The sequence below is a fragment of the Lolium rigidum genome, chromosome 7 (genome assembly GCF_022539505.1).
Source record: "Lolium rigidum isolate FL_2022 chromosome 7, APGP_CSIRO_Lrig_0.1, whole genome shotgun sequence".
Lineage (NCBI taxonomy): Eukaryota > Viridiplantae > Streptophyta > Magnoliopsida > Poales > Poaceae > Lolium > Lolium rigidum.
This window is the reverse complement of record NC_061514.1, coordinates 159862718-159934806: the sequence shown is the minus strand read 5'-3', so window position 1 is coordinate 159934806 and position 72089 is coordinate 159862718. Positions and strand designations below refer to the sequence as shown.

The window sequence follows — 72089 nt, the reverse complement described above, 5'->3', positions numbered from 1 at the left end:
TGTAGTAGATCTCAAGATATTCAAATTTGAAGTTGGCATCTGTATTGAATTCGAACTAAATAGATTAAATCCTATTTGAATTTTTGGGCCACGCGGGAAAACCTAATGGGCCGAAACGGTTTAAACCATCACTGCGCGGCCCAACACGCATCTGGTGCGAGTGGGCTGCCTGACGAGCGGGGGCCACCCATCAGCGGCTCTTAATACGCGAAACGGTATGATCAATTTAGGCCGTAGGATCTGAGAAGCGATCAACAGCGTGTGAGCGTCGTCGTCCCCGGCGGGATTCCGGCGAGCTCACGGTGTCAGTAGGGGGTCAGAGAGCCTACCAGGGTTCCCGCGGTGTTCTACTGGTGGCGAGGCGACGTTGTCGAGGATGCTGAGGCAGCTGGTAGCAGTGGCGAAGCTCGGGGTGGCGCCTATCGTCGACGGTGAGCTGCGTTCCCCGGCGGCTCCGATCTTGAAATTGAGTCGCCTCCGGCAGTAATTGAACTAGCTACGGTGGTGAGGATGATCAGTGGTGAGAGGGGAGTCGAGTGGTGTGAAGAGAGCGTGCTGGGAGTGGCTCTATTTATAGCGTCGAGGTATGCCGCGAGGTGCTGCAAGGGAACGGCCATGGCGCGGCTCTTCTGGCGATCGAAAGGGCAAGCGAAGGACGGCAGCGTGTAGGCGTCGCCCTGGAGATGCTCTAGGTGTAGCGGGCGCAGCGATAGGGCTACGGAATCGCTCGAGCTCTTGCGGTGATCATTACAGTACCCGCGGTACTTCGCCGGCGAGAACGACGGTGACAAGGCTTCTGCGCGTGCTTGAGCATGTCTAGCGGCTAGAGGACGCAGAGGTGGTGCTCGACTCAGCGGTAGGCTTTGCAGGGGAGGCGTAGGTTGCTCGAGTGCGTGGCGTCCTGGCGCGCCCAGGGCGTGATCACCACGCCGGCTGGCACGCTCTGGCACGGTTTTGGGCACGCGCGTTCCGGCCAATGCCGTGCGTTAGCGAGCGAGCAAGCGGTACTGGCGTGATCCTTGTGCTCCAGAGATGCTCGAAGACAAGAAGAAAAGTGAAGAGAGAGGCCAGAGAGAGGGATGCCCAAAGGTGGCCGGCATGGCCACGGCATGCATAGTTTAGGGTTTCTTTTCATCCTCCTCTCACTTTAATCGACCAAGGCAGGTACTGGGATCATGCAGGGGCTGTAGAAGTGTGTAATGATCACAGGTTTAAAGGGGTTTAGTGAAGAACCCAGAGGATAATAGTGTGTAACACAATTTGGAAATGATGCCTGCCACCTGTTCGACACAATGGCCGCAAGAGAATTTTATTTGAATTTTGAAATTCTTTTTGGTGAATCTCTATTATATAATTAAAGTGAAGTATTGGTGGTGGTGGCACTCAATTTGGAATTGATTTGCAAAATATCAAAAGTGACATGATCTTCACTTTATTTCAGCATCCCTACTTGTCACTTTTATTCTGGTCAACCTAGTCAACTCTAGCCATGGTGGTCAACATCAAAGTTACTCACCTTGACATGGTCTTGGATGACATGGCTTTGGTTGACCAAGTTTAGTTCAAGAAATGAGAAAACCAGAGGGGTAAAGTAGTGAAGAAAATATTTTTATGACAAGTGACCATTATCATATGTATGTGAGAATTTTGAATTTCTTGTGCTTGATTCTTGATCCAATGATGCAATTGTGTTAGTTTATCATATTGAAGCATTTTAGAAGCAAGGGAGCAAGCAATTATGGCCTTGGTTGAGGATTTGCAATTTTGCATATTGTGTATGTAAGTGAAGAATGGGTTTTTTCCATTTTCTCCATTTCCTCTCAATTTAGGTTTTGGTGATCTTGGTTAGGGTTCACATAGCAATAGTTAAACCTGCTAACACTCATCATGGCAATAGCACATAGATAACACACTCAAATGCACAAAACTATATGTGGCACTATATGCTTGTAAAAAGTTTTTGTTTGTTGCAATTTTTGAATAATTGAAACTCTCTCTTAATTTTATTATTGTTGAAACTTGGGATGTTACAATAGACCATATTATCTATAGTGGAATCAGTAGTAACAAAATGATGACTCTTCATAGCAGCAATATCTAGTCTCCTAGGGGTTAATGGCACATCATTAGAATCAAGAGGAAGTCTTAAATGTGTTAAAATGCGCAGTGCAATAGTTCCTCCAAAAATAGGCCCCCTGCTAGACAGGCGGCGAGCAATAAGAGAACCAAGATGATAAGGTGTCTGTCCAGTAAGTGCAGCATTCAAGAAAGCAAGATGATAGCTAGAGATATTACTAGTATTTTCCCTACCAAAAATACTAGTAGCAATGTAATATGCAAAATTAAGGCATATTGCAAAACAAAAAGGTGCTACAGCAAGTAAAACAAATGGAGGGAGAAAGAAAGAAAGAAATGTTGTTTAGCTCTCTTATGCATTAAAATATACTTGTTAACAAGGTTGATCAAGTCTTGCTACCAAATAAATTTTATATGACATAAGAAGAAGTAAACCTCAAATCAATCATGTTACCTTATATTGAATTGATATGGATCCAATCACAAGAGTTTGATATTCTTCTTTAGGCTCATATATAGGACAATCAATGGTTCCCACTTTGATAGTTTTCACATTAGAAATTGTATTAACTCCACATACTTTATCAATCCTCTTGGGAAAATAGACAGTATGTTCCTTATCATCAATATTGAAAGTAACCATGCCTTTATTGCAATCAATAACAGCCCCTGCAGTATTAAGAAAGGGTCTTCCAAGAATAATTGACATATTATCATCTTCAGGCATTTCCAACACAACAAAATCAGTTAATATCAAGCAATGCTGAGTAACTTGCACGAGAACATTTTCACATACACCAACAGGAATAGCGAGTAGATTTATCGGCCATTTGCAAAGATATATCAGTTGGTATTAACTTATCTAAATCAAGTCTCTTATAAAGAGAAAAAGGCATTACACTAACACCTGCTCCCAAATCACATAGAGCAGTTCTAACATAATTATTCTTAATAGAACAAAGAATAGTAGGTATACCTGGGTCGCCCAACTTCTTTGGAACTTTGCCATTGAAAGAGTAATTAGCAAGCATAGTGGAAATTTCCTCATTGGGAATTTTCCTTTTGTTAGAGACAATATCTTTCATATACTTTGAATAAGGAGGCAATTTAATAGCATCAGTCAAAGGGATTTGCAAAAATAAAAGTTTCATCCAATCACAAAATTTATTATAATGTTCCTCCTCCTTTGATTTTAGTTTCTTAGCAGGAAAAGGCATTTGCTTTTGAACCCAAGGTTCTCTTTCATTACCATGTTTCTCAGCAATAAAATCTTCTTTAGTGTACTTTTTATTTTTAGCATGCTTTTCAGGTTCTTTTTCAACCTCTTCTTTATCAGGAGTATCATCCTTATCATTATCTTTATCATGTTCATTACCACTTTCAGTTTCAGCATCAGAAATAGAAATACTATTAGGATCATTAACGAGGTTCGAGAGGATTCTATAACATTCTTATGTTTCTTTTTCTTTTTCTTAGATGGAGCACTAGTTTTAGTTAGTTGAGAATCTTGTTCAACTCTTTTGGGATGCCCTTCGGGATATAGAGGATCCTGGGTAGAAACACCACCTCTAGTTGTTACTTCATAAGCATGTTTTTCTTTAGAATTATTTCCCAACAAGTCATTTTGCACTTTAGTAAGTTGATCAATTTGAGTTTGAACCATTTGAAAATGTTTAACAAGTATCTTAACATCATTGGAGGTTCTCTCCACAATATCATGCAATTCACTAATAGCTCGAGAATTTTCCATTAAATGACTCTCTACTCTCATATTAAAGTTTTCTTGCTTAACAATATAATTATCAAACTCATATAAGCATTGAGCAGGAGGTTTTGAATACGGAATATCTTCCCTAGTAAAGCGTTGAAGAGAGTGTACCTCAATCATGGATGAAGGGGGGTTATCTCACATAAATCTTCTATAGGAGGTAAATTCTTCACATCTTCAGCTTTAATACCCTTCTCTTTAAGAGACTTCTTGGCTTCCCTCATATCTTCATCATTTAATTTAATCATACCCTCTTCTTCAATATCGGTGTCGGGGTTGGTTCGGTGTAGACCAATCATCATGATTCCGGCCTATTTTAGCCAATAATTCTTCAGCGTCGTCCGGAGTTCTTTTCCTGAAAACACAACCAGCACAACTATCCAGGTATGCCCTAGACTCAATGGTTAGTCCACTATAAAATATATCAAGTAAATCATGCTTTTCCAAATCATGGTCAGGCTGAGCTCTAATAAGAGAGCAAAATCTCGCCCAAGCCTCTCAGGCAATTTCTCTCCATCTTCCTGGTCAAAATTATAAATTCTCTGCAAAGCAGCATGTTGAGCACTAGCAGGAAAGTATTTCCGGAAGAAAACATCAAGCAATTCTTTTGGACTTTTAATAGAACCGGGAGGCAAATTATTATACCAAGTTTTAGCATCATCCTTTAATGAGAAAGGAAAAATTTTAGCGACAAAATAAGTACGCATCTTAATATCATCAGAAAACAAGCCACTAAGAGTAGATAACTCAGTCATGTGTTCAACAACACTTTCTTTTTCAGTACCACAAAAGGGTGTTTTCTCAACAATAGCTATATGAGATAGATCAAGAGAAAAATCATAATCTTTATCCTTAATGTTTATAGGAGATGTGGCAAATTTAGGATCAGGAGACAGTTTATATCTAACAACATGTTCTGCAAGCAACTTTTTAATTTTTCTTGCATCGGTAGTAGCATTGCATTTTTCAATAAAATCATCATCAAGCTCTACATAATCTTCATCAAGATCATCACTAGAATATTCAACAGACTCAGGTGAATTAACAGGTGTAGCAGCATTTTCATTAGGAGTTTCAGTATTTTCAATTTGTCTAGACTTAGCAATTGTAGCATCTATAAAAGATCCTAACGAACCATCTGAAAGTGCATGGAACCCCCATGTGTGGTTTTGGTAATTAATGACAATCCCTATGGACTAATGTTTGCATTGAGTTATATTTGTAGGAGTTGTCCATAGGCAATGCTTGAACCATATGTTGGCTTCAAGGTTGCAATAAGAAGAAATTGATGAAGGATATCAAGTGTCAAGTATGTCTTGAAGATGAAGATGAAGTGAGCCCTCAAGTTATCTCAAGACATCAACATGATGAAGAATGAAGAAATGAAGTGCAAGTTCAAGATGAGCCATCTCTAAGAGATCATTTGCTTGAAGCTTGCCATCCATATGGTGTTCATGGATTTGTGAAGATGTGCCGAAGAAGAAGCTCTCCCATGGTGGATTATGGGGGAGCAATCCACAAGACTTCATCAAGCAAGCACAATCAAGAAAGGCGTTTCATCTTGTTGTGATCAAGATCGTCTTCATCGAGCTCAAGAGGAACGCGCAAGGTTAAGGTTTGCTCTTGATAGGGTGTCTTTCTCACCGGTCTCATAGTGTAGTTGGAGACCGGTTTATAGTTTAGTTGCCGTACTATCAAGAGGGCTCTCGAGTGAGTAACTCGATCGTATCGTTCGGAGAGAGCTCAAACCTTTGAATCCTTGCATCATCTTTCTTGGTTGTTATTTGGATCTTATCCATGTGATGTTTTGGAGCTTGTGCTTATTCTCATGACAAGCTCTAGTTCATCGAAAACGGATGTTGCATAGATCACTTGTTGCGTTTTCAAGTTTGGTGATTTTCTCGGTTTCTCATGTTGAGGTGTTGCACCTCTAAAAATTATAGAAAATCATCCCCCACTAGTTTCCATATTTTCACTTTTTGTGGGTGTAGCTCTTGTCGTCCTCTTTCCAACGAAATTGGTTTCGTTGCATTTGGTTTTTCCTAGCTCTAGTTATTGCGTTTTAAAGTTGCCTCGTTTTTGTCTAAAAAGAAACGAAAAGAGAGAGAAAGAAATGGAGAGATGGGGCTGGAGCCTCCAGGCGAGGTACCACTCTGCCCAGGCTGGAGCCTCCGGGCAAGGTACCGCTCGCGGTACCGCTAAAACGCCAAAGCTCACAGTAAGTTTCCAGGGTATTGGGGCATGCGGCCGGTACCGCGACCGGTACCGCGGCCGGTGGTACCGCCCCGGCCCGGCCGGAGGTACCGCTCAGCCACGACCAGAGGTACCGCTCCCTCCCTTCCGCGCGCGCTGCACACCACACCTCCGCCGCCTCCTGCCAACACTGGCCGGTAGTACCGGCCCAACCTGGCCGGTACTACCGGTCCCTCCTTCCTCGCACGCTGCAGCCTCCAACGGGCAGAAAATTTGGGCCTCCTTTTTAAGCCCCCTCTCTCTCACCTTTTGCATTGCTTCTTCCTCCTCTCTCTCAAGCCTCTCTCTTCCATTGTTGTTGACATTTTGAAGCTTGAGATCTCTCTCCCCTTCCCATGATTTTTGCATCTATTTGAGAGAAAGATTGAGGGGATCTAGATCCACACTTTGACCAAACCAAATCATCTCTTTGTGAGTGAATCTTTGGGATCTAGATCTTGGAGAATTTTGTGTTCTCCTCTTTGTTCTTCCTCTCTTATTCCCCCAATAGCTTTTGTAGCTTTGTTGGAATTTGAGAGAGAAGGACTTGAGCATCTTTGTGGTATTCTTGCCATTGCATTTGGTGCATCGGTTTGAGTTCTCCACGGTGATTCGTGGTGGTGAAAACAAGAAGGTTGTTACTCTTGGGTTCTTGGAACCCTAGACGGATTCTTGGCCTTTGTGGAGGTTTGTTGGGAGCCTCCAATTAAGTTGTGGATGTGTGCCCCAATCTTTGTGTAAGGCCTGGTTTCCGCCTCGAAGGAAATCCCTTAGTGGAACCGTGACCTAGGCCTTTGTGGCGAGGGTCACCGGAGATTTAGGTGAGGCGCCTTCGTGGCGTTCGGTGTGTGGTGTGAGTACCGCATCTTGGGGTGAGGCCTTTGTGGCGTTGGTGTGCATCGAGCAACCACACCTCAAGGTGAGCCTCTTGTGGCGTTCGGGAGCACTAAGCCACCGCACCTCTCCACCGGAGATTAGCACTCGCAAGAGTGTGAACTCCGGGATAAATCATCGTCTCCCGCGTGCCTCGGTTATCTCTATACCCGAGCTCTTTACTTATGCACTTTACCTTGTGATAGCCATCGTGCTTGAAGTTATATATATCTTGCTATCACATACTTGCTTGTATTGCTTAGCATAAGTTGTTGGTGCACATAGGTGAACCATTGCTTAGAATAAGTTGTTGGTGCACATAGGTGAACCATAGTATATAGGCTTTGGGCTTGACAAAGTAAACGCTAGTTTAATTCCGCATTTGTTAAGCCCATCTCGTAAAAGTTTTAAATCGCCTATTCACCCCCCCCTCTAGGCGACATCTGTGTCCTTTCACCATCATTATCAAGCACAGCAGAAGCATCATCACAATTATAAGAGGAATTTTCAGATTCAGCAGAAGTACCAGCATTTGAAGCTTGTGGTGGTGAAACAAGTTTACTTATCACAGATGGTGAATCAAGAGCAGCAGAGGTACTAAGAGTTGTACCTGTTCTTGTAGTGGATGGTAATATGGCGATCTTAGTATCGCGAGGTTTACCCATAATGGAGACTTTGCGGCGAACAATATCAATCCAAGTGAACTTCCAAATAAAGCTATGCTCCCCGACAACGGCGCCGGAAAATAGTCTTGATGGCCCACAAGTATAGGGGATCGCAATGAGTCTTCGAGGGAAGTATTACCCAATTTATTGATTCGACACAAGGGGAGACAAAAAATACTTGTAAGCCTTAACAGCGGAGTTGTCAATTCAGCTGCACCTGGAAACAGACTTGCTTGCAAGAGTTTATCAGTAGCAATAGTTTTATAGCAGTAGGAATAGTGAAATAACAGCAGCGGTGAAATAAACACAGCAGTAGCGATTATAGTAAACAGCAGGATTAAAATACTGTAGGCACAGGGACGGATTGTCAACACCCGGGTTTTTAAGTCCGGATGCCCTATTATATCATACATCGCAATCCCAGGAAGATTGTTTTTGCGAGACATAATAGTAAGTCGTTCAGAGTCATCATTTATTACAACACATAAGGTCTTACAACAAGGGATCACATGATCCAATATTACACAAATAGATTGTTCAACATCACACATAAGTAGCGGAAGCGTAGTAGTAGTGGACTCTATATTCCACAGGCAACGCTTGACGTTAGAAGACGATCCTAGTTATCGTAGACGTCCTGCTGTCCGTCATCCTGATACTGTTGCTCCTCTTCATAGTCTGGCATTTGAATAGCCAGGGCAAAGCCATGAGTACTTTTAAAGTACTCGCAAACTAATACTATGGTAAAGCATATTAAGTATAGTAAAGGGGTACTAAGCTCTAGGTTTATTTGCATAAAGCCAAGTTTTCTTTTGATAAATCATTAATAAAATCCTCATTATTTAATAGACTAACTCAAGTGGGAACATTAGTGTCATTCCCACAATTCATTTGGGACCCAATTCAATTCCCAATCACCATCATTATTTCAACATAAAATTCTGATAAAGGAAGTAGTATGGCCTTTCCAACCGTCCGTAACCGCGGACACGGCTATTCGAATAGGTTTAACACTCTGCAGAGGTTGTACTCTTGTGCCACAACTATTGATTTCATCCGTCGAGGATAACCCCGAATCATCGTAACTCAGTACGCGGATCATCAATCATAACCTTTCACTTATATGTCCTAGTATAGGCACCTCTCCCCATGAGCTTGGCCTCCCGGTGAGAACCAACTGTTAACCCGGGAACTGCACAGGGCTTGGGTCGTACATTCACCTCATATTCACATCATTTCTCACATACGGAGGCAGCCTCAGCGTAACCCCTATGATGCTTGTTTAGAGGGAACCCATACTAAAATACACAAGTTTCTAGTTAAGCCCTACCCATAATCAGGTATTGTGGGGGTACTTGTATAATTGGAAAGGTATCGCATTCAAAACCATATCAGGTTTATATCAAAAATCACTATCTTCTCTTGGTCATATTCACCTTCAAAGTTATTCCATGGAATGAACCATCATTCCAAGGTTTCAAAATTCATATCAAATTCACTTGTTCCCATCTAGAGTAGTCAATTTTAAATTGATTAGCAATAGCAACTATATGAGGGGTGCTATCTAGCTTTGAGTGGTGTTCATCTAATCCAAGTATTGTTCTATTCTAGACAAAGTGAATCATAAATCAAAACGTACTTTGAAATAAATAAGCCCAAGTAAAATGAAGTAAAAACATGGGATAGGTAATACATAAAAGTAAAGTGGGATGATGCCTTTGCTCTTGTAGAGCTAAGCATTTGTATTTAGCAAGGGTTAGCTTGCCTTGAGCTGAGTAGTGATCAAAGTTCTCTTCCTCTTCTTGGGAGTAGGCCTCCTCCTCTTGATAATCCTCGTTACTAGCGTCTATATACGAATACGAGGTATAAATACTAAACCAAACTCACTTGCTAAACTATAAACACTCAAAAAGTTCACACTCTAGTCCTATTATCAATCAAACATGGCATGGTGATTTATTTGAGGAATTCTTATTTAGGAGAAAATAATTTCCTCTCATTATTTCTATTTCTTAAGTTTTGATATGTAGATCCTTAGAGACAATTCATTTCTTCTCTTTACTTCATATAAGATTTAATCTCTTCATATAATAATCAGGTATGAAATATAGGTTGACCTAAGTCAACATTTCATATCTATTATATGTGAGTATAATTTAATTAAGGTGCTACACTACACATATTATCATACTATTATTTTAAATGCATTAAAATCTCTAAGTAATAATTATCAGGGGTTCATTAGCCTAGGTCATTCCCCCTGGTTATATTACTTAGGATCAAAATTTAAATGAGAGAGTAGCTCCCATGCTATTTATTAAATTTGAATTCCAAGTGGACTTGTTCTAGAATTGACTACATAGCTTATCTTATTTGATCTAGTCCATGATCATACAAATAACATGGCTATATTACTGCATAATCAATTAGAGGACATCATTTGTGATTTATTAGAATTGGAATCAACTTAAAATCATTTATAGATTATTCTTAATAATTATTTAAAGTTAGAAAAGGCCCTGCCTTGTTATTTTTGTCATTTAAAATTTAATACGAATTTGGACATGAGGCCAGTGGCATTAGTTAGATAATTTCATGGGCTTTCCAATGATATAAAGTTTGCTAGATTTGGTTTGGCAGATTTCAAACTATTCAAATTTTACTAAACCATCTGCAGCACAAATCAAATTAAGTTTAAACATTTGTTTGAATCTTGGGCTTGGGCGGGAAACGCTACTGGGCCGAAACTAAAATTCCAAACACTGCGCAGCCCAGCAAGCCGCGGGTGCGAGTGGGCTGCCTGACGAGGTGGGGTCCACCTGTCGGCTGCTCTTAACGCGCGAAGCGGTACGAGCGAGGAGGAGCGTCAGATCAGATCAGCGATCAACGGCTCACGACGCTCGTCGTCTCCGGCGAGATTCCGACGAGGCCGCGGCGTCAGTAGGGGGTCGGAGCGCTTACCGGAGTTCCCGCGGGGTTCTACTGGTGACGAGGCGACGTTGTCGAGGGTGCTGAGCCGCCTGGTAGCAGTGGCGTCGCTCGGGGTGGCGCCAATCATCGACGGTGAGCTGAGTTCCCCGGCGGCTCCGATCTTGAAATTGCGGCGTCTCCGGCAGCAATCGAACGAACTATGGTGGTGAGGATGATCAGTGGTGAGAGGGGAGTCGAGTGGTGTGAAGATAGCGTCCGGGGAGGGCCTCTATTTATAGCGTCGAGGGGTGCCGCGGGGTGCTGCAGGGGCACGGCCATGGCGCGGCGCTTCTGGCGCTCCAAGGGGCAAGTGAAGGACGGCTAGGGCTAGGCGGTGTCCTGGCGATGCTCAACTTGCATTGGCGCAGAGAAAAGGGCGAGAGGATGGCTCGGGCGCGTGTGATGAGTGCCGCAAGTACCCGCGGTACTTCACCGGCGAGGACGACGGTGACAAGGCCCTGGGCGGTGCTTGAGCATGTCTAGTGCGTAGGGTGCTTGGAGTGGATGCTCGACGCCAGGGTAGGGATGCAGGGCGAGGACGATCACGCTCGAGTGCATGGCGTCCTGGCGCGCTCCAGAGCGCGCTCACCGCGGCATGGGCGCGTACTGGCATCGTTTTGGACACGGCCGTTCTGGGCAATGCCGTGCACGAGCAATTGAGTGGGCGGTACAGGGTGAGTCCTTGTGCTGTGTAGATGCTAGAGGACATGGAGATTCGACAGGGGAGTGGCCAGGAAGGGTTTTGGCCAAAGGTGGCCGGCATGGCCACGGCATGCTCTAGTTTAGGATTTTCTTCTCCCTCTCTCTCACTTTAATCGATCAAGGAGGTACTGGGAGGTTGCAGGGGTCCTAGAACTAGCAAATGATCACCAAAATAAAGTGGTTTAGTGAAGAAACCAGTGGACACTTGTGTGTATCAAAATTTGGAAACTATGCCTGCCAAGTGTTTGTTGAAATGGCCGCAAGAGAAAAATATTTAAATTTCGAAATTCTTTTTGGTGAATCTCAAAGATATAATTAATGTGAGGTATTGGTGGTGGTGGCACTCAATTTGGAAAAGATTTGCAACTTTTCAAATTTGGGATGATCTTGTTTTTATTCTCAGATCCCATTTTGGCCATTTAATTCTGGTCAACCTAGTCAACTCTGGCCATGGTGGTCAACATGAAAAGTACTCACCTTGACATGGTCTTGGATGACATGGCTTTGGTTGACAAAGTTTAGTTTAGGTTTTAAGAAATACAGGGGTGCAAAGTGGTGAAGAAAATATTTTTAGTCCAAGTGACCATTATCACATGTATGAAGAATTCTTGATTTCTCTTGATTTGATTCATGATCCAATGATGCAATTGTGTTAGTTTATCATATTAAAGCATTTTAGAAGCAAGGGAGCAAGCAATTATGGCCTTGGTGAAGGATTTGCATTTTGGCATATGGTGTATGTGAGTGAATAGGGGTTTTTTCCCATTTTCTTTATTTCTCCTTATTTTAGGGTTTTGTGATCTTGATTAGGGTTCATATAGTAATTGATTAACATGCTAACACTCATCATGGCAATTACACAAAAGAAATATTACTTAATGCATGAATCTATATGTGGCACTATATGCATAGAAAAGTTTTTTGTTTGTTGTGAATTTTGAGTAATTGAAACTCTCACTTGCTTTATTATTGTTGAAAACTTGGGATGTTACAAACCCTTCCCCCTTACAAAAGATCTCGTCCCGAGATCTGGAAGAAAACTAGGTACTAAAGAGATTGGGGTATTCCGTCTTCATAAAGTCTTCTCTTTCCCAAGTGGCCTCTTCTTCGGTGTGGTTACTCCATTGGATCTTCAGAAACTTGATACTCCTGGTACGAGTGGTTCTGAATGCTTCCTCCAGAATGCGAATAGGTACTTCGCGGTAGGTTAGATCTGAGTTGATATCCACAGTACGATGGTCGATGTTCTTGAACACCTCAGTCTTCTCAGGTACCTCTAAGCACTTCCGGAGTAACGAGATATGAAACACATTGTGCACCGTTGACATTTCTTCTGGTAACTCCAGCTGATAGGACACTTCCCCTCGGCGACTTAGGACTTTGAAAGGTCCGACATAACGGGGTGCAAGCTTTCCTTTAAGCTGGAATCTCTGCATTCCTTTAAGGGGGACACTTTGAGATATACGAAATCTCCGATCTCGAAGGTCATCTCTCGGCGTCTCTTGTCGGCGTAGCTCTTCTGTCTTGATTGAGCGGTCTTGAGGTACTCACGGATCTTGTGAACCTTCTCTTCAGCTTCTCGGAGAATATCTGGTCCAAATACTTGACTCTCTCCAACTTCCGACCAATTCAGAGGGGTACGGCACTTCCTTCCGTACAGAGCTTCAAAGGGGGCCATTTGTAAACTGGCTTGATAGCTGTTGTTGTACGAGAATTCTGCGTACGGCAAGCAGTCTTCCCACTTGGATCCATATTCTAACACACATGCTCTCAGCATATCTTCCGGTATCTGGTTGACTCGTTCGATCCGTCCATCCGTCTGAGGGTGATAGGCTGTGCTGAAGTTCAGCCTAGTTCCGAGTCCTTCATGTACCTTCTGCCAAAATCTGGAGGTGAATTGAGATCCTCTATCGGATACTATTGACTTTGGGGTTCCGTGTAGGCTGACTATCCGTGAGATATACAATTCTGCAAGTCTCGGTCCTTGGTAGGTGGTCTTGACGGGGATGAAATGGGCGACTTTGGTCAATCTGTCGACCACTACCCAGATAGAATCATTTCCTTTACTTGATTTGGGCAATCCGGTGATGAAGTCCATTCCTACCGAATCCCACTTCCATTCGGGAATCTGCAGGGGCCGTAGCAGCTCCGCGGGTCGTTGATGTTCCGCCTTGACTCTCTCGACAGATGTCACATTTGGCGATGTAACTCCCGATTTCTCGCTTCATCCCATGCCACCAGAACTCGTTCCTTTAAGTCCTGGTACATCTTAGTACCTCCGGGGTGAATAGAGTACAAAGTGTCATGGGCCTCCTTTAGAATCACTTGTTTTAACTCTGAGTCTGACGGCACGCACAAGCGTCCGTTGTACCATAGCACTCCTTCTTCATCAACAGTGAATCCCGGTGCCTTTCCTGCTGCTAGCTGGCTCTTAATCCCGTCAATGCTTGCATTGCTCTTCTGGGCTTCCTTGATTTGACTAATCAGGGTGGGTTGAAGTTCAATGTTGGCGAGAAATCCTTCACTTACTAGCTCCATTCTAAACTGTTCAAACTCTTGGTGAAGGCTAGGTTGTTCTTCGGCAATCATGGAGTTCAACTGACACGGCAGTCTACTCAAAGCATCAGCTACTACATTGGCCTTGCCTGGGTGATAGTGGATATCCATATCATAATCTTTGATTAACTCTAACCATCTCCTTTGTCTCATGTTCAGTTCCTTCTGGGTGAAGATATACTTCAAACTCTTGTGATCCGAATAGATCTCGCATCGATTACCCATGAGGTAATGACGCCAAACTTTCAAGGCTAACACTACGGCTGCTAGCTCTAAGTCATGGGTCGGATAGTTCTGTTCATGCTGCTTCAGCTGCCTTGACAGGTATGAGATCACCTTGCCTTCTTGCATCAACACACATCCAAGACCAATCTTGGAGGCATCACAATACACATCAAATGGTTTGGTGATGTCCGGCATGATCAGTATTGGGGCTGAAATCAGTCTGCTCTTGAGCTGTTGGAAGCTCTCTTCACACTTGTTCGTCCATTCGAACTTCTTGTCCTTTTTCAACAATTGGGTCATTGGTCTGGCTATGCTTGAGAATCCTTCAACGAATCGGCGGTAATATCCCGCCAATCCGAGAAATGCACGGACCTCAGTCTGGGTGGTTGGGGCTTTCCATTCTCGCCACGGTCTTTATCTTTGAGGGGTCAACGGAAATTCCTCCTGCGGACAAGATGTGTCCCAGGAATCCTACTTCTTTCAACCAGAACTCACACTTGCTGAACTTGGCATACAGCTGGTGTTCCCGAAGAGTATCTAAGACCATTTCCAAATGCTGCTCATGTTCTTCTTCGGTTTTGGAGTAGATAAGGATGTCGTCGATGAAGACAACGACGAACTTATCCAGGAAGTTCATGAAGATCTTATTCATGAGATTCATGAAGTAAGCGGGGGCGTTGGTCAATCCAAATGACATGACATTGTACTCATACAATCCATATCTGGTGGTGAAGGCAGTTTTGGGGATGTCCGATGCACGGATCTTCAGCTGATGGTACCCCGTCCTAAGATCAATCTTAGAGAACACGGTGGCACCGGTCAACTGGTCAAACAGGTCTTCTATTTTGGGCAGAGGATACTTGTTCTTGATGGTGACATCATTGAGCTTGCGGTAATCCGTACATAAACGAATCGTACCATCCTTTTTGTCCACAAACAAAACTGGTGATCTCCAGGGTGATGCACTTGGTCTAATCAAACCTTTGGCTAACATATCATCCAGTTGTTTCTTTAGTTCCACTAATTCTGCCGGGTTCATGCTGTAAGCTCTCTGGGCTATGGGTCCTGTTCCGGGGATTAACTCGATGATAAACTCGATATCCCGATCCGGGGGCATACCGGGTAGGTCATCCGGGAACACATCAGAGTATCTACAGACGACTCTGATTTGATCCAGGGTGGGTTTGGTTAAACTCTGGTTGCAGGTAAATTTTCTGGGCAGCTTTTCTGAGATGTGCTCAACTAACACTCCGGTGCTACTAGTCATGGTGATGGCCTTCTTGGCACAATCAATCAATCCATGATGTTTGGACATCCAGTCCATACCCAGTACTACCTCCAAACCTTTTGTTCCCAGAACAATCGATTGGCATAAAAGTCTATTTCATGAATTCCGATAGGAACATCTTTGCAAATTTTTCTAGCTTTAGTGGTTGATCCAGGTATTTGCACTACCATGACATGCTTCAAACTGATGGGTTGAATCTTACTAGTGCATGCAAATTCTTCCGTAACAAATGAATGAGATGCTCCAGAATCAAACAACACTCTTGCAGGTATTGAGTTAACAGAGAACATACCCAACACGACATCTGGGGCTTCCTGAGCTTCTTCCGCACTCATGTGAAAGAGGCGGCCGCTGCGGTTGTTCGGGTTGTTGGGGGCGAACTTCTTGTTGTTGGCGACACGGCGTTGCTGCTGAGCAGGGCCAGTGGTGTTGGCGGCCATCTTGGCGAGTCTCCGGGGACACTCTTTGGAGTAGTGCCCCACCACACCGCACTCATAGCAGCTTGATGGTGGACTTGTCCTTGGGGGCGACAGGGATAGCGTTGCTCCCAGTCCTTGGAGCAGTGTTGGTGTTGGGGTTGGCAGGGGCTCTTGTCGGGGCGCGGTTGAAGTTGTTGTTGTGGTGGACGAAGTTATTGTTGTTGGGGTGGTGTCCTCCCGTCCTGGGGTTTCCTCCGCTCCGGTGCCGATAACCGGGCGCGACATCCGTGCCGGTGGCCTCGTTGTTCCCGGGGGTGAATCCTCCGCTTGAGCCAGGGCGAAACTTGGAGGTGTTGCTGGGCCCACTTTGGTGCATCATGCGGCGCTTGCGGTTTTCATTGGCTTGGTTCAACTTGCCCTCCATCTGGATGGCAGAGTCAACAAGGGCTTCAAGGTCAGCAAAAGGGATGTTGACCAACACGGTCCGCATCTCATCGTGCGATCCGTTCGAGAACCTCTCCTTCCTCTTCTCGGTGGTGTCGGCCTCATCCGGGCGTACCTTGACAGGGTGAGGAACCTGTCGCGGTATTCTACCACGGTCAGACGGCCTTGCTTTAACTCGCGGAACTCATCCCGCATCTTCTTAATGAGACCCGGTGGCACATGGTACTTGCTAAACTTGAGCTTGAAATCTGCCCAAGTCATCAGTCGCCCCGCATTCAATGCGCGAGCACTCGTCCACCAGGCACGTGCAGGTCCTGCCAGATAGTGGGTGGCAAACAGCACCTTGTCATCATCTTCCACTCCGGCAACCTCAAGATTGTTCTCCATTGTTTGGAGCCAATCATCAGCATCAAGGGGTTCCTCCGTCTTGCTAAACACCGGTGGATTGGTGTTCTGAAAGTTCTTCAACTTAGAGCCCGGGTGATCATGGTTCCCGTGGCCTTGGTTGTTCTGTGCTAACTGTTGAAGTACAGCTAGGTTAGCTTGCCTTTCAGTTCTATCAACTTCTCGATCAGCCAACATCTGTTGCAGTATCTGCGTCAGCGCATCCGGGTTGGCGTTGCGATTGGGAGGTGCCATCTGAATAGAGATATGGATCATAAGATGAGAGGGACAATTTCTATGGCTTAATTTTGGGGAGTAAACTCACATTTATTTAAAACTTGGTTCATAATATAAAAATATTACACACACGAACATAGTCATTAAGGTAGCACTTATTACAAGCTAGCAATCCGGAGGGTTTGAAGAACCCTTTCAACAATCTACGATACAAGGGGCGGATACAAAGGACCGATACATCTCAGACTACGCGGTGCTCAAGGAGGGATGGAAGCTATCCATCGATGCGGAGCGGGAAGGTGGTGTCCATCCCGGCGAGCGTGCGCCGGTGGAAGTCCTGGTCTTCCTCTTCCTCCGGCTCGTAGTCGTTGTCGTTGCCGACGTAGGAGTAGCCATCCCCTTGGATGTCCTCCCCCTCGCCTTCTCCTTCCGGGATCCGGAGCTGCTCCACCCGTGTGGAGATGGTCTCCTTCGAGACGGCGATCTTGGTCTTGAGGCGGTGGATGGTGGCGTCCCTCTTCGCGACCAGCCGGCGCAGAGTCCTCGCGCTCCTTCGCGATGACCTTGATGGTATCCGCGTACCGGTCCAGCCTGCCGCCGAGTGTGGTTGGCGGCGGAGCGGGAGTTACTCGGCGCGGACCGAGTCTCGTACAGCATGTAGTCGAGGTGGTCCACATGGTGCCTCAGCACGGGGTGGTATGGCGGGCCGAGGGGCAGACCAACGGAGGAGTGCCTTGCGAGGTGCGCAAAGCGTTCCCCTTCGATGGCCGGCGAGTTCTGCCCGCACGGACGAGCAAGAGACTCCCGCGAGCATGGGCGAGTCCATCCACCCAGGTGTTTTCGCGGAGCGAGAACTGGATCTGGCGGAACATGGGTGACTCCGGTTTCCCTGGAAGGTTAGCCATGATGAGCCACCGGAGCTGGCCGTTGGCTGAGATCTGACCTCCGTAGAACACGGGAGGGGAGCGTCCGAGGAACTCGGTGAGAGCAAACAGATCCCTTTCAAAGATCAGATCCCCACCGTTCGCCAAGTCGTACACTTGGGTCTGGATGAAGGGCTCCGTCGGGATGATAGGCTCCATCTGTAGAGGGAGTGACAAATAAGTTAATAATTGTAAGTGTTCAAAATTTTAAATAATAATCATAAAAGGGGTTGTTTTGAAAAAGATTTCCAAGGTAAGGGTATGAGTGTATTTTTATAACTATTTTATTTTAACTAAGTTTGTTTGACGTCCATTCTAACTAGGGTCTCCTAAGGTCAAACAATGGCTCTGATACCAACTTGTCAACACCCGGGTTTTTAAGTCCGGATGCCCTATTATATCATACATCGCAATCCCAGGAAGATTGTTTTTGCGAGACATAATAGTAAGTCGTTCAGAGTCATCATTTATTACAACACATAAGGTCTTACAACAAGGGATCACATGATCCAATATTACACAAATAGATTGTTCAACATCACACATAAGTAGCGGAAGCGTAGTAGTAGTGGACTCTATATTCCACAGGCAACGCTTGACGTTAGAAGACGATCCTAGTTATCGTAGACGTCCTGCTGTCCGTCATCCTGATACTCGTTGCTCCTCTTCATAGTCTGGCATTTGAATAGCCAGGGCAAAGCCATGAGTACTTTTAAAGTACTCGCAAACTAATACTATGGTAAAGCATATTAAGTGTAGTAAAGGGGTACTAAGCTCTAGGTTTCTTTGCATAAAGCCCAGTTTTCTTTTGATAATCCTTTACTAAAATCCTCAATATTTAATAGACTAACTCAAGTGGGAACATTAGTGTCATTCCCACAATTCATTTGGGATCCAAATCAATTCCCAATCACCATCATTATTTCAACATAAATTCTGATAAAGGAAGTAGTATGGCCTTTCCAACCGTCCGTAACCGCGGACACGGCTATTCGAATAGGTTTAACACTCTCAGAGGTTGTACTCTTGTGCCACAACTATTGATTTCATCCGTCGAGGATAACCCCGAATCATCGTAACTCAAGTACGCGGATCATCAATCATAACCTTTCACTTATATGTCCTAGTATAGGCACCTCTCCCCATGAGCTTGGCCTCCCGGTGAGAACCAACTCGTTAACCCGGGAACTGCACAGGGCTTGGGTCGTACATTCACCTCATATTCACATCATTTCTCACATACGGAGGCAGCCTCGGCGTAACCCCTATGATGCTTGTTTAGAGGGAACCCATACTAAAATACACAAGTTTCTAGTTAAGCCCTACCCATAATCGGGTATTGTGGGGGTACTTGTATAATTGGAAAGGTATCGCATTCAAAACCATATCAGGTTTATATCAAAAATCACTATCTTCTCTTGGTCATATTCACCTTCAAAGTTATTCCATGGAATGAACCATCATTCCAAGGTTTCAAAATTCATATCAAATTCACTTGTTCCCATCTAGAGTAGTCAATTTTAAATTGATTAGCAATAGCAACTATATGAGGGGTGCTATCTAGCTTTGAGTGGTGTTCATCTAATCCAAGTATTGTTCTATTCTAGACAAAGTGAATCATAAATCAAAAAGTACTTTGAAATAAATAAGCCAAAGTAAAATTAAGTAAAAACATGGGATAGGTAATACATAAAAGTAAAGTGTGATGATGCCTTTGCTCTTGTAGAGCTAAGCATTTGTATTTAGCAAGGGTTAGCTTGCCTTGAGCTGAGTAGTGATCAAAGTTCTCTTCCTCTTCTTGGGAGTAGGCCTCCTCCTCTTGATACTCCTCGTTACTAGCGTCTATATACGAATACGAGGTATAAATACTAAACCAACTCACATGCTACACTAAGAACACTCAAAGAGTTCACACTCTAATCCTATTATCAATCAAACATGGCATGGTGATTTATTTGAGGAATTCTTATTTAGGAGAAAATAATTTCCTCTCATTATTTCTATTTCTTAAGTTTTGATATGTAGATCCTTAGAGACAATTCATTTCTTCTCTTTACTTCATATAAGATTTAATCTCTTCATATAATAATCAGGTATGAAATATAGGTTGACCTAAGTCAACATTTCATATCTATTATATGTGAGTATAATTTAATTAAGGTGCTACACTACACATATTATCATACTATTATTTTAAATGCATTAAAATCTCTAAGTAATAATTATCAGGGGTTCATTAGCCTAGGTCATTCCCCCTGGTTATATTACTTAGGATCAAAATTTAAATGAGAGAGTAGCTCCCATACTATTTATTAAATTTGAATTCCAAGTGGACTTGTTCTAGAATTGACTACATAGCTATCTTATTTGATCTAGTCCATGATCATACAAATAACATGGCTATATTACTGCATAATCAATTAGAGGACATCATTTGTGATTTATTAGAATTGGAATCAACTTAAAATCATTTATAGATTATTCTTAATAATTATTTAAAGTTAGAAAAGGCCCTGCCTTGTTATTTTTGTCATTTAAAATTTAATACGAATTTGGACATGAGGCCAGTGGCATTAGTTAGATAATTTCATGGGCTTTCCAATGATATAAAGTTTGCTAGATTTGGTTTGGCAGATTTCAAACTATTCAAATTTTACTAAACCATCTCGCAGCACAAATCAAATTAAGTTTAAACATTTGTTTGAATCTTGGGCTTGGGCGGGAAACGCTCATCGGGCCGAAACTAAAATTCCAAACACCGCGCAGCCCGGCAAGCCGCGGGTGCGAGTGGGCTGCCCGACGAGGTGGGGTCCACTGTCGGCTGCTCTTAACGCGCGAAGCGGTACGAGCGAGGAGGAGCGTCGGATCGGATCAGCGATCAACGGCTCACGACGCTCGTCGTCTCCGGCGAGATTCCGACGAGGCCGCGGCGTCGCAGGGGGTCGGAGCGCTACCGGAGTTCCCGCGGGGTTCTCATCGGTGACGAGGCGACGTTGTCGAGGGTGCTGAGCCGCCTGGTAGCAGTGGCGTCGCTCGGGGTGGCGCCAATCGTCGACGGTGAGCTGAGTTCCCCGGCGGCTCCGATCTTGAAATTGCGGCGTCTCCGGCAGCAATCGAACGAACTATGGTGGTGAGGATGATCAGTGGTGAGAGGGGAGTCGAGTGGTGTGAAGATAGCGTCCGGGGAGGGCCTCTATTTATAGCGTCGAGGGGTGCCGCGGGGTGCTGCAGGGGCACGGCCATGGCGCGGCGCTTCTGGCGCTCCAAGGGGCAAGTGAAGGACGGCTAGGGCTAGGCGGTGTCCTGGCGATGCTCAACTTGCATTGGCGCAGAGAAAAGGGCGAGAGGATGGCTCGGGCGCGTGTGATGAGTGCCGCAGTACCCGCGGTACTTCACCGGCGAGGACGACGGTGACAAGGCCCTGGGCGGTGCTTGAGCATGTCTAGTGCGTAGGGTGCTTGGAGTGGATGCTCGACGCCAGGGTAGGGATGCAGGGCGAGGACGATCACGCTCGAGTGCATGGCGTCCTGGCGCGCTCCAGAGCGCGCTCACCGCGGCATGGGCGCGTACTGGCATCGTTTTGGACACGGCCGTTCTGGGCAATGCCGTGCACGAGCAATTGAGTGGGCGGTACAGGGTGAGTCCTTGTGCTGTGTAGATGCTAGAGGACATGGAGATTCGACAGGGGAGTGGCCAAGAAGGGTTTTGGCCAAAGGTGGCCGGCATGGCCACGGCATGCTCTAGTTTAGGATTTTCTTCTCCCTCTCTCTCACTTTAATCGATCAAGGAGGTACCGGGAGGTTGCAGGGGTCCTAGAACTAGCAAATGATCACCAAAATAAAGTGGTTTAGTGAAGAAACCAAGTGGACACTTGTGTGTATCAAAATTTGGAAACTATGCCTCGCCAAGTGTTTGTTGAAATGGCCGCAAGAGAAAAATATTTAAATTTCGAAATTCTTTTTGGTGAATCTCAAAGATATAATTAATGTGAGGTATTGGTGGTGGTGGCACTCAATTTGGAAAAGATTTGCAACTTTTCAAATTTGGGATGATCTTGTTTTTATTCTCAGATCCCATTTTGGCCATTTAATTCTGGTCAACCTAGTCAACTCGGCCATGGTGGTCAACATGAAAAGTACTCACCTTGACATGGTCTTGGATGACATGGCTTTGGTTGACAAAGTTTAGTTTAGGTTTTAAGAAATACAGGGGTGCAAAGTGGTGAAGAAAATATTTTTAGTCCAAGTGACCATTATCACATGTATGAAGAATTCTTGATTTCTCTTGATTTGATTCATGATCCAATGATGCAATTGTGTTAGTTTATCATATTAAAGCATTTTAGAAGCAAGGGAGCAAGCAATTATGGCCTTGGTGAAGGATTTGCATTTTGGCATATGGTGTATGTGAGTGAATAGGGGTTTTTTCCCATTTTCTTTATTTCTCCTTATTTTAGGGTTTTGTGATCTTGATTAGGGTTCATATAGTAATTGATTAACATGCTAACACTCATCATGGCAATTACACAAAAGAAATATTACTTAATGCATGAATCTATATGTGGCACTATATGCATAGAAAAGTTTTTTGTTTGTTGTGAATTTTGAGTAATTGAAACTCTCACTTGCTTTATTATTGTTGAGAACTTGGGATGTTACACGGATTAACGGGCGTTGCATGGATGAGAGAAACTCATATAACAATCAAAGCAGGGGCATTTGCAGATAATAATAAAACGGTATCCAAGTACTAATCAATCAATAGGCATGTGTTCCATATATAGTCGTACGTGCTCGCAATGAGAAACTTGCACAACATCTTTTGTCCTACCAGCCGGTGGCAGCCGGGCCTCTAGGGAAACTACTGGAAATTAAGGTACTCCTTTTAATAGAGCACCGGAGCAAAGCATTAACACTCCGTGAACACATGTGATCCTCACATCACTACCATCCCCTCCGGTTGTCCCGATTTCTGTCACTTCGGGGCCATTGGTTCCGGATAGCGACATGTGTATACAACTTGCGAGTAAGATCATAAACAACGAATATCTTCATGAATCAATAACATGTTCAGATCTGAGATCATGGCACTCGGGCCCTAGTGACAAGCATTAAGCATAACAAGTTGCAACAATATCATAAAAGTGACATCTACGGATACTAGGCACTATGCCCTAACAATCTTATGACTATTACATGACCAATCTCATCCAATCCCTACCATCCCCTTCAGCCTACAGCGGGGGAATTACTCACACATGGATGGGGGAAACATGGCTGGTCGATGGAGAGGCGTTGGCGGTGATGGCGGTGTAGATCTCATCCAATTCCCCGTCCCGGCGGAGTGCCAGAACGGAGATTTCTGGCTCCCGAGACGGAGTTTCGCGATGTGGCGGCTCTCTGGAGGGTTTCTGACGACTTCGACTTCTCCCCGTGCGTTTTTAGGTCGAGGCCGATAAGTAGTCCGAAGGAGGGCGTCGGAGGCCGACCGAGGGGGCCACACCATAGGGCCGCGCGGGCCCCCCTAGGCCGCGCCGCCTTATGGTGTGGGGCCCTCGGGCCTCCACCTTACTTGTCCTTCTGGCTCCGTCAGTATTCTGGGAAAATAGGGCCTTCTGCATAAATTCCGAGGATTTTCCCGAAAGTTGGATTTCTGCACAAAAACGAGACACCAGAGCAATTCTGCTGAAAACAGCGTTAGTCTGTGTTAGTTGTATCCAAAATACACAAATTAGAGGCAAAACAATAGCAAAAGTGTTTGGGAAAGTAGATACGTTTTGGACGTATCATCCACCACCCCCCCCCCGCCAGACCACCTTCAGCGGCTAGGCCCGCCGCCGCGGCGAGGGCCGGCGGCAGTGGCGGGGGAGAGCTTTCATGGTGGCTCGGTGTCGACCTAAGGTGCAACACGCGAGGGGGGTATCTCGTCAAAAATACATGTTTGTACTTTGTACTTACCCATTTGCATTGTATTACACGAGATGTGAATTTCTTTTGCATCGGTGACCAAAGCTAGGATATTTGCTACTTGCTTTTCAATTAATGAAAGACGTGTGATGCAGAGGTTGGGGCGATGCTGCCATTTCGAAAAAAAATCAATGACCAAAGATAGCCACAACTTTCAGGCATAGACCTCCCCATCAACTATGCATACAGAACCTCACAGCCGCTGAGCGGCCACTGAATCGGTGATGAATTAGTCACCGGTGCATGTGTCCGTTCCTTTTCATTGTCTCGATCCCTTGGCGCGTCTCACTATCATGCCCGCCACGATTTACATGTTCATCTTGCTCAAAAGTATAAAACAGAGTTTGACAGAAAAGGTAACATGTTGTACATTATGGTACAAATTACAGCGGCTCAAATTGCCCGTGTATTCAACATAATGGTGGGCAAGAAAGGTGTAGAACTTCAGGGGTTGGGTTGCTTCTCCAGCGGTTCTACCTATGTCTTCAATTGACCGGTAGATGTGGATACTCGTTGCCGGTGCATCTTGATTGAGATGGAGAGCGAGGCTCTCGTCACAGTACTTGCAGCCTTGCGTGTATAAACTGTTACTAAATACAAGACGATTTATCAGTTTGAATTGAACTGCTAGGGCATCTTATATTTAGAGAGAGAGAGGGAGAGTATCTTTGGCTGATGTTTGGATAGTAGCGGGTCAATTCGCTTGACTTATATTACGGATCAACATCTTTCTCTCATTGTGAAATTTCATAGCATGAGTTATCCATGATACAGAGAAGTGGTCTACTGCATTGCCTTATATTACGAGTTCTTGGGATTCATGTCATGTATTTTGTTCGGCACTCCTGATGTTTCAAAAGCAAGGAAACTATAAGTACAATATCAAGTGGGAAAATGTCATGTCCTGGTCAAAAACTACGGAGTGACACTTGCTACCCTAGTTAACATGCCTATCAAGAAGGTTCAATGGGGAAGTAAAGCCTTTCACCAGCCAATCACAACAAGGTGGATGTGTATACTAAAGAGTGGGCCACTAAACAACATCGTAATGTTTGCTATTGTAGCCTGCCACCCACCCGGGGTTTGATCGACATGGACACATGGTGTGGCTGGCTACTCATCGGGAGTAGACAAGTTCAGCTATAAAGGTTGTGCACTCACCGGGTGGGTCTTGGAGCAACATTGGAATTTCTTGTGTCAAGTGCGTGCATGTGTATTGTGTGACAAGAACACTGTGTAGCTACATAGGCTTGTGTGATGGACGAAATATCATCCGACCAAGAGAATGTATGATAGAGAAGGTGCTAACCAAATTTAAAAAATGGGAGGCATCTGAGAAGAAATGGTTAGCATTTGGCCGAATTAACGCACACACGGTGCCGCAAAATTACGGGATGTGTATGCTCCTTGTCGAGGGCGGCGTCTGCATCGATGAGCAGCACGAAGAGCCGTTCCAAGCAGAAACAATATCCGTGAGATAGATGCGTGGGGAATCAGTATGACAATGTGCAGAGGAAGGGGCGGAGGGAGGATGGTGCAGCACTGGGACGCAATGACCCACCTCCCCGAGTTGTGCCACTTGGAGCAGCCATGCGCCAGGCCACCGATTGAGTCTGCCGCCACCTGGAGCACCGCCTCCTGCCACGACTACCTGCACAGCAGCCCACGTGTTGGGGAGAGGAAATCTCACCGCCAACACCAAAGGGGCTTTGCTAGACGGCGGGGAGGGAGAGGGATCGACGAGGGGTGGCTACTAGGGTTTGCGCATTGGTCACCCGCGCGGGAGGAGGTGAGGGAAGGCGTGTGGGGGTTTTCTGGCTTAATCCTTTTTTGCGAAAATTTAATCAATCTATTAATAATCATTAATAGAAGTAAAAAAATCAAAAAGTATTACAAGTAGATCTTTGGACCACCTAGTGACGACTACAGTTGACCGAGCCGAAGGCGCGCTGCCGTCCTTGCTCCTCCATCAGCGGAGTCACGCAAAGCTTATCGTAGTAGAGTTTATTGTAGTAGAAAAAGGGAAGTCGTCGTGCTAAGACCCCAAAACCAATGCCAACCGTACATCGAAAGAGACTAACCTGAAACCACATGAAAAGCGATAGGATCCTAGGAGACCGCTCGGCACACGACTCCATGCACTCTTCGTCGATGCAAGACGCACCACCAAAGCGATGATACGGCATGAAAAACCTTATTCTGATTTCAGGATGTAGCCGTCGCTTCATCATCCCAAAGAAGAGACTGAAAACAACCTAACAAAGATCGAAAACTCTCCCGCTGGCGAGAGACCGTGGTCCGTCACACCTCTAAGACCCCAACACCACCGGAGATGAAGCGGACCGACGGTGTTGCTGGGAAGAGGATGGAACCCTCATGACTCTCGTATGTACCAGTTGGGAACATACCACTTGTGCCTTAATCCTTTCTCCTACCGTGCATATGTGCATATTCTATTTGCAAATATATATATGGAAGCCTGAAAAACATGAGTTTTTGGTATAATGTTAAAATGGAGTACTTATTTCTCCAAGCTGATTATGTTTTTCTTAGATGAAGCAGATAGGTTTAATCAACCTATAGGGCTTGTTTGGTACTAGAGTTTTAGTGGGAATTAGTGGGGATAATCCGCTCCAAACTTCAAATCCCCACTTATCCCCAATACATGTTTGGTGGTAGAGTATGAGCGAGTTTAATTTCCACTTATCCCCACTTTTTCTCAAATTTTTGTGTAATTTTTTAAATCCTCAATACTCTACCCTACCTAGTGGATTGGGGATGGGTTTTTATGGGAATTGGGTGACAGCAGAGATTCATCCAATACTCTAGAGTATTATCCCCACTAAAACACTAGTACCAAACAAGGCCGTAGAGTGGAAGCTGAGGAGAGTGCTACGTAGCATAAAAATTGTTTGACAAGCCAGGACGAGGGGTGACCTCGGCAATGTCCATGGTTATGAATTTAGGGTTTCGGGGAAAGGTGGTGCGTTGGTGGTTTCGTCGATTGGTTAGACAAACAAGGCTATCCGACAGATTGATTATGAGGCTAAAACATCATAAATTAGAATATGCGAGGGTTTACATCAATGATGTGATCCCTCTCCCGCTAGCTCCTCCTAGCCTTCATATAAGGGGCTAGGTCTCATAGTCCAATCTAGGCCAATTTACATATGTTTTCTGCCTAACTAGAGGTATGTTCCCTCCTTTAGTGGGTCTTTTCTTATTCGACTTTCATTATTATGGGCTTCTCCAAAATACGAACCATATGGTGACACAAGCCGTAGGATCAATTAGGCATACCCATGTCACGCCACGAGAAGAATTATCCAAAAAAAAAAGTTTGGTGGATAAAAATTCCCTTTAAATTCGGATGCGAAGAAATGATTGGTGATCGATTTTCTGTCGACACAAACAACTAAACGAGCTAACCATGTTGACCTATCATTCCCATAGAGCGTGTCGTCGAACACAAAGTCCAAGCAAGCAAAACAAAGATCCGGATGTCAAGTGCAGCATCAGCAACACTGAATGGAAGAAATCAGAGGGGAATAAGATATATTAACAGAATGCAAATAGTTGCATTCTGCTGTTTTGCCGCAGTGGTGTAAAATATGTACACAGCGAAATACTTTTCTATTTGTGCGCCCCAGTAAAAAAGAACAATCTCACTCTATATTAAGCCGTATGCAACAGACGGCTTGAAGTACATGCACATCGGTGGGTCGATCCTCATGATGGACAGTATCGCAGAAGGGACACTCCAGATCCCGTCACCACAGATCAAACCAGAAGCAACCGCGCCTGCAAAGTCCTCAGACTCCTTGCGATTCACCTTCTCCCAGACAAACAAGATGACCGTTCCGACGAACATGTCGATCGCAAAATATGCTCCGATGTAGAAGGGAATAGCCATGGCCATTGGGAGCGGGACGTATTTGGACACGCTGTCTGGAGTGACGTCCTTCAGGAGGTTGATAGCTATGGCTGCAAAAAAGAAGAAAGTGCAGATTGCTAGGCAGTGCTGGGGCAGCGCTGAGAATCCTTCGACACCCAGGATTGACATCTCACGGAAGATGACCGCGTATGGAGCTTTGAACATGCCATCAGGATTGCCAATATCGAAGGTCGTCCAGTAAAGCCAAAATGTGAGAGGAGCAATGACACAGCCTAGGGCAGTCCCAATCAACTGTGACACAAACATGGACCTTGGCGAAGAGAGGGTCAGGTAACCTGTCTTGAAGTCCTGCATGAGATCGGCAGCTGTGGATACAATGGACATCATAACACCGCAAGCTGCTAAGCCCGCAATCACACCGCCATGCTGGCCAACCCATGAGGCAAAAATGAAAAGGCCAATCTTTCCATATGTGGATGCAAGGTTCCAATCTGTCAGGCCAGTGCCATAAGAGTTGCAGAAGGCGAGTAGGGGAGCAACAACATAGGCAGAGAGGACAAGGTACCACTTAAGTTGTGGGAACATCATTGGTACAGTCGCAGTTGATATTGCTGCAAGGCCCACCACTACGGGAAAATATGTCTTTGCCGTGCAACTATTTGCACGGCAAAGGGCCCTATTTGCACGGCAAAGGCTTTGCCGTGCGGGGACACACGGCAAAGGCCGCACGGCAATGCCATTGACGGCAAAGACTTCTTTGCCGTGTGACTCGCCAACGTTGCACGGCAAAAGCTTTGCCGTGCGATGCCGCACGGCAAAGGTAGCTTCTTTGCCGTGTGCCAAACATGTTTTATCTAAAAAAACATCCAAATTGGCTTGCCTGGGAATCGAACCTAGGACGAGGAGTTGGGAAAGCATGTGATCTTACCACCAGGCTAAGTGTTCATTTGTTGTTAACTATACCACGCCACGCCTTTTGAGATGAGAAGAAATGCAGTTTTCGCTTCTTTGCCGTGCGCTTACACTAGGCAAAGCCTTCTTTGCCGTGCGTTTGTTAAAAACACTAGGCAAAGTATGCTTTGCCGTGTGCCAACGTTGCACGGCAATGCCTAACGCCTTTTCCGTGCACCGAATCTTTGCCGTGCGGCGCGTTGGGCCATTGCCGTGCATATTTCTTTGCCGTGCGGCCTCTTCTATCGTTGCCGTGAATCGTATCTTTGCCGTGCGCTCGTGTCTATCTTTCCCGTGGCCAAGATCTTTGCCGTGCGTTTTTATCTGTGCGCACGGCAAAGAAATCTTTGCCGTGCGGGGACACACGGCAAAGAAAGGCTGCACGGCAACGCCTATTTTTCCCGTAGTGCACATAACCAGATCCTGCCAACCAGGGAGGGATACTGTCTTTTACAAATACCTCGTTCAGAAGTTTTTTCTCGGATGATAACTTAGAACTTCCATCATCTGCAATAACAGAAAGGAAACAAGATGAGATGCATGCATGATTTATGATATATTGGTAGGTAAACCGTAAACACCATACAACAAGAACGTTACCATCCTGAACCCAGACAAGAGGGAGTCTTCCTTGCTTTGATCGTGCATTCACTATTTCCTTGATAGTAGCATAAATGATCTTAATGATGTTATAGATACCATCACCGAGTATCACGGATACAGGTATGAAAACCTGGAAGGCAGGGTAGATACAACTTAGTTTTTGTTAAACATAGAATTGTTAGAGACTAGTCAATCTCTGAACACAGAATAATAAGTAGTAATCCAACAATCCAACGTGGACCTTGTGCCATCGGTATGTTCACTAAGTAAAGATAGAAATCTAACAATTTTATCCTTGAACTCAGTTAGTCAAGATCACAATGTCCACTTATGAATACACATGTTGACTTCACATACACTTGGCTAATTTATTATGGGGAGAAAACAAGCAACATTGTTTTACCAAGCATTATGATTCATGGTCAAGTGGATTGCCAGTTTGCAGTATGAAACTTGAAGTTATTTCCAATCAATAAGAAAATTTCAAGTAATAAAAGCGCCCATTATCGAAAAAATCAGTAAGAAAAAAATCTTCAATCATTATACCTTGTATCCATAGAGTCCTTTGAAATCGTTGCTTCCCAGGTCAGCTGGATACCACTCCCCAGCTTTCGTGGTTATATATGGCCAAAGAAAACCCCAAGATATAATGGCTCCAAGCAGTGTAGAGCAGTTAACAATGTGTGAGCATATAAGACCACATCCAATATAGGTTGGACTGAAGTCAAAATAAAACCTACAAATGGAACAGGTAAAACTTTGGTGAGCATGCAGTGGATGGTCCATTTTGAAACATGAGTAATTTCATATGACGCAAGTTATATCAGTCACACGACAGACATGGTCAAAGCAGCTTAGAGCCCTAAGGAGTAAGGAGACAAGAAAGGCAAGTTTCTTTCGACCCTCAAAACTAAAATGTATTCGTTCAGTGTCTTGTACGTTGAAGGAATAAAAATACATTAAGGAAAACATACGTGTTCTTAAATGCAGCAAGCCCCAGAGATGGGAAATTATCGAAGCCACAAGAATACCCAGCGCCACTGAAGAACCACTTAAACAAGTTCCAGATAAAACTAATGCTTAAATACTTCCCAAGACAGCTAACTTGTTTCCTGCAACCACAAAAACAAAACTAGTAGCGTTAAGGCTCAAGAAACTTAGAAAATCGATAAGGACAATGCAATTTAACAAGTACAAGTAGTACATTTGCTGCATGAATACTGTACAAACAGAGGAAATTGGTATTTTCTATCTTCAGATCCACCCTGCACTAATTAAACAATTCATTGCAAACACCTTTCCCAAGAATGATAAGCTTATGAGAGAGAGAGAGAGAGAGAGAGAGAGAGAGAGAGAGAGAGAGAGAGAGAGAGAGAGAGAGAGAGAGAGAGAGAGAGAGAGAGAGAGAGAGAGAGAGAGAGAGAGAGAGAGAGAGAGAGAGAGAGAGAGAGAGAGAGAGAGAGAGAGAGAGAGGGAGAGAGCATATGGCAACATTCCTTTTCTTAATCAAATACTACCTCCGTTCCAATGAACAAGGCATTTTTTTAAGTCAAATTACGTTAAGTTTTACCAAGTTATTTGAACAAAATCATTAACATGTAGAATACAAATTGCATATCCCTGGATACATCATGAACTATATTTTTCATATGATATGTATATTATATTAAAGTTTTTGATAGATTTTTCTAAAAGTTTGATCAAACATTACTTACCTTCACTTTTTTTAAAGGCCTTATTCATTGGCATGGAGAGAGTAGAATTCAACTGTCCTAAATAGATCAATAAAACCTTGTACGACCGGCGGTTTCAAATTGAGCATTACAAAGACAAAATATGATGAAATTACCTAGCACACATTCATTTCCTCACTAAAGTTCAGTCAAAATAGGCTATCATATCCCCTAACTACTTGATAGATGAAATGCATATAATGGTGTCTAAACCTCAAAAAGAAATATAATGGGCTGTCACTTGCAACTTCACGAGACTACTGTGGCAAGCTATTGTTGTTCTGTATAAAGAAAAGGTGTCATTTGTCTAACTCTAACATAGCTACAAGAAGATTTATTTTAGATTTGTTTATAGGAACCATCGTACAGAAGACCAAGAAATGATGTACATTGAACTATGAGTATAAATTAAGGAAAACTCTGATCGGTTTCTTACTCCGCGAGCTCAGCTCCAGCAGTAGTGTGGAAGCTATTTATCAACATTGCGGTAGCAGTTCCAGTGGGATAGGTCAGCTTGTAATCAATTACCATCACCTAGCAAACACAAAACATACGTTAAATTTACGACATTCATCCAAAAACAAAAAATGTTATCAGATAAACATGACATATGCGTGGTTCCAAGACATGAGTGAGTACCTTGCGCAGCGCAACAAGACTAAACAGACCAAGGAAGCTAACAACAAACATGAAGCCGATCATCCAACTGAGTGAAGGATTCTTAACATCTTCTGCCCTGTTACCCGGATTATCAGCCCCTATAAGCTCATAAGTTTTCTGATCCATCGCAAGCATGTACGATCCGAAGCCACCTGCGTGAACAGAATTATTAGTTGATAACGTGGGCTCGATAAAAAGGGGTGGATCAGAATTCAGAAGCAAAACTTAGTATTCAGTGCACTCCCAACTCTGGGAACGCACGTAGCATGAACGGGAGCACACGTACCGCTGAATGCGATGCCGTAGCAGGCGACTACGCAGGTCTGGATGACGGTGTTCTCCTGCCTGGTGAATGGCTTGGAGACGATGCCGAACCTGGCGAGCGCCGCCGTCCATGTCCGCACGAGGAAGTAGCCGAGCAGCCCCGCGGCGACGTTGAGGGAGGGGATGATCCCCACCGTGAGGTTGAGCCTGTGCGTGATGAGGCAGAAGAGCACCCCGAGGATGGCGCTCACCACTATCCCCCGCACCGTCAGCTGCTCCCGCCACGGTGGCACCGCCTCCTCCGTCGTCACGCCGGCGAGGAGAGGGCCGTTCAGCTCCGGCGCGTCCGCCTCGGATCCCATCTTCCCGCGGACGCTAGTGCGCCTCCTCTCTCGGGCCTTATGGATTCTTCGGCAGCTAGCTGGTTTCGTGTTGTGTAGCTGTGTAGGAGACGACGCCGACGAGGAGGCTGGGACTGGGACTGATGAGAGGAGGAGGCGGGGATGGTGTGTATTTAAGCTCAGCCGCCAAGTTCCAAACTGCCATGCAGGCCCCATATGTCAGTTCTAAGCTGGATTCTTCATTTCTCCATGGAGACGTTCAGAGCTGGACTTGGTCTGTGCCACGGTGGTCAGAGAAAGCCGAATTTGAAAGTGAGCGCGCCGTGAATCGTGCTCGATCGGGCGATACGGTTTCCTACCGCGTGTCCGTAAACATGCGGGTGGTGCTAGCCGGCAGCTCGCTGTCCGGTGGGGCCTCGTCGATCGAGCTAACGGTAGCCACACAGTTCTACCGCCTGCGTATTTTGCTGCGCTAATCAACCGTGCAGACGCTTAGATTAAGATTTTGTGGGTCCTGATGTAAGTCTAACCACAAATGTACAGTCGCTAGAACCATCAGGACGCCTGCATTATATCCCTGCGGGACCGGGTGTAATGGTAACCACAAATGTACTGATTTGGTGCCTTGCTAAACATGGATCATTGGTACACAGCTAGGCGTACTAGAAGCGACCACTAAATAGACAATTGGCAATTTGGCACGGCTTGGGGAGAACTATGCTTAAATTTTATTCCTAGCCGCAACTGTCTCTTCCTAGCCGCGTCCCAATAGCATTATTTAATTCAAACAGCAAGTTTAAATTTTATTTATACTTTATTTTTTATAAAGTTAAATAAAATTTAACTAAATTCAAACCTAAACTGTTGGCTCAACGTGGTAGTAGAACCGGCTGTAGTGGGACTCCTCACTGGTCTCGTCCTCGACGGCGCTTGTGCCTTCACCGCCTCCTACATTTTTAGCACTGGTGTGTACACCATCTTCATCGCCGAGCAAGGTACTTGTCGTAGTCACACGCTAACCACGCCAGGCTAACGGATAATGGCACTGTCATCATGTGCGAGTCGATGTGCTGCGCTTCTAGGCGAACATGAGGCTTGTAGCCACCTCCATTTTTGGCACTGGTGTGTACGACATCTTCATCGCCGAGCAATGTAGTTGTCGTAGTCGCACGCTAACCACGCGTCCACGCCAAGCTAACGGATAATGGCACTGCCATCATGTGTGAGTCGATGTGCTGCTTCTAGGCAAACATGAGGCCTGCAGTCATTCGGGTTATTGCTCGACGTTTGACGCCTTGCTACGCCAATTTGAGGAACTGTCCCGACTTTTATTATGCTGACTGACGGTTGACGCCGGTATTAATTTTGATTGACCAAACACTAAGCTACTGACAAGGCTAACCTGCATGTCAATATCCAATGTGGCGTTGCCACTTGTGAGGCTAGAGCTGGGCACGATTTTTACGTCTGGCGCCCCCAACAGCCTTATTTGAAGGCCACCGGGATGCTCTAAAGTATCATATTTTTTACTGTGTGGGATTTGAGACTGTATTTAGTTAGTTCAAGCAATACTCTGTGCGTTCTCAAACAAATGGATGTTTTAGGTTCAATATGTATCCATAAATATCTATAAAAGAGTGTACTTCTCTCTTTCCAATGCACTTTAAAGTACTCTCCGATTCATATTAGTTGACACTAATATAAATGTATCTAAACATATTTTAATTGTAAATACATCCCTTATAGTGGCAAGTAATATGGATCACATCACGTATTTCAAAAAAAAAATTGACTACAAATTTGGTCAACAAAAAGTAAGACATATGCCATAAAAGTTATACCATTGGAAAATGACTTCTCTCTCATCACACAAGAATCAAGACGAATAACATTTAGCTCGTTGTCTCCTTATGGTCTCCTTAATTTCTACACGCATTTACCCCATTGAATGTGAGGAAATTAAAGAGGTGAAAGATGGTGTGTGACACTTTCTAATGCAAAATCCTTAATATGCCCAGATATGCACTCTTTTGAGGACGCAGGGAGTACATCATTAGTAAGAATCACCAATTAAATGCTAGCACAGGTTGACAGAAATTGATACTATCTGACTGATGACATCATAGTTAGTACAGGATGATATTGATCTACTCCAGCTATATATGGGCACAATTGCTGCTGCTATGGAGGTACCATTCCAGCAATATCTGCAACGAAGTATACCCTTGTAGCCCAAAATTTGGATTTACAGGTCAAAACTCAAGCGAAATGCTCGAAAATGATTGAGGATTGGATCAAAAAATAGTGGAGAGCTGCCCTTTATTGACATCTGTGTATGACTAAGATGCCACAGGCGCATGTTCATCCACATGAGATGCATCTTTTAACTGTACTAGCTGAGGCTGCGGTTGCCAAGTCCAGCGAGTTTCGGAAGGCCGGTTGTATATTCAGATACACTGTAGCCCTTCTCAACCTTTTCAGCTTCAAGGGGAAACTCTTCGAGCGTCTGAAAAAATACAGATGTCAAAAGGATGCTCGACACATCAGTTGAAAAGGTCATTTAGGAGAGAAGTAATACCCTATGTGCTTGTTCGAGAACTTGGAGCGTTTCTTGAATACGCTGCCGTCTGATAAGAACTTCATCTGTTTCCCTCAGCATTTCATCAAGTAGGTTCTCTCTACACATCAGATAATCATTTTAAAATAGTTCTTTCAGATAGGAAGTAATCTAAATTGTAAGATTGAGCTGCTCACTAGTAAGTACAGAAACCAAAGGCAACTCACCTGTATAGTTTCCGAATTAAAACGTTATGGAGCTCCCGCTTTGTGTGGTTCACCTTAAGTAAAAAAATATCAGTCAAACACCGGTGTCACTAATACAGCAACTACATTGCAAGTTACATTCCAACTGCAACATTGATCAACAAGCAATTATACTTGGCTGGCACAATGAGCGTTGACTGAAGTTATTACCTTTTGGCAACAAAATTTTAGTTCATGCAAGACTATGCTAACTAGGAACAGATGGAAATTGTAAGTTCTATCATGAGAAATGTTGAAGATCGTGGGTAAAATGTGTATGTTTCAGAGCATAGCAATATTATATGGGATATACATCTACAGAGGGAAATATCTATCATAACATCCACAAGTAAATGATGCATCCCAGTTTTCATTGCTATTCAACCTTCAATATTGGAGGTATGAACTTTTTTTAACTCTGACAACTGGCGCAAAGAACAACAAATAAGAGAGTCCCAAGTCAAGTAGAAATATAATGCAATACACCAATATGTAGATAGTCAACGTGGTACCTTTCACAGGGACCACTGCAACGTAGATGACAAACTTACCAGAAAGTGCATTATAGCTTTTGGAACTGCATCCTCAATACTCTTTCTGACAATGTCATAGTAAGATTTGACCAATAGCTTCACAATTGCTATCTCTGTTCTATCCTGGTCAGTCTTGTTTTCTGATGGTTTCAATGTGATGGGTGGCTGGTACAAATAAGGACGACAATTAGAGAATAAAATATTATTAAAACCGGAGGAATTCAAAATTTCAAGGCTCACTTGTGATAGCAAAGTTTACCTCTCTTAACCGAATCATAGAGTATAAGCTATTTAGGACTCGCGGACCTGGCATGTTTGACAAACTCCCACCAACTAGAGAGTTACCCTTCTGGCCTCCACCTGCTGCACTTGTTCCTACATTTTTTATACCAGATGTCAGATGATAACCCAATACTATATCTCCTTATATAAAGCTGTGGCAATGAACACTTGGACAGAACCATTTAACATATTGTAATTTTGAGGTATTGAACACTTCAATATAATGTACTCCCTCTGTCCCTTAATATAAGACGTTATTACATCTAATATATGAGCATATTTGATGTAATAACATCTTATATTAAGGGACAAAGGGGGTAATTTGCAGGTACTAAACACTAAGGCAAGTTTGATATAAACAAAACTCATTTTTGGGCTAAAGCCAAATATGTATGAGGATGTGCCTCTAGAGTAGCTCCAAAAATGGTGCACAGGGTACAAGGAACAACGCATGTACAGAGTGCTCGACACATATCCCCAGGATTTATTTACTCCTTAAGTATGTCTAGGTTAGCCTTTCTAATCAATCTACCACTGTAACGTTGTTGAAAGGTATATAATATCCTATTCCTACCATGTGAGTACAGATTGAGAAAACCTTCACAAATCATATTGAGAAAACCATCACAAATCATATAGGCAGAACATATCAATTAGTTGAATTTTCGTATAAAAGTACATGCATGTCATTATATCATTGCATAATAGTCAACACTGTATATTGAGTAATGGTCAACAGTGTGTATTGGACTCTTCTGGAAAACAAACAGTGTATTGGACACTGGGTGTGTTTAGATTACTACCTCACTTAGCATAGCTACACAAGATTCATCTAACCCATTTAAGATATAACTCACAGAAGTAAGGCTCAATGTCTTGGTTGCGTGAAGGCTAAAAACGTAAAAATGCAGAATATACTTTGAGAACTCATCAAACTTATTTCGATCGCTGTTTCTCGAGAGCCAGGTCAGTAAAAGTATCTACACAGATGGATGGGGCAAAATGGGTGGTCGACGACTCCACAGCAGTGACGCTCTAATGCATGCCCTAATGGATGGTGTTCAAGACAAGAAACAATCTGGATGACCACAACTCCACTAATCCAATATTGTTTCCATAGTCACTTGTTTCCCATGCTGGAGACTTGATTCACCTTTCCTCGGTCATCAAGAATTTGCAGCATGGTTGCAGGCCAAATTGCCACCAAAATGCATATATTTTTACAAAATGACTAACCTCGCCTGTCAAGGCTAGGATTTTCCATGACTTGGACCCAAACATACTCTGTGTCAATATCTGAAATGACAAGTAAAAGAGGATGGAGGTAGTGTCTGAGAAATCAGATAGTTATAATGGAAATCCAATCTCATCACTTAGCAAAAAGTACGGATCGAAGTTCCCAACCGAAGGGTATTCACATCATATGGCTTCCAAGTGAGTAAATGCTCTTTTATAGATGTGCTACAAACCAAAGGACAGAGATTTGATGCACCTGGGCACCAGTGATCCTGTTTTTATAAAAAATAAAAAATCATATATTTGAGTTTCAAAAAAAATTGAAAATAAATCCGTATATAGTCAATGTTGTATTCCACAAACGTGTAAAATATCAACTTCAAATACTTTATATTCTGATCTACACAAAAATGATAAAAGTGTAGATCTGAGTAGTCATTTTCAAATCTCCCAAACATATCAGATTTTGTCATTTTTGTCTAGCACAAAATAAAACAAATTTCGGGTTAAGATTTTGCATGATTGTGAAATGTATCATTGAAAATCCCTAAAATTATTTTCAGATTTTTTTAGTACCTTGTAAAAATATCTATTTTTAAAAAAAAATGGCGGGAGCACTGGAGCTCGGGAGCCAAAAACACTTTCCGCAAACCAAAGGTATACAAAGGTCAATTTGGTTATGTCATACCAAAGTTCAAAACTTGATCATCAGAAGATTTCTTTTTATCTTTGTTTGGTATGAATTTGTACCAAGCAGGAATCAAATTGCCAGCACCTCTCAGATCAGCTAGGGTTAAGGGCAGGTTATACCAGCGAGGTAGCACCAGTGACTCGTTAAATTCATGTTAAACCACTATGGGGCAAACCATGTAGGAGTTGTGCTATTTCCACTTCTCGACATTAAATGTGGCTATTTTCTTCTAAACGAAAAGTGAAAAGATGGTAGTATGAATATGGGTGGTGCATCTATGCATTGCTACTGCAAATCCAATATACGACCAAGTCTGACTGATTCAGTCATCTGGTCTAGGGGGTAGTTTGAACGGTGTCCTGTGTGCCCAACGCCTGGCCTGGAGCTTCCTGGGAGCTGCCTAGATATTGTTTGGTTGCATCCTGGAGAAGCCAGGGAAATGATGGCCTAGATCTACCGGGGTTCTACTGGTAGCGGAGCTCGATCCAGATTTCTTACTACCCCTACCCAGCTCCTTTGAGCTGGTCCAGGAGGCAGAAGCAGCGGCCTGTTCAAAGGATTGCATCTTTCTTCTGCCTCCTCTGGCGCACGCAGGTTTCTATCAAAGAGGAGCTTGCCATGGTCATCCCGATCCGCTGGGGCCCTACACTCAAGCTCACCGTGCCCAATCAAGCCGCAGCCAAAGCAGTAAAACGGGAGTTTCTCATACTGCAGATTGAAGCTGTCATCGCGATTTTCCCTCGCGATGGTCACCTAGCGGCGCAGAGACTGGTCAAGGGGCATAGCAACCTTTGCTCTCAGGAATGTCCCGGAAGCAAACCCAAACTCATCCACATCAACAGAACATTTTTTGTCAATCATCTTGGTGATTTTCAGCCCCTTTTTCTCATTCATCCACTCATAAGGAAAATCCAAAATTCGAACCCAGATGGACATTGAGTCGAACCTAATTTTCGATGGGCGGAGCCGAGGGTTTTGCTCATGCAGGACCACAGCATGCCTTGTCCCCACCATCCACGGAGTTCCACCCAGTGCCTTGTCCCTGTCTACCTTGTTTGCAAAATCGGCGATGAACATATTGTCGCCAGCGGGACGAATGCGGAGTCCCCTGGGGTTGCCCCAGGCCGGCTTCATCGTTGCCCAAATTGTCTGAATATGTGTCACACTTGGTGACAGCACCTTGCCGTCCAGAGACCAAATCTCCGGCGTCGTCACTCATCTCGAGCACCTCAGCCTCGTCAGGCAGCAGGTTGAGGCGCCCCATCATGGAGTTAACCCCCTCCGCCGCTTCCTCCGACCGAGAAACCGAGACTGGGTAGAACGGGAGACAAAATGTCAACCAGCGGCTCGAGAGCACACCAGCCGAAAGACACACCCACCGCTAGTCGAGACTCACGGGGTAAAGGTTGCACTCACCAAACCAAGCGAGGCAAGAGATCGAGCTCTGAAGGCGCCGCCGGCAGGAACCAAATGCTGGGGAAGGATTGGGTGCCCCGGAGCTAGAGGGGGCAGGCCATGGAGGGTGGCGACCGAACGCCGGAATGGGGGCAGCCAGAGGCTGGGGGTGGCAGGGATCTGGGGGGGCGGCGCCGGCGGCAGCAAGGGGAAAAGTTCGCCTGGTAATCGCAAGAGCGTGGTCAAAGCGCGGTCCGCAGCTGGTTGGCATTGGTTCGCCCGAACCCAGGTCTTTCAAGTTCAGGCCACGTGATTCAACTGGAGGATGATCTACGATACCAGTATGCCAGCAGTAACAGTAACCAGGCAGAAAACGGGACTACCTCTTAGACAGGTTGCTCGCATAGCATACAAATAATGGTAGTATCTTACTTTATATATAATATATAATTGGTTAAAATATGAAATGAAATGAGCTGCCAGGAAAGCCTGACTCAAATGCAATATCATATGAAAAGAATCATTATGCCCTAATAAAGAATAAAAATGCCATGCCAGCCTGAAGTGGAAGAAAACAAGCAGTCAACTCAGCGTAACCAAGGACATCGTGCTTGCAGAAGATACAATTACAAAACCTCGAAAGCAGAATATATTTACAGATCAGAGCTACAAGGGTTTACCTGCATCAGTATCAGGCTGAAATCCATGTCCAGCAAAGAACACAAGACAGAAAATGAAGTTGTATAAAAATGTTAGTACCATCTTATAACACATCTAGAAACCAAAGTCGAACAGTAACAATATATCATTTGAAATCTGCTAACCTGCTCAGCTGTTGCTCCTCTGGTAGCATCTCTTGCAAAAACAGCACGTGACTTTTGACCTCTTTCAGATTTGAGCTGTATATTGTTCTCAATAGAAGATTTTAACTGCATCTCAGAACTTATAGCAATACCATCCTGCAATAAAGGAAGTGGAAAAAGGATGTAATACTTTTTGTCCGGGTCAAACCAAAATCAAATGAGCTTAGCAGCTAATTATAAATGTTCATCATGCATGTCAAGTACCATCTTATAGTGGTCTACACTTGAATTATTGGTTAAATACTTATGATGAATCCTTGCTAAATCCACCAAACTTGGTGTCCCAAATTGATTTATTTTTCAAGAAAACACAAAAAACCTTTGTGTTTCATTTCATTGAATAGGTAGAAGGTTCAGAGTACACTCCTCTGATTTCTTTTTCAGAGTCCTGAATTGATTTATAGCCATATAAATATGATGGCTAATATTTACTGGCAACTTGATGTGTGAAATACACATTTCTCGTAATTTACAAAATAATTTACAATATAGTAGCACTGTAGCAAATGGGCAAAACATAAATTACAATATAAGTACTCATTATCAAATTATTTCTTATCTTGTAAACTACTCTTAAGGGGAAAAATAGGTCATGCATTGAGCATATATAAATCATGATCTATAAAATGCAATTAGGCAGAAGTTAGTAGGGAGTTGATTAGGGGATTAACAATTCCATGATAAAATACAAGGATTCAACTTTAATTCTGAGCCGTTGATAAGAGATTTATGTACATCTAAGATCGTACTTTTATAGCTGTAGATATTGTTTGATTGTGTTATTATCTGTCGGCTAAAATTTTAATAGACGGCAAGAGCGGCTCAATGAAACGATATTAGTGCTGTGAGGGGCCTAAAATAGTGAATAGTCATAATTGACCACACTAACAAATAATCAAAGCTCTCAATTCATGTTATCTCTCTTTTTTTAGTGGTGTGAATTCGACATGTGTGGTGACACTACGTGATCCATCAAGATTTTGACACAGAACTATTAAAGCTACGGGCGATTTGTGTATAAATTCAACAAATTCCGTCCACATTGATTTCAGAGTTACCATACGATTTGAGCTGCTCCCATCAGTTGGTTGTTTTCTTCAAAAGGAGCACTTGTGGGTGACCCTTAGCATTGAATTTTTACTGACAGGTAAACTATGATTAATGGTGCTAAGAAAATAAAACTACTTTGCGGATAGCAGAGCAGTTGAACGCAAAGGTACAGCCAAGTCACACCCATTCTTCTTTATGTTATTCAGGAATAGATGCTGTAAATGAAACCTGAGGTGGAAAAGGTGGTACCTTATGAGCCGATAGTGAAGTTGGTCCTCTCAAAGGTAGACCATCGTGCTTAGCAAGTTCAACAACCTTGCTGCCTCCAACAAAGCTTGAATGTGAGGTATTTATGTAATCCATCTGTAGAAAGATTTGCATCATTGCATACAAGAAAATAGACACAAAAGATATACTCACAAGCGCATAACAAACATAGAGGCTTGTTAACATGTATCAGGAACTCCACTATGAATTAGCAATCCATGTTCCACAAAATTCAAAACCAAATATGGGCTCAAGCTCATAGACTATAATAACCTAAACTTAGTTCTTGCTGATGACAAATGAAGTTCTCACTACAGAAAATACTAACAAAAGGAGAAAAAAAAAAGAAACACAGTTCTATGTATTCAACAGTATTTAAAACAGAACAATAAAAGCAGACCTAACCAACTTTCTATAGAACACTTAGAAAGACTGTACATAGAGGAGGGAAACCAGTACAGTGGGACACATAAACCAGAGTGCTCAGTCACAGGTTGCTGCAGCCACACCGTTAATCAACCAATTTCCTTTCAAAGCATACACAATAGTGCAACAAAGCAATTTTCAGTATGAAAGCAGCCCACTGTTTAATGGTTACTTTCAGTTGGCAACCAGGATTGAGGAAAGTAGAAGCTCCAAAAATTAGACTCCATCACCAGAGTAATCCAACTGTTACCTACTATTGGCAGATAATTGCCCATAAATCTAAACACTTACCTCCATTTCAATAATATGGGTTATCATTGTTTCTGCAGGTCGAAGACCATCTCTCAAGAAATTGCTAACTGATTCACCCATCCGCCTTTTAAGAATTGGGTATTTCTGCAGCTCACTGGTTAAGCAACCATGGCTGATCTGCATTATTCAGGATTCCTTACAAACAACTTGATCAGATATTCTAAGAAATAAAAGAGTTATGAATACATACTTTGACTAACTCATCATAGATAAACTTAGCGCACTGAAGACTTGGATCAAGCAAACGGCCTATCTGCCTTCGGACAAGAATCTCAAAAGGCAACTACAATTTAACAGGAAAACACATATGAGTTAGGTAAAAAACATGAATTGGAATAAAAATATGTTTTTATGCAGAGAGGAGATAACAAAATTTAACAAGAAAGGATTGCATCGTCTAGACAAAATTAAACCTCTGGCAGAAACATAGCACCCTTTGGACCGCCAGAATTCTGTATGCTAGTGCGAATATCTTCATCGCTTATGTTCTTGCAAGGGTCAACTTCCTGCATATAAGAGTGTAAGTAACTAAGAAATTTGAACTGCAAGATTCATCACAAAAAAAAGGAATAATGTGAAAAGTATACCACATATTGTTATTAAAATTATGGGAATACAAAATGTAGTTTGTAACTCCATACAGCTACATATTACACTGACTCAAGGTAATTGTTTCTGCCAGAAATTAAACTATATGGCAGGAAGATTTACTCCCTCCGGTTCAAAATAATTACCCAAAAATGGATGTATCTAGACATGAAGGGACAGATCACAAGGATATTATGTGGGTGAGAATTTAGCAATGGCTGCATACAGGATTAAATTGTAACAACAAATTCGAGATAAAAAGATAGGATGCCAGGCACCAAAGAACAAAGCCATTACATAAAATTCAAACCCCTGATTTGATCTACAAAAGTAACAAAGGAAAAAAAACCTAAAGCCTCTATCATTTTCAAGTAAAAGTATTCATCTCCCCTCTTTTTTAAGGGGAGAATTGCGCCATTTAAAGCCATTTTAACTCGTATAGTACTCCTAAAATATGCACCATTCAGCACACCATCGTGATCATACAATGTAAACCTGCATTTTTTGACTTTCTATTTATTTAGATGAAGCATAACACTGAGTGGTATTTTTGCAAACTAGTTTCTGGTAGTGCTGCATGAGGAACTGGTCTGATGTGAGAGCAATTTTCTCTTTATTTAGAAATTTCATTAGCACATCAACACAGTGAATTGTCATTAGATGGACACATGTCTGCTATGCAAACATGTAAAGGTTATTGCTTTTGCAAACCTCCAAGCTCTTGACAAAAATTGACTGAAAAATGTAGTGAATTCTTGCTCCACCAGAAAGCTGATCTGTTGACACTTTATTTTTGCCCTCCACCATTGAAGAAAAGGCTGAAAAAAGGAAATTTAATATAAACATTGGAAAAACATAGCTTTGATAAAATCAAACAGGCAGCTTGAAAAGAAGACAACAGTTGCATGAAAATCACTTTGCATAAGAGGTTCTTAGTAATTATTTCTTTTTTGGTCTATGCGATCGGAAAACGTTCTCAAGTCTAAATTGCCATGTAATTCAAAGAGTCACATTTAAAGATAAACAGAAACAAGAAAATGTTTACTAGACAGTTTAGATAATTCAAGGATAGTAGTACTTTTTCGGTGTTCTGACATAATTACTGAATGGGACTAAAAAGGATTGTTTGCATCACTATAACAGCGTTCATAATTCTAAAAATGTTAAAAAACATAATTTACTACCATTGGTTTTACAACGAATGGAATTATGGAACAGGTTAATTTTCTTTACCTTCACAATATTTTCCCAATATGTTCAATAGTTTAACTCCCTGGCCAGCCTGCAAGTATCAAAGACCAGAAAGGCAGGGTTGAGAGGTTAAAAAAAATGTCACTAGAAACAAACTAAAATGTTAGTGAAATAAGAGAAGACCAGGTAAATATATGCTTATTGAGAAGAACACGCATCAGGGAGCCAGATGCGATGTGTCATTTATGTGGTTCGATAAAGGATGGCATAAGAGTGGTTACTCTTGGCAATGCATATAACGAACTAGAAAGTAGAAACATATGCACAGTTAATGCATCGCAGCACTACAAGACAGTTGCATGATTGCATCATAAGCAACTATTAACAATGTATACTTATGGAGGTATCTCTATGCAATTACCGTTGATTCTGCAGCATCACCATAAGCAGCATGTTCCTTTGCAACTGCTACCAACTGAGCATTTATTCGAGATTTCAAACCTGGAAGCATATCAGTAATGTGCTTTAGTAGAATCTGCAAATAAGAGCCAAGATATTAATGAGCTGCACAGATAGAATATCATTAGCAAATGTATTAATACCATTTGTGGATGAAAGGTGCCCATAGATACTGCATTAATACATACTTCCTCAGTTCCTAATTATAAGCCATATAGTTTCTGGCAGGGAAATCAAAGAATGCAAATTTCGGAAAAATTAAACCATGTTTGGAGGGGATTAACCCTAGGCAATTAACATGAGCTAATAGAAAACTTTGCATAAGATAAGAAAACGTAATCAAATTTCTAAAAATATTGTACATATAATTGGCGCAATGCAATACACCTTATATTCTGGACTTTTTCTCAAAAAACTATATAGCTTATATCTAGGAACGGAGGGAGTATATGGTAGAAGTTGCAGAGTTTTCAGCAAGGCTTCCATTACAAGAAGTATTAATTTTATTGACCACATCAGTTTTCACTAATTTACTCTCCCAGTTCCTTCCTAAAAGCCCAAACTGGAGGTTTCAACTTAATCATGAAAACCCCATTCTTGACCCTTTATCATGCAGTGAACTGAGACTAATTCATTCTAAGATCAAATTAATCTCCGAGGAACTTTTCGAGGAAGCTCGTTCAGGATATTATTGACAAATGAAGTACAGAGAGACCACCTACATAAAAAGATACAAGGGCAAACTACAGGAATAAATATTTAACAGCAATAGGCCAATACCATATTTAACTTCTTGGCTAATTGAGGAACACCACAGCATTGTGAAAGACCGTGATAAGCCTGTTAAAACAAAAATACAGCTAAATGTAATCAACCACAGATTTTAAGAAAATGTGCCTAATTCACAATGGATGGTAATGCTGTGAGAAAAATCATAAGTTCTGGGCATACAGGTAGAGTCGAGAAAAACTTCTCCTCAAAGGCAAGTGCATCTTTAATGCTTCGGTTAAAGTTGATGTCCTGTAGGAATCATCCATTTGTTAGAAGTGATAACAAATAGTTTAGAAATATAGGTGGTAGTATTATCATCAACTGATAAGATCCAAGTTTACATGACCAATACAACTACAAATCAAGAAATTTAGAAATATAAGAGCACATGGGTTTATTATTCACTGTTCTATTGTGGTTGCCAACATGAACCTTGCACTAGATACAAAAAAGAGAAACTGGAACAGGAAATTTAAGATGACAAACAAAATTATTAGGAATCATAGTTATGCCTAAGAATATACCTCTTGGCTGCGATTCACAATACCGACATAACCAAGCTTGAGAGGAATCACATTTCCCAGTAAAAAGTTACGAGCATCAGTTCCCCTGTCCATGATGTCCAACTATGGCCATCGAATAAAGATTTAAATAGCAATCATTAAGTAAGCTAAGAATTTTGCAGTTTGTGTAAGCACATTAATACCTTGGTGATAACACCAATTGTCCTCGATCCTGTCACAAATAGAGCAAACGGTTAAGGTTTACACTTCATAACTTACTTTCCACCACAAGGAAATTCACAATCAATTCTTTAATAGAGTTGCTTAAGTACCATCAGGATCACCAAGCCTTGCCAGTTGAAGCGCATCAGAATTAGCTAAATCTGCATTCGCGGGTGAGACAGCCAAGATAATGCAGCTTGGATGCTTAATGTATTGCATGATCATTGTTCTTATTCTTGACTCAATATCACTAGGCTGATCTCCAACTGGAACCCTAGTTATTCCAGGGAGGTCAACCAAGGTGATGTCAATGACATTCGGTGAAAAGATTTTAAGACGGATCTGTTTCTCGGAAACCCCTTTGTTACCTCCAGCTTCTTTGTCAGTTTCCGACTGAAAGTAGTCAATATTTCATCTCGTGAGAACATGATGAAGGTATTGAATTAGTGAATAATAGAATATTATCATATATAATTTGAGAGGTTCTACAAATGAAAAGGCTGGAATATAACTGAATACGAGTAAACGAAAAAATCAGTGTCACATAGTTCAGAAGTACATGCTGAGTTGCAGATAAAATGACATATAAACCAATAATGCCTACAACAACAACAACAACATCAAAGCCTTTTTCCCAAGCAAGTTGGGATATGAAACCCAACAGAAATAAAAGGAAACCAAAACAAGGAGAAGGAAAAAAAGAGTAAACTAAGATTCTGGCACAATAAATTAAATATGCCTCCGTTCCAAAATATGTGACATTCTAGAAAGTGTGTGATCAAACTTCTTAACCTTAATTGCTAGAAAACTACTTGTACTTGTTAGACAGAAAACATACCTTCATATTTGTCATGAAATATAATATCACAACATATACTTACTATTTTTTTACTGCATATTTGTACAAATATTTATAGTCAGACTTGCTCACTGGAGGCTGTGCAGAATCTAAAATATAATGTGTTTCCAAAGCACATTGTAAACACTCAACAGATTAATGATCATGTAAGATAAGGGGGAAGAGCATGAACCGCACTATGAAGAAGGTTACATGCTCGCTGAACAGCTGATCAAGCACATATCTCTGAAGTACAAACCACCAAGTGTGCAACTTCACAAGAGCCGCCAAGATAGGATAGGCATGTAAGCACATGACAACTCTCCTATGTGTTCCATAAAGGCAGCATTTCTGAATTTCAAGAATACACTTATAGCATATATGACTCTCTCACATGCTAGTCAGCTAATATCTAATTGGCTTCAGCATTTGAGCATATACTACAGCTAACAAGCACCGGTAAGTAAATTGAGCAACTGACTGCTCGTAAACAAGCAAATCAAGTCTGATGTTCCGGAACTGCACACTAATATCTAGGTTACTTGCATCTTGCAAAGTGGTTCCTTGAGATGGAAAAAAGGAACAAAAACTACCTTCAAACTTTGACCTGATTGTGATCTTCCGAACATACAGGAATAATTACATGCCCAGCAAGGTCCATAGAAAATACTAAAAGTGCATGATTCACGTTATGTGCTACCAAGTTTAGGGAACAGTTATTTTTGACAAAATAAACTAGTGACAACATAAACATTAACTGACCAAAATGTAGCCCACGATATTGGTCAATGCTAGGGCAGAGCTAGCTAAGTTAGCACACTCGTTTGCTCCGTCCAGAAATTATACAAACTGCAAACCGAAATTGCCTACACAGTACGAGCAGAAAACAAGCAAAGGTACAGAAATCACTAAGGCTCAGTTCTTTTGGCGGCTTCTCCGAGAAGCTGCCCTCCCCCCAGCTTCCTGGGGAAGCCGCCCCCAAAATTTTGAAAGGCTTCCGAAATGGTCTAGGCTAGACTAGTTCGGAAGCCTCCCTAAATTTTTGGTGCGGCTTCTCCAGGAAGCTGGGGGGAGGACAGCTTCTCGGAGAAGCCGCCAAAAGAACTGAGCCTAAGACTGAGGCACAGTTTCTAAGTTTCCAGCACCAGCATTACAGCAAACATATAGCCTACACTCGGAAAACAAGCCTGAGACCGAGACACTCGTTTCAAGCCCCCCAGCAACATCAAACGTATCGCCTGCACGCACCAAACAAGCAAAAGCTACAGCAATCGCAGAGAAACTGACCTGGATCTCGCGCTTGATGTGCTCGAAATCGTGGAATCGGCGGCCGGGGGCGTGGAGGAACTCGCCCCACTCCTCGGGGGCCGAGTGCCGCACGAGCTGGAGCACGAGGGGCCGGCGGGTGCAGATTTCGGGGCCCCTCGGGAGGAAGTCGCGGCCGACGAGCGCCTCCAGCACACTCGACTTGCCGCTGCTCTGCCCGCCGATGGCCGCCACCTGCGGCAGCTCCACGCCGGCGGCGGAGTCGCCGTCTAGCCGCGCCATGATGTCCTGCAGCCTGTTGACGAGCGGGATCACCGCCTGCCCCACCGTCGCCGGGTGCGCCGCCTCAGCGGCCGCAGCCGAGTCCGCCATCGCCGCCGACAGCCTTGGGTTTTGGGAGACGAGAGGAAACTCGTAGGGCTTTTTTCCTCTCTTTTCTCCTTGGCTGGGTTTTTGTGTGGATGTGTCTTTCGTGTGAGATACCTGTCCTGACCTGGATTTTGCTTTCTCCAAATTTTGATTCGCGAGGAAAATTTCATGAAATGGTTTTTCTAGCAGTAATATGGAACGGAGGGAGTTCTTTTGACATAACAAAGTGTAAAGTTTAATTACCGCACTCATTCCGTTCCATAAAATATGTCTTAGATTTAGACAATGTTTAGAAAACGGGTGACAAAGGATTAACTTGTCAATGCCTACAGATTGTAGACTAGGGTTTTGCTAGAAGTAGAGGGCAAGTAGATCTCGAAGGTTTAGGCGAAAAGTACTCGACGATTATGAAAACTAGGGTTCTGTTGACAATAAATTCGATCCTTTCTTTGTCCCTCGACTCCCCTTATATAGGAGGTGGAGCCGAGGGTTTCGTTTTGTACAAGTTACGAGTCGGGACGGTTTCTAACTCATCCCGCCGGATTACAAATAACCCTTCCTATTACAACTCTAGCTTTCCTTAATATATCTTGGACTCTCGAATCTTCTTATTCTTCGGGTAGTGGGCCTTCGATAAACTCCGGGTACTATCTTCGGCGAGCCCATTTGGGATGCCTATGTCGATAGCCCCGAGATTTTGCTTGAATCGTAGAGTCAAGGGAAATCTCATCTGTTTATATTTTTCGAGAGCTTTTATTTATGCTTCTTCACATAAAATTCTATATTGTACGGGGATAACGGTAGTTGGGGCTAGTTCATCGACGGATCGGGTACTAGTTAACTGCTCTAGTGGCAATCCGCAAAAACCTACTTCAAGATCACGTCCCTGGACATGATCTCGGGATCTTGGTGTAAACTTCGACGGGTGCCGCTTAAGGTCTTACCATTCGTCGAGTCCCGGTCAAATTTATCGGGTACCTAACGCGTCCGTTAGGATTTTTCTTCGTATCCGTTGATACGGATAAAAGTAGCGAGCGCGAGTCTTTGGCGATGCCACGCCCGGCGGAACGGATGCGGGGTCTTACCTTCGCAAATTTGCGGCATTCGGAAATTGATCGCAACTTTGGCGTTCTGAGAATATATTGTCGAGTGCTTTTCGCCTTTGGAATAGCACATTTTATCGAGTCATATTTGATGACTTATTTTGTCTTCCCGATGGGAGTATATGTAGAGTTATCTGTGTAACTCGAAATATACTCACTTCTGTTTCTTTATTTTGATAAAATTCATCGGGCACGCGAACGGCGTTCCCGATGGGAGTAGCCCCGAGGCTACGGCCAAGACCTTGTGCTTGGGTGTAGGCTCCACGATTAGTATCTTTTGCCGCTATATTTATAATCCTTCTCGATATTTTTATATTTATCGGGTGCGCGACCAGCGCTCCCGATGGGAGTAGCCCCGAGGCTATGAACAAATTTTTGGATTTGGTCATAGGCTCTTGCCATTTCTATATTGTCATACTCGAAATTTTCTATTTTTCCAAAGTAGCCCCCGAGCGTTTGGGCAAAAACTTGTATTTGATCAAAGGCTCCAAAAGTATTCAAATGATTTACCCTGTCGCCGTTCTCTTTTTATTTTTCTTGTCGACATATTCTCCTTTGTCAAATTCTCTTCATCTCTATCAATAATTGGGATTTTTTTCTGCCTTGTGGGTCCATTGTTCCCACCACGTTGACACGTCGTGCAAGTGGGGGACACACGTCCTCCGCTTTTCCTGGCGCACGTACGGTAATGCCTGTTCCATTCCTTCCCAGTAAAAATACTTTTTTACCCTTGTATCTACGAGATCCTTTTTCACCACACGATTTCTTCATCCAACGGTGTACTGCTTCGTCCGAATCCTATATAAACCTTTCTTCAACCTCGGTCCAGTCTTTCGCTTGCGCCGCACATCTATTCCCCTCTGCAAAAACTTCCCCTGCGCCCAACTCTGTTTGATCTTCCGCACGCCCAAGCATTGCTTTATCCACGGCCGTTGATGCCACCACGCACGCGTCTCACTCGCCACAGCACGCCTGATTCATCAAGACCCTCTCAATGGTTTATAACTCTATGTTTCCTCGGAACATTCAACCAAAAACTCTTCCCGAGTTAATGGAGAAATTTAAGGATGCCCACAGGATCCATCACTTTGTCAGAGCTCAACTGGTTGCTGGCGCTAGATTTGCCCTTATAATGCTTCAGATCTGCCACTCAAAGCTTGATCTGACCTAAGTTGTTGAGAAAGTTCACGAGAAAGTACGGCGCCGAAGAGTTGGTATCGATCGTATTAACACGAAGGTTTCTCCTATAGCCGAAGAAATGATTGAAGATCTTCTTCGGATGGATGCCGACTTTTTTGCCGATGGTCATTATGCTGATTTTCTTGGCGCTGCTCCTGAAGAAAACAGAGTGACCCTTGATGATATATTGAATCAAGACTGATTATTTTCCTTTGGTAGATAATTCTCCTGTATAAATCATGATTATGATTCTATTGTGCAGCAAACAGCATATTTCTATATTTGTCTAGCCCCCGAGTATTTTCGGTGGCTGTTCGCTGTATTTGTATAATGCGAGGTTTTTAAACCAAGGCAAGATAATATACATTGTATACTATTTTTGTGGGTGTAAGCCCCCGAGTCTTTTGTTGATCATTATTTTGTCTGTATCTCTTTTTATTTTGGCGAGGTATTTTTACCAAGGCAAGATGCTTCTTTTGCGTTTGTCGACACTGTGTTTATATATATATATTGTATCATGTAGGGGAGAACCCCTGATCTTGTCGGGAAGAAGATATATAATTCCACTATCTTTATTATATTGCAGCACCGCGAGCCCGCCTCATTAAAAACCTTTCCCGGCCCCACTCGGTGCCCAGAAAAAGGAAAAGAGTGCGTACGAAAACTCGCGGGCGTTTCAGTACATTGTAGCTTTACAAAGGAGGACTATATTTTGACATCTAGGCGTAAAAACGCACGAGCCGTGCCACGTTCCGGGGATTTGGCTCGTCAATCCCTGTCTTCTTGTCTTTGATTACTGTATGCTCCTCCTTCTATTACTTACGTGACGATGTATGGTCCTAGCCATGGTGACTCGAGTTTTTCATGGCTTTTTTGATTGAGTCGTAAAACCAGGTCACCAACTTGGAAAGATCTTGGCCGCAATCGTCGGCCGTGGTAGTTTTCGAGTCCTGGCGATATTTGGCGACTCGTGACAGGACTTCATCTCGAGCTTCATCGAGTGCGTCGACATCATCCTCCAAAGCTTTTCTCGAAGTTTCTTCGTTATATTCTGCGACTCGTGGAGAATCGTGTTCTATTTCTATTGGCAAGACTGCTTCAGCTCCGTGGACCAAAAAGAACAGCGTTTCCTGCGTCGCTGTATTTGGTGTTGTTCGAATACTCCACAAAACACTTGGTAGCTCCTGCGGCCAAGTATGCCTAGCTTTTTCCAAAGGTCCTAGCGGGCGCTTCTTGATGCCATTGCGAGATGATGCCATTGGCCTTTTCGACTTGGCCATTGGTACGTGGATGTGCGACGGACGCAAAACTTAGTTTTATGCCCACCTCCGCACAATATGCTTTGAACTCCTTGGAAGTAAAGTTACTGCCGTTATACGTGACGATGCTTTGTGAGGTACTCCAAAGCGAAAAACGATGCTCTTCACAAACTTTATTGTGGATGCTGCATCCGAGTGAATTTATTGGCTTCGCCTCTATCCACTTGGTAAATTTGTCGACGACCACCGGCAAGTATTCATATCCTCCTGGCGAAGCTTTGTGCAATTTACCCACCATGTCGAGACCCCATTGAGCAAAGGGCCAAGACGGTGGGATTGGCATAAGTTCCGCTTGCTGGTGAGTGAGGTCTTGCCGCAAATCTTTGACACGCGTCGCAAGTGCGCACTATTTCCTTTGCATCCTCAATTGCTTTGTGAGCCAATAAAATCCTGCTCCGAAAACCTTAGCCGCGATAGCTCGCTACTCGCGTGGTGCCCACATATTCCTTCATGCACGTCCTTTAGGATGATTCTTCCTTCTTCGGGTGTAACACACCGTTGTAGCACACCGAGATATCTGCGTTTGTATAGCTCCCCTTTTACCACGGTAAAAGCTTTTGATCGCCTAATTATTCGCCTTGCTTCGACTGGATCGTCGGGTATGGTTTTCCTTAGGATATATGATATGTAAGCCTGCATCCATGGAATTTGCACCATCATGACTAGCTCTTGCTCTTCTTCTTCTTCTGCTGTGTCTTTGGCGATACTTGAGGGTTTCTCTTTTTTCTCCTTCTTTGTTTTTGCTGGCTTTGTTGATCTCTCGCTAATCTCTTCCCAGAACACACCTGGAGGAATCGCGAGGCATTGTGACCCGATGTTTGCGAGAACGTCGGCTTCATCGTTGCTCATCCTGTCGATGTGGTTTACCTCACAACCATCGAATAACTTCTCCGACTCATTGTACACCTCTTTGTATGCTATCATACTTTCGTTGACTGCATCGCATTGGTTCATGACTTGCTTGTGCTACCAAGCGTGAGTCGCCGAAAATTTTCGGTCGGGTTGCACCGCAAGCTTTCGCCATCTTCATCCCGTGTATGAGAGCTTCATATTCTGCTTCATTGTTAGATGCGTTTGGGAACGTCATCCATGAGAACATACTTCAACTTGTCGCCTTCGGGTGATACTAATATCACGCCTGCTCCGGCACCTTCCAATCTTTTGGACCCATCGAAATTCATGGTCCAAGTTCTCGATAAATACGGGGGTCCTGTGTTTTGTAGCTCCATCCACTCTGCAATGAAATACGGTAAGACCTGCGATTTTATTGCTTTTCTTTTTCGTACGTGATGTCCCGAGGGGAAAGTTCTATTCTCCAAAGGGAGACACGACCGTAGCTTACGGGTTGTATAGTATATTTGATAAGGGAGCCTCGTTGACCACTATTATCGGGTGTGCCGAAAAATAGTGTCGCAATTTTCTTCTTTGTCGTGAATACTCCATATGCTAGCTTTTGATATTGCGGGTACCGCTTGTTTTGACGACGACGATACTTCGCTGATGAAATATACTTGGCCTTTGAACTCCATGAAGCTTGCCTTCTTCTTCCCTTTCGACTACTAGGGCCGTGCTGACCACCTGAGGTGTAGCTGCAATATACAAGAGGAGAGGTTCTTTCTCTTTTGGCGCCACCAATATCGGTGGTGTCGAAATTGCTCGCTTGAGATTCTCAAAAGCTCTGTCTGCTTCCTCGTTCCATTGAAATTTTTCCCCTTGCTTGATCAATGCATAGAACGGCAGCGCTTTTTCTCCTAGCCTGGCGACGAATCTGCTTAAAGCTGCGACTCGCCCCGTTAGCCGTTGTATTTCTTTCAACTTTGTTGGCTTTCTCATAGTAACGATGGCCTGTATTTTTTCGGGATTAGCTTCAATCCCCCTTGCTGATACTAAGAACCCGAGAAGTTCTCCAGCGGGAACTCCGAAAGAGCACTTTGTCGGGTTCGGCTTGAGGCGAGAACTTATCGAGGTTGTCGAAGGTTTCCTTCAAATCTTCGATCAAAGTCGATCCTTTCTTGGATGTTATTATGACATCATCGATGTAAACTTGTACATTTTTTCCGATCCGTGTTGCTAGGCACTTCGCATCATCCGGCGATATGTCGCTCCCGCGTTTTCGGACCAAAGGGCATTGTTTTGTAGCAAAACACGCCATAAGGTGTGATGAACGCTGTCTTGGCTTCATCTTCTTCTTTTAGTCCGATCCGGTTATAACCAGAATATGCGTCCAAGAAGGAAAGACGTTCGCATCCTGCCGTGGAGTCGATGATTTGATCGATCCTTGGGAGGGGAAAATGATCCTTGGGACAATGTTTATTGAGACACGTGAAGTCGACGCACATGCGAAGGACTATTGTGTGTTTCTTCGGCACCATCAACTGGGTTAGCTACCCATGTGGCTTACGTAGATATTTCTCCGATGAACCCGGCATCTTTGAGTCGATCTATTTCGATAACATAGCTTTGCGACTAGGCTCCGAAAACGCCGCAAAGGTTGCTTTCTCGGTCTTGCGAGAGGATCCAAATTGAGGTGGTGCTCGGCGAGTTCCACTGGGTACTCCTGGCATGTCAGCTGGACACCATGCGAAGATTTTCCAGTGCTCACGGAGGAACTCGACGAGCGCGCTTTCCTATGCGACATCCATGTTTGTGGCAATGGACGTCGTTTTCTTTGGATCTGTCGGGTGGATCTGTACCTCTTTTGAATCCTTGGCTGTGTTGAAAGTTGGCTCCTTAGAAGATCTTCCTACCTCTGGCAGCACGTCATAATCAGTGAACCGTGGCGCCGCATATTCGCTTGCATCCCGAAAGTTTCGACGGTCGATGAAAGTCCTTGTCGCATTTATCGGATAATGCGAAACTTCCTTTGATTGTGATAGGTCCCTTAGGCCCGGGCAACCTCCACAACGGATATGTATAATGCGGCACTCGCCATGAACCCGGCGTACGCTGGTCGTCCCAACAAGGCGTGATATTGCGACGGGAAATCCACCACTTCGAACTCCGGATTCTCTATCCTGTAGTTTTCTCGGGTTCCAAAGCGAACGTCGAGGTTGATCTTGCCCAATGGGTAACTTGGCTTCTACTGGTGTAATCCCGTGGAAACGTGTGTCGGTTGGTTTCAGATTTGCTAGGGATATGTTCATCTTCCTCAATGTATCCGCATACATGAGGTTTAAGCTCGTTGCCGCCATCTATGAAAACTCTCGACACGTCAAAACCGGCGATTACGGCGGGTAAGATGAGTGCCGATTGTCCTGGTCGAGGGACTTGCTTGCGGATGGTCCGCGATTGTGAAGCCGATATCTTGCCCCGACCAATTTAAGTACTCGGCTTGTTGGTGGAGGCATCTTCTCTCGCCATGAACACTTGTCGAGATATTACCTTCGCGCCCTGTTGGATGGCCTAGCTTTCTGGATCATCGAGACCACACCGTTAGAGTTGGGGTCAACATATGGAGGTGGATGTGGTGCTGCCGCAATTCTAAGCTGGTGTCGATTTTCGTCGGTAATTGCGGGAGGAGGTGGAAGGTGAATCTCGCTCCTTGGCTCCCGAGGATTTCGTTATTTGCTTGGGCATTTGCGATTCTGCGGCTCGCGGCATTGCTCGAAAATTGCGGCGGTCTTTACTGGAGATGTCCTGACTGTCTCTTTCCATTGTTGTCGAGGTAAAAGTGCATTTGGCACGGACCGTTTATCATCTCTTCGGGAGATACATAAGGTCTTTGAATCCTTGGTCCACTATTTTGCCTGTTGCCACGAAAATCACCTCTATTGTCGCCTTGTTGCTCGTTGCTCCTTTGGTAATCATCTCGACTATTTCCTCCGGGATTTCCCCGAAAACCAGCCGTTATATGGCCGGGAGCATCGTTGTTGTAGAACTGGCGAGAAAATCGCCTTCTATTTTGATAATTTCGACCACGATCCTCTTCTGGCGACCTATGTCGCTTGTTGTATATTGCGTCTTCTCCATCTGCCCATTTATTGGCTATCTCCATGAGTGCTTGATATGGTCTTAGGGTTAGTTCTCCCTAAGTCCTCGATGAAATCTGCTCGGCGGACTCCTGCCACGAACGCATCTATTGCCCTCTCGTCAGATATATCCTCTGCCGAGTTCTTTATGATGTTCCATCGCTGTATATACTTCCTCATCGACTCGTCGTGTTTTTGTCGGCATGCCCTTAGCTCTTCCAACGATGCAGGTTTCTTGCACGTGGATCGGAAGTTTTTCACGAAGATGTCCTCAAAGGTCTCCCAGCTGTCGATGGAATTTAAGGGGAGTTTCTTTATCCAAGATCTTGCGGCACCACTCAGGTGAACTTGGATACTTTGCATAGCTGTTGCTCTGGTTCCTCCTACCAGTTTTACCATCTCGAGATAATCCACGAGCCAATCCTCGGGATCTTGCAGGCCGTCGAACTTCTTGCAATTTTCGGGTAACTTGAACCCTCTTGGGACTCGAGTTTTTCGAACTCTTCTCGTAAAGCACGGGAGCCCACACATATCTTCGTCGGCAAGCTCTGGCGAGTGCTGACGCTCCCTTCTTTCTTGTCGCGCTCTATCCACCCTTACTTGGACTGCTTGTGTCTCTTGCTCCACTTGCTCTTGGTGGGTCCCGAACTGCTGCGGTGGGTCGTGGACTATTTTGCCTAGGATTTTCTTCGGGAGGCGTTGTTGCAAACGCTCGTTCCCATAACTCCTACTCCAGCCATCGCCATATTGAACAATGGTTCTCTCGGGTCCCCAGGAGGTGGTCTAGACGCCAAGATGTACGCTTGTGTTGCCATGTAACCTGCTTATGGCGTTTTTGGGATGATATTTCCTCTTTCATCAATCGACATAAAGGACATGTCGAGAATTTGGATTATGTTTCCTCTTTACGCTTCGGGTATGTTTTGCAACCGAGACATTGCTCTCCTCCGAGCTTCTCCGTGACTATCTCCCGCGTTTCCCGAAAGGCGACTTAAATCTGCTCTGCGTACGCTGATGCGAAGGCTGCTTCTTTCCTCCTATTCAAGGATGCTTTGTCTGTTTTTCCAAATCTCTCGCTTACCCGAGCAAGTCTATATTGATATGCCCGTAACTCTTGTACGGTAGCGAGTAGTATTCATTGGTTACGATCCATCCATAGCTCTCGCAGCCCTATCCCACGCAGCTTGCGGGAGTTGGACTTTTGCGCGAGTTGAAGATCCGGCATATTTAGTGCCCGAGGCCTTTTACGAGATCGGCGGGATCGACGTATGGATTTCCCAAATCGTCGAAAGCCTCGACGTTTGTGGTTACGATGTACCCGTTTCTTCTATTGCACAGATCTGGTGGTATTTTGCGTATTAATTTTTCTCAAGGTTGGTGACACCATCATACAGAGTGGTGAAGACCTTCCCGATGGCGACAGATTTGTCGATGAAGTTGAAGCTGCCGACACTTTCGGAATTGCTGCTTATAAAGGAGTCCGCAGACGACTCGAAGGATGTGTTGCTGAAGATCTTGGCGAGCTTTCCCTTCGCCTTGGTGTCGATGAAGTATGGCGAAGAAAACTTCTCGTCACTCGACGAAGAACTAGAATCGACCGCTGAAAATTCCGACGAGATCGGATCTTCGAGACGGTAGGATCCTTCCTTGTTGACGCCAAATCGGAATTCTCCGAACGTCATGATGATGGGCTCCTCCAGATAGGCACATGCATCCATACGGGAGGGCGGGTGAGGAATAAAATTGAATAGATCAGTTTTTCCCTTGTTACCTTGATCCATCGCGTTGCTTGCTGTTGATGAAGTCGAAGATCTTGAACGTGCCATCGAGATCAGCTCCTTGCAACCTCTAATTCCCACAGACGGCGCCAATTGACAAATGATTAACTTGTCAATGCCTACAGATTGTAGACTAGGGTTTTGCTAGAAGTAGAGGGCAAGTAGATCTCGAAGGTTTAGGCGAAAAGTACTCGACGATTATGAAAACTAGGGTTCTGTTGACAATAAATTCGATCCTTTCTTTGTCCCTCGACTCCCCCTTATATAGGAGGTGGAGCCGAGGGTTTCGTTTTGTACAAGTTACAGAGTCCGAGACGGTTTCTAACTCATCCCGCCAGATTACAAATAACCCTTCCTATTACAACTCTAGCTTTCCTTAATATATCTTGGACTCTCGAATCTTCTTATTCTTCGGGTAGTGGGCCTTCAGTAAACTCCGGGTACTATCTTCGGCAGGCCCATTTGGGATGCCTATGTCAACGGGTGCTTAGTCGCGCTTAAGAGCACAAACTTAAGTGTTAAGCGCAATTAGGCGGTGTGATTAAGCGTTGAGCGCCGCTTAGGCGAGCGGAAGCGAGGCGAAGCGGAGAAAAGCGGTTTGCTACGCGTCCATGGCGGCTAGCGGCGTTTGGAAAACTGGGGCGGTAGGTGAGAGGAAAAACAATCGGATAGGGTTCCCTAGCACCCCAATCAACCACTCCCCCACACCCGAGAGAGGAGAGAGGCGGCGCACCCTTTCACCGCTGGTGAAGCCTCTCCTTGTCGCCCTCCAGCTCTTCCTCCAGGCCGTTGGACGTCGACTCTCCTCCTCCAAGCAACCTTCATGTCCCCTTCGTCCCCTCTCTGAACGGGCGCCCAAAGTTGTAGAGCTCCAGATCGAGCTCGTCCTATTTGACATTGGCCACCACCCGTCGCACATAAGGTATTCCCTAACCCCGTTCTTCCAGTTTTGTTAGCTTGATATGGGATGTTGCCGCCGTTTGTCGCTATATGTGTGTGCTATTGCCGGTTGCTGATGGGTTGTTGCTGCTGGGCTAAGTTAGATTACAGTATCAGTAGATTGTTGCAGGTTGATGGGTTGTTGTTGTTAGGACAGTTGGTGTTGAGTTGATTGGCAGCAATAGATACTACAAAATGATAATATCAAATTTCTTGTTGGTATTTCCTACTTCTTAAGTTAGTTGTTACTTGTTATCAGGGCAAAGACAGAAAAATAAATCATTGGTGTCCTTCCTCTAAATCTACCGTTGTCATTTTGTATTTATAAAAGCATTGCTTCATTTTCAAAGGAGAATAGCAAAAATCCGTTTGACGTGGGCATAACCCTTTGGATACTCGACATTGCCATACCCGGTGCAAACTATGAAGGTGGACCAGCACGAGGACTCGACAAGTTGGACCTGCACACGCCTCAACTTGGACTACAAGGAAAGAAGACTCCAACACGAATCCTACTAGGACTCTTGTAAACCCTAGCTTGGCCGATATATAAAGTCGAGCGAGGGCACCCCTTAGGACACACAATCGAAACATAATTTTAGAGGCAACACGTCTAGACACCGCAACCCGCGGATTAGAACTAGACTAGATCCAACAACTCCGCCTATGGCGGCCCACCGTATACATATATTCATATAGTGGATTGCTAGCAGGACGTAGCGACCCTCCACCGCGGGGCGTGAACCCGGGTACGTCGTGTACCGCCTCGCTCCCGGAACTTCCGTCGTCGCCTTCCTCTAAAACCCAAGCCCCTCATGGTGGGCATTGCCGAGGAACCGCCTCGTCAATTGGCGCCGTCTGTGGGAAACGCGACGACTAGATTTCGTCATCCGGGCGGGATCCGTCAATTTCATCATCGATCAAGCAATAGCTCGACGAGATCGGGTGTTCGAATTTCGAGTTCATCAACAAGCGGCGATTTCGTTATCTTCATAAACAAATGCAACTTGTCATCAACGTCGGGTGTACAGCAGATCAGGTCGCCACACGATGTTCGCCTCGGTTTGGCTGCTAGCGTGCTCGTGCGTACGTCTGCAGGAAGGAACCAGAAAAGAAGTGCACCCGACGATTGCGTATGATCACACAGCTGATAGGATTGAACCTGGAATACAAAGATCTATTTGGGCACGGCGGCCAGAACATACATCCATACACTATGTCTATGAATTCAAAGGCCGGCAGGAACTCAAGCAGTACATCAAATCGCGTGGGCCTGCTAGGATTTCTTTGGAATGATTGACAAGTGCTTTCCAAAAAGCTGAAGATGCGATCAATTTCTACCAAAAAAGCAAAGCCAGGGAGCTGTAGCACCTGCCTATCGGATGCCCAATGCTCTGAAGGAAAATAAATAAAGAGAAAGGAAAGTCGAAGCAGCGATCCAACTAACCAGAAAATTTACGGATTGAATTGGTGAGGTTCACCACGTGAAGCTACTAATTGTGGGGTCTAAGGAAATTAATTCAAATGAGCGTACGCACCATCTTCTATGAAGACAATGAATCAGCGGCGCAGTAGTACTTTAGCAAATCTTCGGATTGCGTGGACAACTTGGAAGATACTTCGATTTCGTCATGAACACTTTACCTTTCGCCAAGGCCGCCATCGACTTCAACTACGACGATACAAGCTTCGACTACTCTACTTCTTCCGGCTAGACGACGGACGACTACTTCAAATACGTCCTCTTCATCGACTTCTACTCCCCTACGTCCGATATAAAAATATTAGATAGGGAATAATCTTCGACTGATCTGCCCAGTCGACTGCGCCCCGCCGTCGCGCACTGGTTACACTTGGAGATTACCTGTCTTGGACCCGACCTTACGGACCCGATATATTCGGATGCTCACCCGCAGCGGATCAGCTATGTCAACCGCGTCCTCTTCATCGGCCACGTCAGCTAGGCGCTGCATGGACTATCTCTGGCCGCGGAATTATTTCGGCTGCGCCTGCCGCATGGACTATATCCGGCCGCGGAATTATTTCGGCTGCGCCCGCCGGCATGAATTATCTTAGATGGCGGGATTATTTCGGCTGCGTCCGCCGGCATGAATTATCTTGAATGGCGTGATTATTTCGGCTGCGCCCGCCGCATGAATTATCTTGGATGGCGCAATTATTTCGGCTGCGCCCACCGCACGGACTATCTTTGGCCGTGCAACTATTTCGACTGCGCCTGCAGAACTAAGTGTTCCTCTTTCTTTCGCCACACCCGATGATTGGGGAGGCGCCATTACATCGTTACCTCCAGTACTCTTGATTACTCGGTGGATTTATTTTCCCCTGGATTTATTTTCTCCATCATCTATGATTATTCGATGGACTTATCTTCTTCGGCTCTGGGTATATCTCCCCCCGATGCACTCTCGGGTTGGTGGATTCATCATCTGGATTATTCAATGGATATCATCTTATTTAATATCGACCCGATGCGATCCCATCGGGAGCGCTAGAATTACTCGGGGGCTCCTGGAATATCTTCGAGCTATTGCGGTTACTCCCATCGGGAGCGCCGGTGTATTGGAATTCAAGCAGATATGAAGACTATTACTCCCATCAGGAGCGCCGGTGTGCTGGAATTATTACTCCCATCGGGAGCGCCGGTGTATTGGAATTCAAGAAGATATGAAGACTATTACTCCCATCGGGAGCGCCGGTGTGCTTGGAATTATTACTCCCATCGGGAGCGCTGGTGTATTGGAATTCAAGAGGAAATGAAGACTTCTTATACCTGAAGTTATCATCTAAAAGCCTCTGAAAATACGAGTGCTGCAATGGATGGTAATCAACGGGGACATTGCTCTTTTCCTTTGCTATAGATGCCTCAAAGAGTGCCGCAAATAGCAAGGATCATGAAGCAACGGGGACCTTGCCCTTTTCCTTTTGCTATAGATGCCTCAAAGAGTGCCGCAGATAGCAAGGATTATGAAACACGTACAAAAACGACCCACGGTCAAGACATACATCGGTTGAAAGCAAAGTTGCACATACAACGGGTTTAGCAAGACCTGCAACACGAGCTGATCACTCAAACAATTTGCTGACCAACGAATACGCATACACTTAAACGGGCAATTAAGATTTGCTCCTTCAAAATTTGCCAACGGCATTGACACGGTAAAAGTGCATATATATGTATCTACCGAAAAACTTACGAACAATGGCATCAACGATGCTCAAAGGTGCATTGAGGATTGCCCCTTGAAATAAACAACAATGTGTCAACGGCACCTGAAGAAAACTGTAAACATCGGGTTGCTCGACTTGAGTCTACTCACGGTTGCAAGCATCAGTGCCCAGTCTCGGGGGCTACTTCCATCGGGAGCGCTGGACGCGCACCCGATAAAATTATCGGCTCCCCTCAGGGCCATCATCTCAATCATCGGCTCCTCCTGGGTATCATTCGAATCATCGGCTCCCCTCAGGGCCATCATCTCAATCATCGGCTCCCCTCAGGGCCATCATCTCAATCATCGGTTCCTCCTGGGTATCATCCGAATCATCGGCTCCCCTCAGGGCCATCATCTCAATCATTGGCTCCTCTGGGATATCATCTGAATCATCAACTCCTTTATCTATGGCATCATCAGAGTCATCGGCATCAAGTTCTCGGAACTTGAAAAAGTCTACGGTATTTGACTTAGCATTTGTTACACCCTATACATAACTATTTCATATTTATCTACAGGCTCGAGGGCTACTCCCATCGGGAGCGCTTGCCGCGCACCCGATAAAAAAATACGGCAACCTCGTCAACAAAGAAGAATAAAGTTGAAGACATCGGCATCAACAATCAAGATCTTCGAGTAGTACAACTTGAGTCTATGCGTGGCTGCAGGCACCCGCCCATAGACTCGGGGGCTACTCCCATCGGGAGCGCTTCGCGCACCCGACGTAAAGCTAACTTCGACTCTACATCAAGCACAAGATTCAACGGATGATCAAGACATTCGGCAAAGACAACTTTAGTCTCTGCCTGAAGCTTCACTTCGGCCAGACACTCGGGGGCTACTGACGTGGGCATAACCCTTTGGGTACTCGACATTGCCATACCCGGTGCAAACTATGAAGGTGGACCAGCACGAGGACTCGACAAGTTGGACCTGCACACGCCTCAACTTGGACTACAAGGAAAGAAGACTCCAACACGAATCCTACTAGGACTCTTGTAAACCCTAGCTTGGCTGATATATAAAGCCAGGCAGGGGCACCCCTTAGGACACACAATCAGAAACATAATTTTAGAGGCAACACGCCTAGACACCGCAACCCGCGGATTAGAACTAGACTAGATCCAACAACTCCGCCTATGGCGGCCCCCCCGTATACATATATTCATATAGTGGATTGCTAGCGGGACGTAGCGACCCTCCACCGCGGGGGCGTGAACCTGGGTACGTCGTGTACCGCCTCGCTCCCGGAACTTCCGTCGTCGCCTTCCTCTAAAACCCAAGCCCCTCATGGTGGGCATTGCCGAGGAACCGCCTCGTCACCGTTGGTGCCATTGACACCATTAAGTACATGCTAGCTCCGCCCCTCCTTGTTATCTTAGTTGATGCAGATTGTCGCATGCCTTTTGCTGTTGTAGATTGTGTGCTTTGCACTTTGTTGTTGCTAGTGCCAAGAAATTATTGGAATCTTGTTTGTATGTATTGTATAATGGACATTGACGGCTTGACGCCAATCCAGCTGCGGATAGGTCGATGCTTGAGGTGGCATGGACATTGATTGGTAACTCAAGCGATGTTGGTTAGAAGTATGGCAAGTACTGTGATCCAAACAACAAGAGTAAGGTGAAAATGTGAGTTTTGTGGACATATTAGCAACTTCAAAAACGTGTTGTGGGGGTGGACAATGTTGTGTCCTCATATGCAAGAAAGCTACACCGGAATCTAAGGAGGCTTGCAAGAAAGCTCTTGAGAAATTCATAACGATGGCACCATGAGTAATATCTTAGAGATGATGTGCATATATCAAGCTCAGTCAATGTTCCAAATATCGTCCGATATTTTTGTTAACTGGCCAATTAACTACGGATCGGAGGCTGAACGAAACCAAAAGTGCATTCTCAGTGAGTTTACTTGATTAGCCGACTAATCGGTCTAACAAGCCGATTTATCGAAAATCTTCAGGTAAATAGGACTCGATTTTGGCTAAATACCCCCTTCGGTCGTGCCTCTTCTCCCGTTTTCACTCATCACGCTCGACTAGGGCTTGGGAATTGGGGGCTCTCGCGCCTCCTCCTCTCATCTCCCACTCGATCCCGATGGCCAGCACCAAGAGACAACACCGCTACCGGTCAGAGAGAACCAACGGCCGCATCTCATCTTTTAGGACCCTTCTCGTTGGCCCCTGTTCTCCCTCATCTGGTCGTCCCTCCTTCCTAAAGGGGTTTGCGTATGTAAAACAAAACCATACCTAACATGATCACCTAAGATATATCCATGCAGTAACATAATCTGTGAGGAGGATCAACTTATATTAATCGAGAGGATTGTGAAAAACTCGATTGCGAACTTGATGAAGAACTCGAGCAAGGCTTTGAAGACCGTCCGATGAACTTGAGCAGGTCTCTGCCTCACCGAGAGTGTTGCGGAAGACTCCGCAGGCAGAGTTCGCCCACTTGATGAAGATTTGAAGGAGTCTGCGGACAGCGTTCCGCCTTCTTATTCCTTTAGGGTCAAACACACGACCCCTCTGCAGCATTGCATGCTTCCATTGCCCTCTGTTCTAGAAAGACTTCGTCGTCACTAACAAAATCATACTGAAGTATGTGGTGACTCGGCATACAATCCGTCAAACTCTCTCTATTTGATAAATATTTGATTTGGGCGCTTTTCTGCTTGTTTGGACATAGATCTTGAGCCTACTCCGTGACCCATGATCTACCTTGATGATCTGGATGATTCGGTGGGTTTGGTGATGATCTTCTGATGTTATCTTTGTTGTTCTTGAGGTGTCGATGAACTTGCTTGTCATGCAGTTGAGGTGCTCAGAGTGCCATTCTTATAGCAGTTATTACTGCTCTACTATGTCGACAACTGCTTATATGGCTCTTATTTCTTTAGCATGAGTAAGTGATGTCTACTCACGCTTCTTTTCCTGTAGACAGTGTTGGGCCTCCAAGAGCAGAGGTTTGTAGAACAGCAGCAAGTTTTCCCTTAAGTGGATCACCCAAGGTTTATCGAACTCAGGGAGGAAGAGGTCAAAGATATCCCTCTCAAGCAACCCTGCAACCACAAAGCAAGAAGTCTCTTGTGTCCCCAACACACCTAATACACCTGTCAGATGTATAGGTGCACTAGTTCGGCGAAGAGATAGTAAAACACAGGTGGTGTAGATGGTGGTAATATTGCAGAAAGTAAAGATGCAGTCAAACAGTAAACAAGCGGCGCCAGAAAATAGCTTGCTGGCGTGGGAAGCAATTCTTTGTGGTGGAAACAAGGCCTAGGGATCATACTTTCACTAGTGGACACTCTCAACATTGATCACATAATAAATAAGTTCTCTTTCCTTTGTGCTACATATACTCTTGTTGGATGATGAACACCACTAATTGTGTAGGATTACACGAACCCTCAATGCCGGAGTTAACAAGCTCCACAACATTCGATATTCATGTTTAAGTAACCTTAGAGTATAATAGATCTTTGCAAAATAGACCAAGTACTAACATAGCATGCACACTCGTCACCATCACACTACGAAGGAGGCATAGATCACATCAATACTATCATAGCGATAATCAACTCCATAACCTACAAGAGATTATGATCATAATCTACGACAAGAACTACACGATGCACACACTTGTCACCATTACACCATGCGGGAGGAGTAGACTACTTTAATAACATCACATGAGTAGCACATAGATAAATAGTGATACAAAACACATTGCAATCATAAAGGGATATAAATAAGCACTTCACTATGCCATTCATAACGGTGAATAAGTATTCGTGAAATATAGCCTAAGAGACCCCGATACGTCTCCAACGTATCGATAATTTCTTATGTTCCATGCTACTTTATTGATGATACCTACATGTTTTATGCACATTATATGTCATATTTATGCATTTTACTGGAACTAACCTATTAACAAGATGCCGAAGAGCCGATTCTTGTTTTCTGCTGTTTTTGGTTTCAGAAATCCTAGTAAAGAAATATTCTCGGAATTGGACGAAACTTTCGCCCAGGGTCCTATTTTTGCACGAAGCTTCCAGAAGACCGAAGACCTAACGAAGTGGGGCCACGAGGCAGCCAGGAGGGTGGCCGGCGCGGCCCAAGCCCTGGCCACGCCGACCTATCCCCTGGGCCCCTCGTGTGGCCCCTCGCGTTGACCCTCCGCCTACTTAAAGCCTCCGTCGCGAAAACCCCGCATGCGAGAGCCACGATACGAGAAAAGTTCCAGAGCCGCCGCCATCGCGAAGCCAAGATCCGGGGGACAGGAGTCTCTGTTCCGGCACCCTGCCGGAGCGGGGAAGTGCCCCCGGAAGGCTTCTCCATCGACACCGCTGCCATCTCCACCGCCATCTTCATCACCGCTGCTGCTCCCATGAGGAGGGAGTAGTTCTCCATCGAGGCTCGGGGCTGTACCGGTAGCTATGTGGTTCATCTCTCTCCTATGTACTTCAATACAATAATCTCATGAGCTGCCTTACATGATTGAGATTCATATGATGATGCTTGTAATCTAGATGTCATTATGCTAGTCAAGTGGGTTTTACTTATGTGATCTCCGGAGACTCCTTGTCCCACGTGTGTAAAGGTGACAAGTGTGTGCACCGTGTGGGTCTCTTAGGCTATATTTCACGAAGTACTTATTCACTGTTGAAGAGCGTAGTGAAGTGCTTATTTATATCTCTTTATGATTGCAATGTGCATCGTATCACAATTTATCTATGTGCTACTCTAGTGATGTGTTATTAAAGTAGTTTTATTCCTCCTGCATGTGTGTAAAGGTGACAGTGCGTGCACCGTGTTAGTACTTGGTTTATGCTATGATCATGATCTCTTGTAGATTGCGAAGTTAACTATTGCTATGATAATATTGATGTGATCTATTCCTCCTACATATGCATGAAGGTGACAGGTGTGCATGCGATGCTAGTACTTGGTTTAGTCTTTTGATCTATCTTACACTAAAGGTTACTAAAATATGAGCATTATTGTGGAGCTTGTTAACTCCGGCATTGAGGGTTCGTGTAATCCTACGCAATGTGTTCATCATCCAACAAAAGTGTAGAGTATGCATTTATCTATTCTGTTATGTGATCAATGTTGAGAGTGTCCACTAGTGAAAGTCTAATCCCTAGGCCTTGTTCCTAAATACTGTTATCGCTGCTTGTTTACTGTTTTACTGCGTTACTACTGCTGCAATACTACCACCATCAACTACACGCCAGCAAGCTATTTTCTGGCACCATTGCTACTGCTCATATATATTCATACCACCTGTATTTCACTATCTCTTCGCCGAACTAGTGCACCTATTTGGTGTGTTGGGGACACAAGAGACTTCTTGCTTTGTGGTTGCGGGGTTGCATGAGAGGGATATCTTTGACCTCTTCCTCCCCGAGTTCGATAAACCTTGGGTGATCCACTTAAGGGAAAACTTGCTGCTGTTCTACAAACCTCTGCACTTGGAGGCCCAACACCGTCTACAGGAAAGGAGGGGGAACGTAGACATCAAGCACTTTTCTGGCGCCGTTGCCGGGGAGGAAAGGTAAAAGGTACTCACACTCCGGATCTCGGCTACTAAGCTATTTTCCGGCGCCGTTGTAAGTACTCAAAGCTATTTCCTTTAGACTCTGCAATTGCGACATTTGGTTTCTTGTTTACACTAGTTAGGCATAATGGAAAACAACAAAAATATGAGAGATCTTTATGAACTTTATCTTGAATTAGGACATGATGTGTTTGAAGAAAGAATTAAGAAACCCATGGAACTTTATATGCATGCTAATGGAAATGTTATTACTATGAATGCTTTGGACACCATTGTTGCTAATGCTATGGAAAATTCTAAGCTTGGGGAAGCTGGATTTGATGAGCATGATATTTTTAGTCCCCCAAGCATTGAGGAGAAAATTTACTTTGATGATACTTTGCCTCCTATTTATGATGATTATAATGATAGTAGTCTTTTGTTACCACCTGTTATGGAGGATAAATTTGATTATGATTACAATATACCTCCTATATTTGATAGCTACTTTGTTGAATTTGCTCCCACTACAACTAATAAAATTGATTATGCTTATGTTGGGAGTAGTAATTATTTTATGCATGAGACTCATGATAAGAATGCTTTAAATGATAGTTATATTGTTGAGTTTGCTCATGATGCTACTGAAAGTTATTATGAGAGAGTAAAATATGGTTGTAGAAATTTTCATGTTACTAAAACACCTCTCTATGTGCTGAAATTTTTGAAGCTACACTTGTTTTATCTTCCTATGCTTGTTACTTTGCTCTTCATGAACTTGTTTATTTACAAGATTCTTATGCATAGGAAGCATGTTAGACTTAAATGTGTTTTGAATTTGCCTCTTGATGCTCTCTTTTGCCTCAAATACTATTTCTTGCGAGTGCATCATTAAAACTGCTGAGCCCATCTTAATGGCTATAAAGAAAGAACTTCTTGGGAGATAACCCATGTGTTTATTTTACTACAGCAATTTTTGTTTTGTTGAGTCTTGGAAGTTGTTTACTACTGTAGCAACCTCTCCTTATCTTAGTTTTGTGTTTTGTTGTGCCAAGTAAAGTTTCTATGTCAAAGTTGATGTTATATTTGGGATCGCTGCGCAGAAACAGCATTGCTGTCTGTCACGAATCTGGGCACAGGCCTCTGTAGAAAATTCGAAAAAATCTGCCAATTTACGAGCGTGATCCTCAGATATGTACGCAACTTTCATTAGTTTTGAGTTTTTCCATTTGAGCAAGTCTGGTGCCATCTTAAAATTCGTCTTTACGGACTGTTCTGTTTTTGACAGATTCTGCCTTTTATTTCGCATTACCGCTTTTGCTTTGTTGAATGGGTTTCTTTGTTCCATTAACTTTCAGAAGTTTTGTGCAATGTCCAGAAGTGTTAAGAATGATTGTGTCACCTCTGAACATGTGAATTTTTGATTATGCACTAACCCTCTAATGAGTTTGCTTGAAGTTTGGTGTGAAGGAAGTTTTCAAGGGTCAATAGAAGAGGGTGATATAATGTGATCGAGAAGAGTGAAAGGTCTAAGCTTGGGGATGCCCCGGTGGTTCATCCCTGCATATTTTAAGAAGACTCAAGCATCTAAGCTTGGGGATGCCCAAGGCATCCCCTTCTTCATCGACAACTTATCAGGTTTCTTCTAGTGAAACTATATTTTTATTCAGTCACATCCTATGTACTTTACTTGGAGCGTCTGTGTGCTTTTATTTTTGTTTTTGTTTTGATTATCTTAGTTCTCTGAATAAGTTCATCCTTGTGTGGGAGAGAGACACGCTCCGCTGGTTCGTATGAACACATGTGTTCTTAGCTCATAATATTCATGGCGAAGTTTCCTCTTCGTTAAATTGTTATATGGTTGGAATTGGAAAATGCTACATGTAGTAATTCTAAAATGTCTTGGATAATGTGATACTTGGTAATTGTTGTGCTCATGTTTAAGCTCTTGCATCATATGCTTTGCACCCATTAATGAAGAAATACATAGAGCTTGCTAAAATTTGATTTGCATATTTGGTTTCTCTAAGGTCTAGATAATATCTAGTATTGAGTTTTGAACAACAAGGAAGACAGTGTAGAGTCTTATAATATTTACAATATGTCTTTTATGTGAGTCTTGCTGCACTTGTTCATCCTTGAGTTTGCTTCAAATAACCTTGCTAGCCTAAACCTTGTATCGAGAGGGAATACTTCTCATGCATCCAAAATCCTTGAGCCAACTACTATGCCGTTTGTGTCCACCATAACTACCTACTACATGGTATTTCTCCGCCATTCCAAAGTAAATTGCTTGAGTGCTACCTTTAAACCATTCAAAATTTATCACCTCTGATTTGTGTCAATGTTTTATAGCTCATGATGAAGTATGTGGTGTTTATCTTTCAATCTTGTTGGGCAACTTTCACCAATGGACTAGTGGCTTCATCCGCTTATCCAATAATTTTGCAAAAAGAGCTGGCAATGGGATTCCCAGTCCCAAATTAATCAACAAAAATAGACACTCCTCCATGGTATGTGATTGTTGGACGGCACCCGAAGGATTCGGTTAGCCATGGCTTGAGAAAGCAAAGGTGGGGAGGAGTGTCATCATAATAAAACTAAAATAAAAAGGCACTCCTTCATGGTATGAGATTGTTGGCGGGCACCCGAGGATTCGGTTAGCCATGGTTTGTGAAAGAAAGGTTGGAAGGAGTGCCACCCAAAAATAAAATAAAATGGGAGCCGCTCTTTGAAGGTTTGTCTGGCAAGGGGGTTAGAGTGCCCGCTACCATTCGTTGACAACAACAAACACCTCTCAAAATTTTACTTTTATGCTCTCTTTATGTTTTCAAAACCAAAGCTCTAGCACAAATATAGCAATCGATGCTTTCCTCTTTGAAGGACCATTCTTTTACCTTTATGTTGAGTCAGTTCACCTATTTCTCTCCATCCCAAGAAGCAAACACTTGTGAACTGTGCATTGATTCCTACATACTTGCTTATTGCATTTGTTATATTACTCTATGTTGACAATTATCCATGAGATATACATGTTACAAGTTGAAAGCAACCGCTGAAACTTAATCTTCCTATGTGTTGCTTCAATACCTTTACTTTGAATTATTGCTTTATGAGTTAACTCTTATGCAAGACTTATTGATGCTTGTCTTGAAGTACTATTCATGAAAAGTCTTTGTCATATGATTCACTTGTTTACTCATGTCATTACCTTTGTTTTGATCGCTGCATTCATTACATATGTTTACAAATAGTATGATCAAGATTATGATGGCATGTCACTTCAGAAATTATCTTTGTTATCGTTTTACCTGCTCGGGACGAGCGAGAACTAAGCTTGGGGATGCTGATACGTCTCCAACGTATCGATAATTTCTTATGTTCCATGCTACTTTATTGATGATACCTACATGTTTTATGCACATTATATGTCATATTTATGCATTTTCCGGAACTAACCTATTAACAAGATGCCGAAGAGCCGATTGTCTGTTTTCTGCTGTTTTTGGTTTCAGAAATCCTAGTAAAGAAATATTCTCGGAATTGGACGAAACTTTCGCCCGGGGTCCTATTTTTGCACGAAGCTTCCGGAAGACCGAAGACCTAACGAAGTGGGGCCACGAGGCAGCCAGGGGGGTGGCCGGCGCGGCCCAAGCCCTGGCCGCGCCGACCTATCCCCTGGGCCCCTCGTGTGGCCCCTCGCGTTGACCCTCCGCCTACTTAAAGCTTCCGTCGCGAAAACCCCAGTACCGAGAGCCACGATACGAGAAAAGTTCCAGAGCCGCCGCCATCGCGAAGCCAAGATCTGGGGGACAGGAGTCTCTGTTCCGGCACCCTGCCGGAGCGGGGAAGTGCCCCCGGAAGGCTTCTCCATCGACACCGCTGCCATCTCCACCGCCATCTTCATCACCGCTGCTGCTCCCATGAGGAGGGAGTAGTTCTCCATCGAGGCTCGGGGCTGTACCGGTAGCTATGTGGTTCATCTCTCTCCTATGTACTTCAATACAATAATCTCATGAGCTGCCTTACATGATTGAGATTCATATGATGATGCTTGTAATCTAGATGTCATTATGCTAGTCAAGTGGGTTTTACTTATGTGATCTCCGGAGACTCCTTGTCCCACGTGTGTAAAGGTGACGAGTGTGTGCACCGTGTGGGTCTCTTAGGCTATATTTCACGAAGTACTTATTCACCGTTGAAGAGCGTAGTGAAGTGCTTATTTATATCTCTTTATGATTGCAATGTGCATCGTATCACAATTTATCTATGTGCTACTCTAGTGATGTGTTATTAAAGTAGTTTTATTCCTCCCGCATGTGTGTAAAGGTGACAGTGCGTGCACCGTGTTAGTACTTGGTTTATGCTATGATCATGATCTCTTGTAGATTGCGAAGTTAACTATTGCTATGATAATATTGATGTGATCTATTCCTCCTACATATGCATGAAGGTGACAGTGTGCATGCGATGCTAGTACTTGGTTTAGTCTTTTGATCTATCTTACACTAAAGGTTACTAAAATATGAGCATTATTGTGGAGCTTGTTAACTCCGGCATTGAGGGTTCGTGTAATCCTACGCAATGTGTTCATCATCCAACAAAAGTGTAGAGTATGCATTTATCTATTCCGTTATGTGATCAATGTTGAGAGTGTCCACTAGTGAAAGTCTAATCCCTAGGCCTTGTTCCTAAATACCGTTATCGCTGCTTGTTTATCGTTTTATCTGCGTTACTACTGCTGCAATACTACCACCATCAACTACACGCCAAGCAAGCTATTTTCCGGCA

The 72089-nt window shown here is 44.0% G+C and overlaps 2 protein-coding genes across 5 annotated transcripts; both read right to left on the bottom strand.

Annotated features, from left to right (window-relative positions):
- Window positions 1-27398: 27398 nt before the first annotated feature.
- Window positions 27399-32196, bottom strand: LOC124672189 (probable metal-nicotianamine transporter YSL6). Its single transcript, XM_047208462.1, has 8 exons — window positions 31857-32196; window positions 31550-31722; window positions 31347-31444; window positions 30152-30289; window positions 29724-29913; window positions 29175-29307; window positions 28987-29081; window positions 27399-28247 (listed from the first exon to the last, which is right to left on the bottom strand). Exons 1-8 carry the CDS (start codon window positions 32194-32196, stop codon window positions 27399-27401), a joined length of 2016 nt encoding a protein of 671 aa, XP_047064418.1.
- A 2066-nt stretch (window positions 32197-34262) lies between these two features.
- Window positions 34263-48261, bottom strand: LOC124674399 (dynamin-related protein 3A-like). 4 transcript variants are annotated; one of them, XM_047210445.1, is made up of 21 exons: window positions 47892-48261; window positions 45877-46159; window positions 45748-45776; window positions 45566-45667; window positions 45222-45290; window positions 45051-45110; window positions 44233-44346; window positions 43854-43902; window positions 43332-43438; window positions 42446-42538; window positions 42223-42315; window positions 42012-42149; window positions 41277-41390; window positions 39939-40073; window positions 39795-39819; window positions 37029-37088; window positions 35770-35885; window positions 35529-35675; window positions 34960-35012; window positions 34754-34853; window positions 34263-34681 (listed from the first exon to the last, which is right to left on the bottom strand). In XM_047210445.1, the coding sequence occupies exons 1-21, from the start codon at window positions 48240-48242 to the stop codon at window positions 34568-34570; spliced, it is 2352 nt and encodes a 783-aa protein (XP_047066401.1). In that variant the 5' UTR covers window positions 48243-48261; the 3' UTR covers window positions 34263-34567. The 4 variants fall into 4 exon arrangements, with proteins under 4 accessions (XP_047066401.1, XP_047066403.1, XP_047066404.1 ...); XM_047210447.1 differs by having other exon boundaries at window positions 39795-39810; XM_047210448.1 differs by lacking the exon at window positions 37029-37088.
- Between the last annotated feature and the right edge of the window lie 23828 nt (window positions 48262-72089).

What these genes read in the sequence shown, in the direction of transcription:
- LOC124672189 (XM_047208462.1), bottom strand. Translation starts at nt 32,196, where the DNA reads ATGGGATCCGAGGCGGACGCGCCGGAGCTGAACGGCCCTCTCCTCGCC. An exon ending in CTTGCTGCATTTAAGAACAC is followed by an intron (nt 29,914 to 30,151) that starts GTATGTTTTCCT and finishes TTCCATTTGTAG; the next exon opens with GTTTTATTTTGACTTCAGTC. An exon ending in GGTTGGCAGGATCTGGTTAT is followed by an intron (nt 28,248 to 28,986) that starts GTGCACTACGGG and finishes TTTCCCGTAGTG; the next exon opens with GTGGGCCTTGCAGCAATATC.
- LOC124674399 (XM_047210445.1), bottom strand. Translation starts at nt 48,242, where the DNA reads ATGGCGGACTCGGCTGCGGCCGCTGAGGCGGCGCACCCGGCGACGGTG. An exon ending in ACATCAAGCGCGAGATCCAG is followed by an intron (nt 46,160 to 47,891) that starts GTCAGTTTCTCT and finishes GACTACTTTCAG; the next exon opens with TCGGAAACTGACAAAGAAGC. An exon ending in AAGCTATAATGCACTTTCTG is followed by an intron (nt 35,013 to 35,528) that starts GTAAGTTTGTCA and finishes TTTTTACTTAAG; the next exon opens with GTGAACCACACAAAGCGGGA.